Genomic DNA, 69,267 nt, shown 5'->3' on the forward strand with positions numbered 1-69,267 from the left:
GAGAGGATAAGAAAGGCCAGTCCTCAGCTTCACTTGTAGGCAGCTCGTCCACCAGATCCCTAGGATTGGTTCAGCAAGTGCTCTAGGACCTCATTTCACAGATAAGGAAACTGAGGCCCGAGAAGGTTGTGACTCCACCAAAGCCAGGGCAAAAACAACCACCAAAACAGTGCCAATAACTGGCATTCATATGGCATGTTAAGGTTTGCAAGTGCTTTACACATGTTCATTCATCTGACAAGTATTTATTAAGCTGTACATGCCAGGCCCGGGGCTAAGTGCTTCAAATACAAATACAATCCAAGCAAAAAGAAAGACAGTTTCTCCCATTCCACTTAGCAAGACAATACAAAAAAGGGAACTGAGGGGGGAGATGTGAGAAGGGATGAATTAGGCAGGTGACCCTAGTACTTCCTGAAAATGGGCTTTCCTGGAGGAGATGACCAGTCAGAGAAAGGGATTTTTTGAGGTGAGCCGGTCACACAAGCAGTTAGTAGCAGAACTGGGAGAAGGCTGCTCTCTCCCCACATGCTGCCTCTCCTAGTATCCCCCAATACATTTCATCCCAGATCTCTGACTGCACAGGTCCTCCCCACCCCCCACCCTGGACTTGGCTGGGCTGGGCTGGGAGAAGACTATGGGAGGGGGGAGCCTGCTTCCCTTCTTAGCTCCAGGGTGTAAGGAGGGGTACTGCACACCTCCAATATCGAATCAGTATTTCTTGGCATTAATCGTTCGTGGAATCCTACAGTGCTAAATGAAAGAATACTTCTCTCACTCATTCTAGGTAAACAGGTGAAGGATGTGCAGGTTGGGGTGGGGGGGCGGGGAGGAGGCACAGATCCCAACCCAGAATTCCAGGCCACTGGGAGTGATTGGCTAACACTCGTTCTGGATCAGCAGCATAATTTTAGTGAAAATGCACAAGGCTGAGATGCTGAACCACCCAAAGGGTGACTTTCCTCTAAATCATTGTAAGGAGAAAAGAGGCATAGAACACCCCATCTCCCATCTCCGGTCTTTACACTGCACACCTTCCCCCCCCATGACTAGGGTGCTCTCCTGCCTAATGTCTACCTTTTCAGCTCCCCGACTTATTTCAAGACTCAGACGACAACAAGAAGTCAGAATTTATTCGAGCACTTCAAGGTCTGCAGAGCATTTTACCAATATAATCTTATTGGATCCTCACTACATCTCTGGGAGGGAGGTGCTGTTATTATCCCCCTTTTATAGAGGAGGAAACTGGTTCAGAAGTTACCCAGGGTCCCCCAGCAAGGAAGTGTCAGAAGCTGGACTTGAACGCGGTCTTCCTGACTCTGCATAAGAGGCCTCTCTGGTCTCCTCGTCGCTCTTGCCTCCCCGCTAAGGGTCCGTTCCGTTTGTCCTGTGGGTGCCATCACTGTTTGCCTGTGCTCTGCCCCCATTAGGGTGGAAGCTCCTCTAGGGCAGGGACTGTGGTTTTGCATTTTCAGCACAGTATGGCAAACTGAATAAATGCTAGTTGACTGAGTGACTGACTGACTTCTCTGGGCCTCAGTTTCCTTATCTGTGAACCGGGCTCCGACGGACATAGAGTGAAGGAAGTGCTTTGCAAACTGTGGCCCAACACAGGGCAGGCCAGTATGATGACATCGTGAATGCTTTTACATTTTTAATCATTGGGAGTTTAAAATAATCGCATTTTCTTAATTGAAAGTTTAATGTTTTGCTTGGAATGTACTTGCTACTGCGAAGGATGAGACAGCTGGAGAAATCGGCCCCCACTTCCCAGCTGGGGGGGGGGGAGAAAAACATCACAGTCACGTGACAGATGACGCACGCTCCTGCCCCGCCTCCTTGGGGATCCTCCCCTTCCGCCTGTCCGGGTCTTCTGGGCGGCCCCTTTCTGCGGTCGCTCACATTTCTCACCGGACCCTTCTGGCTGCGCACCGCATGGGCTGTACCACTACTCCTCAGAGCCCCAGGCGGACGGGCCCATTGTCCCGGTGACTCCTCGGGAAGCGCTGACCCCACGTGGCCGGGGACACGTCCGTGAGGGTGGAAAGGCGCTGGCGCCTCCGAGGCTCCGCCCCCTCTCGAGCCCCCCCATTTTCTTCCCGCTTGGACTCTTCCTCTCGTGACCACTTCCGCCGGCGGCCGCGCAGGCGCAGAAGAGTCTCCGGAGTGGAGCGGCGCGGTGCCGGTGGAACCGAGTTCTGTGGGCGGCCCGTGGGGCGGACATGGGGCGGAAGCGGGTGCCGGGCGGCGGCGGCGGCCTGGGTCGGGCCCTCATCAAGGAGCGTAACCTGCAGAACAGGGGCCAGCGGCGGCGAGACACGTGGGTGAGCGCTTGGAGATCCTCCTCTGTGTGGGGGCGGGAAGGGATTCGAACCCAGGGCCCTTCAGGGGGTGCGTTCCAGGGATCGTCTCCACCCTCCGCGCCTTCGCCCCGGCCTAGGCTGCCAGGACTCCCCTGCTGGGGGGCGGGGCCCCCACGCGTATCTGGTGTGGACTCTGACGTGGGCGTGCCCCCCCCCAGCTGCACACGAAGGAGCTGGATGATGGTGGCGCCTGGGGCCGCGTGGACCCGCGCTCCGTGACCGAGCCCACGGCCCTCGAGGAGTTCCTGGCCACGGCCGAGCTGGCGGGCACCGAGTTCGTGGCGGGTGAGCACCCAGAAGGCGCCTGCTGTGTGAGGTGCTGCTGAGGGGAAACTGAGGCAGGCAGCGGGAGGGAGGTGCCTGGGAGGCCGCGTGGGGCAGGGGTCTCCAACCGAGGGAGCAGGAACGGGGTGGGGGGGGTATCCACTCATGACGCCCCTGGAACCCCCTTCCTTCGCCACGAGCAGAGAAGCTGAACATCCGGTTCGTCCCCCCCGAGGCCAGGACGGGCCTGTTGTCCCCCGAGGAGAAGCTGCGGCTCCGGGAGCGCCAGGAGGAGAACCGGGGGGCCCTGCGCATCCCCCGCAGGTGAGGCCCGCCCTGCACCCAGGGTGTCGGGGATCCCCCCGCCCCTCCCCACCTCCGCATCCCCCCCACTCGGGCTCTCTCGCAGACCCCCGTGGGACAAGGGCACTAGCGCCGAGGTGCTCCAGCAGGCCGAGATAGAGAACTTCCTGGAGTGGAGACGCCAGCTGGCGCGGTGAGTGTCCTGCCCCCCCCCCCCCGAGGTTGGAGGGATCTTTGTGCTGCATCCCGTCCTCTTTCTAGGGTGGCTCGAGGGGGCTGCCGGTCCAGCCCAGGGCCCCCCATCAATCCAGAAGCTGCTTTCTAAACCACAACCCCGAGATTCCCGTGGAGCCCCCAGAAGACACAGGTTTAAAGGAGGCCAAGAGCCTGTGGCCTCAGGGGGTCCCAGCTCAGGTACTGGGGGGGGCGGCCATGGGGTCCCTCGTTGCAGGATGTTCTGCCCCTCCTGGAGGAGCACAGGACCTGGCCCCGGGAGCCCAGCGAGCTCCTCCATCGTCTGCAGGCCTGAGGGGGCCCTGCCGCCGCGTGGGGCGCCTGGTGGTCAGCTCTTCCTTTTAAAGCCAGGCTGGAAGAGGAGCAGAACCTGACTTTGACGCCGTTTGAAAGAAACTTGGACTTCTGGCGGCAGCTCTGGAGAGTCATCGAGAGAAGGTATGTTGGCGTCCCGCAGTCGGGATCGGGCTGATGCAGGCAGAGGGGAGAAGATGCGGCAGGGAGCACATCCTGACGGGCCACACCTAGAACAGCCAGCCCAGCATTCAGGCGGCCCAAAAGATGGCGGCTCCCTCTGCTCTCAGGGATTTAGTGCATGGGCGTGAGGATGTCCGTGGGGGGGGTTGCAGGCCCCAGAGCTGGAGTGGGGGGAGGGTCCCCAGCACTGGGGCTTCCTGTGCTGCAGAGGACGGCTTTGGGTGACCCGTGGCAGACTGCCTACTGACGCCTGTTCACAGCTTGTCTCCCCCAGAGAGTGGGGAGGAGGGGACTTCATTTTCTGATTTGGTGTCCCTGGCCCCGGTTTGGCCACCCGGAGCAAGTGGACTGTCGTGTTGGATTAGTTAACCACCTTGGAGAAACCAGGTGTCCATCTACGGTCCCCATTGATGGGCCTTGAAAACTGCCAGGTGCCTTTGCAACACGCCCTTCGTGGTCCTCTCGTGCCCTGCTCCTCTGGCCACACTTGGCCATCCTGGCATGGGGTACTCATTTGCCACCTCTGTGCCTTTGTGCCTCCCACCTAGAAGGTTGTCCCCTCTCCCCCACCCTCCCCTTCCTTCCTTCTGTTCTGGGCATGTCCCGTGTGTACCCAGTCCTTTCTACATCCTTCTCATCCATTTGAATGGGAGCTCCCTGAGAGTAGGGACTTTTTTTGTGGTCATTTTTGGTCTTTCTGTCCTTGGCCTTAGCCCAGGGCCTGGCACTTAATAAATGCTTGTTAACTGACTGACCGATCGCATGCAGTGGCAGCCCCTGCTCTTTCCATGTCCCTGCCCTGATTTTTAAGAGGGATTGGGGGCATTTCAAGTCCAGGAGCGGGTTTGTGAAGCATGGAAGGGCTGCGATGGCGGGACGCCTCTGCGGCCGACGTCTTCAGGGCTCTCTGCCACCTTGGTGGGATTCGTGTGATGTGCTGTTCATCCCCAGGCCTTGGGCCCCGGGGGAGCCAGACGGCCGAAGCCTCAGGCCCCTGCTCAGGGGTCTTTGTGACGGACAGCATCAGAGAGTTTTGTCTCCTGGGCTTTGAGATCAGTCTCTACATGGTGGACAGCGGAGGAAGGAGGAGAACTTCTACTCTAGAGCGCCATCGTGCTTAGAGCCCAGCCGCAGGCCACCACCCAGAGGCAGACTTGGCGACCTCTTGAAGGGAGGCAGAGGAAGGCACCCTGGATTTGAAGGAGTTCCGAGGACCTGGGTTCGAGTGCTGCGTGGCCTTGGGTGATCATTGTCTCTGGGCCTCCTAAGAGCCTCTCCAGGGTGAAGATGGTGCCAGATCCAGACAGGGCGTGGGTGGAAGGCCGGGCCTTTCCTGTGCTCTCCTCCCTGCTACATCCCAGACTGAGCAGGGAATGGATTTCCGCTCAGTGCGCTTCCTGGGAGGCCGTGAGAGCAGGCCCTTTACGTTGTCCTTGCTGTCCTCTCTTTGGGCTGCCTTCGTCTCTGAGCACTTAGAAGCACTTAGGTGAGAGAAGCCTGGTTTCTGGAGAGGGGCTGGCCCGTGGTGGCCCTCTGTTAGCCTCCTGAGCCTTGGTTTAGTCGGGTGGTTCCCCTTCAGGAACACTGAGAGCTCCTACTATGTGCCAGGCACAGTGTTAGGGCCTTATGATCATGACCTCGTTTGATCCTTGCAACAATGTTGGGGAGCAGGTGATCTTATCGTGTCCAGTTTACATTTGAAGAAACTGAGGCATATTAGGGGAAATGACTTACCCAAGTTCACCTAGCAGGGATTTGATCTTGGGTCTCCTTGGCTCCAGACCTGGTGTTCTGCACACACACGCACTGGCACCCCCTACCGGCCTTCCCTGGTGCTCTTCAGCAGAGGCCGGCCCTTGGCTGGTCATGTGCTCCCAGCCGTGATGCCATCACAACCAGGAGGGTGGTGGAGAAAGGAAAGCTCGATTTTGGCCCCAGTGGTTACTGGGGGGCCTCACATCTCAGAAACAAAGGGCTCAGAGGAACCCCCGATTGTCCTCTCCCTCCGTGACATCCTTGCAGAATTGGTGGGGCCTGTATTGCCTTCGGTGGTTTTTCCTGGGAGACGTCACTCGGCGTCTGTGGGCTTTGGTTTCCTCCAGTGTAAACAGTCAGTGGTTGGATGCAGTGGGCCGTGGACCCTTCCCTTCAAAGGCTGCCGTCTGGCCGTGGGGCCCGAAACACATCACCTGCATTCCCCAGCGCATTCTTTCCTCTCCTAGAGAATGAACTAGAACCGGAACCAGAAGCATATGCGGAGCTGCGCCCCACAGGCCCTACCTCCCTAAGGATAGCACAGGATTCATGGTGGTTGGTGTGATCGGTGTGTCGTTCTGCTCCTGCCATCATGGGCCATTCCCCGCTCGGTGGGCACCCGTGCTGGCCAGCGTCTGCTCCAAATGCTTGGGGCATCTGGGGCCTTTCATTTCAGCCTTGACCTCTTCAGGCTCTGCCCAGAGTGGACTCAGGGCACCTCCAAGGCCTGCCTTTCCCTCCAGCCCCATCTTTTGAAGAGAAATTTGCATTTCTGCTATCGGTTCCTTCTTTCCCTGGGCTGTTAAAACCCTTTGTAATTCTTTTGAGGGTTGTTGGTCTCCTGGGGGGAGGGGGCATTTAGGGGGTGCCATAGGGCACAGAGCGCCAGGCCTGGGGTCAGGAGGACCTGAGTTCAAATTCGGTCTCAGATGCTTACAAGCAGTGTGACCCTGCACAAGTCACTTCATCCTGTCTGTCTCAGTTTCCTCATCCGTCAAATGAGCAGAGAAGGAAATGGCAAATCTTTCCAATAATCTCTGCCAAGAAAACTCCAGATGGGGCCACAGAGTCGCACGCAACTGAAACACAACAACACCACAGTCTCTGGCCGCCTCTGCTGGGGAGTGGCCCCAGTCCTGTGGCCTGTTAGCTGGCGTGGCCCTCGGCTGGCTGGCACACCTTCCTCAGGGATGTTTGATACAAAGCCCCTCCCCTGGGCAACGGTCACTTCCAGTCGCTTCCTTTCTTACTTTGGTTGTGTTCGTTTTAATTGGGAAACCTGTAAGCTCACAGGGGGTTCTCTCGAGGGTCACACCAGGTGAAAGGGGTGTGTAAAGAGCGGGTTACAAACCTTACAGTGGGGCACACTCAGGGCTCTGATGTCAGTGCTCCCAGAAGTCTCAGGGCAGCCTCACACTCTGATAGCAGCCCCCGGTGTCCTTGGCTGCCTCTTGTCTCGTGTCCCTTTATGGGAGGTTGGATGGGCTGGCCCTAGAAGTCACTGTCTTTCTGCTTGTGTGCTCCTCAGTGATGTCGTCGTGCAGATAGTAGACGCCCGCAATCCCCTCCTCTTTCGATGTGAGGACTTGGTGAGTGTGGCTGGGCAGAGGGTTCACTCTGGCGGGGACTAGGGGCCCTTCTTGATTGTCCAGCAGAATTCCCAGTGATAAATGGCATTCTGGGCCCAGCCCTGAGACCATTTTCTTTGCCCAGGCTCAGGTTGGTCAAGGCAGGGCCAGCATCAGGCAGGTGGGCTCCCCTCGTCATCCCAGACAAGGTAAGGCAGCACGGCTCACTTGGGAGTAGTGCTGCCTACGGGCACGAGGCCTTTCATCTGGCCTGCTACAACCGTGCTTGATCCAGAGCGACCAGGGCCATTTATCTCCCCTGGCACCTGCCTCTCACTGCCCCAGAAGGAGCCCAAGGGGATGGATTCAAGTCTCACCCCAAAGGTGCCAGGTGTCCTCAGAGGAGCCCTAGTGAAGAGACTGGGGTTGGGGGATGGATTCAAGTCTCACAGCTTCCTTCACCCAGAGTACTTGGAGCTATAGCAGCCCTGGCAGGCTCATGGGGTCCTGGCTTCTTCCCGTTGGCTGTTTGGCTGCTCTCCTTTAGAGCCTCATTGGACACAGAGCCTTTTAAGGCTTTGAAAAATGGAGCTCTGGTCGTTGTATGTGGCCGGCTCTGAAGCCAGGGCCTGCTCCCACCTGTGGGGGTCCCCTGGACCTGGCGGCTCACCTGTGAGATGGGCCCTCACTCTGTGCTCATTGGAGGGTCACTGCACCTGAGCCTCCCCAGGGACGAGGAGGAGGAGGAGGTGGTGGTGGTGGCGGCAGCAGTGATGGTTGTGGTGATGTGTGTGGGGGGGTCTGCATTCATCTCATCCTCTGGGAGTCCTCAGCAAAGGTACCTGCCTGTCTTTACTTCCTCCAAATGAGCTTTGTTTTCCTAGGAACGTTATGTGAAAGAAATCAGCAGAGATAAGGAAAATGTGATTTTGATCAACAAGGCAGACCTGTTGACTGAGGAGCAGCGAGGAGCCTGGGCCAGATTCTTTGAGCAAGAAAACGTGAAAGTGATTTTCTGGTCCGCTGTGGCAGAAGGCGACCAGCTGAGCACAAAATGGAAGGTAGTGGGGTGCCTCTCCCCACCGTCAGGGAAGGACACAGGCAGGGGCAGCTGCTTCTGTGTCAGCTTAGGGCTCCCGCTGCAAAGAGAAGGTGCCAGCCCCACCCTCTGTGCCCCCAAAGAGACTGATAATGGCCATGATTCTTTGTGGTGAGGGGGGAGGCAGCGTGGGGACTTGGGAGATGACTTTGTGGTGGCCATTAGCAGGAGTCAGCACCTTTATAGCTAAGGCAGTGACCTGGCCATCTTTGGGTAGGGGCTCTTGATTTCTCTTTTAAAGCAAAGAAATATTTTGCAAGGTGGGGGCAGCAAGGTGGCACCGTGGATGGAGCACCGGCCCTGAATCAGGAGGACCTGAGTTCAAATCTGGCCTCTAACACTCACACTCTCTCCCCCTCTACTTTTCACCTTCTTCTGGCCACTCCCCACCAGGGTTCCACTCCCAAACCTTCCCCTTCCATGTGCCCCTATCCCCTTTGACATTTCACCCCTTGGTCTTCTCCAGGCTGAATTTCCCCCATTTTCTCTCACAGAACATTAGGGTAGAGGCAGGTTCACAGGCTGCGCCCTGGTCCTTCAGGGCACTTTGGGGTCTATTCCCCAGACCTGAGCAGTGGGTTCCGGGGATGTTCTGCACCAGACGGGGTGTGTGGGGACAGGAAGGAGAGTTTGGCTGCCATGGCCCATGACTCCTAGACACTGAGCCGCAGAGCCCTGGGTCTTTGTGTGGGGTCAGCTCTCAGGCCTGGCATCCTTCCTCCTGATGGGCGTTTTGAGCTTGGCTCCTCTGCTGTGGCCTCACGGCTTCCTTCTCTTGGCCCTTCTATTTCTCCTCAGGCTTGTCCACAGCTGGGACTCAGCTCTGTTCCTTAGCATCTCGGATGCCTCGTTGAGGGCAGGGCTTCCTTTTACCTTTCTTGAAGCTCTTTCTCTGAACTTCCCGAAACACTTTCCCTGAAATTCCAGGAGGTCCCTCTCCCCAAACCCAGGGCTCAGACCCTTCCCTGTCACAAAGACCCGCAGCAGTGCCCAGGTTTAGTCAGCCTCTGACCAGGTGCCCAGAGCAACGAACAGGTTCCTAGATAATGGTTAACTTGGGCCTTCTCTGCCTCAGGGTGATATGTTTGAAAACCCTGTGGTGGTTTCACAGCCAATGCCCGGCTCCCTTAATATGGTCATTTACTGGTGGCAATAATGGAGGGAGTCCTGTCTGCCTTCAGCAGGAGAAGAGTTTTGTCTATCTCAGCTTAAGAACATGTTGCCTTCTTAATCCCCTCCTTTCCGGATGGTCCTGGGACTTCTCTTTGTCCTTTGTCTAGAGGATTCATGGAGTTCCATTCGTGTGAAGGCTGTGGTGCCTAAACCTTTTTTCAGCTTCTCTGGGTTTTTTCATTTGGCTAGGAGCAAGAAGCTGAGAGTTCAGAGGAGTCCGAAGAGTGGGAAGATGAAGTAGAAGATGAGCAGAGTGGTGTCGGTGGCCCGGAGGCCCAAGGGGGTGGTGAGTGGCCCCCCAGCGAGGACGGCGACAGTGAGTATGAGGATTGTCTGGACGACGATGACCAGTGGCAGACATGCTCTGAGGATGACGGAGACAGCCACGAAGCAGAGTCCTGCTGCCGGGAGAATGAGGCTGGGGGCAGCCTGGAGCAGGAGCCACTGCGCCCAGCCAGGGATGCCCGAGTGCAGAACAACAGCCACCTGGTAGAAAAGGAGGAGCTGCTGGACCTCTTCAGAACGATGCATTCTGGGAAGAAGGTCAAGGAGGGGCAGCTCACCGTGGGGCTGGTGAGTGGCCAGTCGTTGGCAGGATGAGCCTGTCACAAGAAGGGAATTCTAGGGAAAGTGCACTGGAACCTTCAGTGGCCGCCAGGGAAAAGGCAGCCTTGTTTAGGGGGGTTCTGCTCGATGTGGGCACTAGTCACATGGCCGTGTAAAGGGCTGCTCGTTGACCAACACCATTCTGCCTTCCAAATGCCCAGGGTCTGGCTCCCAAGTGGACCCAGGACATGGGGTGAGGTAAGGGCCTTCCTCAAGGCAGCCCCTCTTTCTAGCTGAGGGCTTGCCAAGCACTTCCCTCCCAACGGCTTATCTGGGGCAGCCTGGGAGAGAGCCTGGAGGGCCAGCCTGGGAGCCAAGAAGACCTGGGCTTGAATCCCACCTCAGGTAGGTTTGTGTGACCCTGGGCAAGTCCCTGGACTTCTGTGCCTCAGTTTCCCTTGTTTGTCCAATGAAGGGTGGGGAGGCGGGCTCAGTGGCTGCGCTCTAAATCTGGGCCCTGGAGTCCTGCATTCTCCAACTTGCCCATCCCTGTCCCACCAGCAATGAGTCCCTGGGATGGGATTCAGACCCAACATCCTGACTGTTCAGCCTGACCTCACGGTAACTCTCTTATTCTGAGAGTCAGTCGGTTACAAAAGTCTTCCCAAACCATTGGGACTAGAGTGAAGGATGGCCCAGGCAGGGCAGGCCAGAGGGGGCCTGGATGGGCCCCTGGTCTTCTTCCAGAAGTGGGGGGGATGGCATCGCCAGGCCCTCAGCCTGCGTGCACTAGCACCTACCCTGCACCAGGCCCTGACCATGCACAGACCAGAGAGGCTATTCCTGCCCTCAGAGAGCTCACATTCTAATGGGGAGGCAGCCTGTGTGTGCACAGGCATACAAAATATTTGTGTACCCCCCAGAATAACATATACAGTATTTGTGGGGGGTGCAGCTACTAAGAGCCGGGGGCATCAGGAAGGGCTTTGTGTAGAAGGGGTGAGGTTTCAGGGGTTTCTCAGCACCAGAGGCGAGGGAGGGAGCGAGCTCAGTCCAGGCATGAGTGCTGCGTGTGCCAGGGGACGAGGGGTCAAGAGATGGGTGGGGGTTGGGGCCAGGGAACGTGTGAAGGAAATCCGTGTGGAATGGTGAGTTTGGGAATGGCATGTTGTTGGGGGCGAGCGTGTCCCCCCCCCCATAGAGAGGTGGGTCTTCCTGGGAAGCCCAGGCAGCCAGTGTGGTTGCCCACATCCTGCCTGTCATTTAGCTGGCCCACAGATGCCAGGCTAGGGCTGTGGACGTACGGAAGGACTGACAGCTCGGGCTCCCACCAGACTCCCGTGTGTGCACGTCAGTCATAATCAAGTGCGGTGCCCCTGGGTGCCAGGCCTAGCAGTGGGGACATGGAAAGTCCGAGGGTCTGTGCTGGGCCTTGGGGCGTGATCGTCTCCCATCTCGGGTCGCTCCTCTCTCCAGGTTGGCTACCCCAACGTCGGAAAGAGCTCGACGATCAACACCATCTTTGGGAACAAGAAGGTGTCTGTGTCGGCCACACCCGGGCACACCAAACACTTCCAGGTAGTTGCGGGGGGCTGTGTGCGTGGGCCCTTCGCTCTGCCCTCTCCTGCTTGAGAGCCAGGCAAACCTCGGGCTCCTCTTTCAGACCCTCTATGTGGAGCCCGGCCTGTGTCTGTGCGACTGTCCTGGCCTGGTGATGCCATCCTTTGCGTCTACCAAGGCTGAGATGATCTGCTGTGGGATTCTGCCCATCGACCAGATGAGAGACCACGTGCCCCCCATTTCTTTCATATCCTTTCTTCGTTGGGGAGTTCAGGTGTTAGGTGGGGGTGAGTCCTGTCAGGCTGCTGATGCTGGGCTTCTGTGTCTGCCAAGGCAGCCCCCCTCGCAGGGCAGCAAGGGGAACGTCGGCTCTCAGACGCTCCATCAGCATCATGGGGGATCTTCCCCGGGGCCGAGGTTCCCGGGACGGGCACAGAGGTCCAGGTCACTTCCTTTACGAACTTACATTTGCCAGAACATTCCAAGACATGTCCTAGAAGCCACCTATGGGATTCACATCATGCAGCCCCGAGAAGATGAAGACCCCAATCGACAGCCCACCTCAGAAGAGCTGCTGGCGGCTTATGGGAGTGAGTTCCCTGGGTGTGCGTACACGTGCGTGAGTGTGCAGGAAAGGAGCCAATCAGAGCTGGCTTTGGACTCCCAGGTCCTGGGTTCCAGTCCTGACCCTGGCCAGGTCATTTGCAAGGAGAGTTTGATGGGGACACTCCACGTTTCTCAGCCCCTTTGAGGATCTTTCAGTCTCTGACTTTCATGTCGGGTTTTTTTCTGTGGAAGTTAAAGTCAGCGCTTGATAGGAAATGGAAATAGGAGTCTGGGAATAACTCCCATCCTGTGCCAGGCCCCTCGCCTTCAGCTTTCAGGCTCTGTTTAGAACAGCCCCTGGGCTTGGGAGGCGCCCCTTGGGGGCATGACACGCCGTGGGCAGCTCGCTGTGGGGGGGGAGCAGGCTGCTGTCTGTGCCCCCGCAGGGGCGGTCCTCATGCTGGATGCTCAGGTAACAGTGGGAACCTGGGTCCTTGCTCCTAATCTCCTTGGGTCTTTCTCAGGCATGAGAGGGTTTATGACTGCCCACGGACAGCCTGACCAGCCCCGAGCTGCCCGATACATCCTGAAGGACTACGTCAGGGTAAGTGTGGTCTCCTGCTCACACCTCTCTGGGGCCGCCTGCCTGCCCGAGGACCGGGGTGGAGTTGGGGGCTGAGGATCTGGGGTGCTGGCAGGCCATGCTGACCTCACCTTTCGTCACCCGCAGAGCTGGGCACAAGGGGCACTATTCCCAGCTGCCCTGGCCCCTGGGGGCTGCGAGGCAGGGCACGACGAGCCTGGGCTGGGTCGGTGGTTTAGTCTGGCCAGGGCAGGTGTGTCCCAAAGCCCCCGCTTGGTGGCCGGGCAGGACACATGATTTCACTGGCCTTGCTTGGGCTGCGCTTTTCTAGAATTGAAGGTTCACCAGGGAAGTCCCCCGGGCCCTGGGTTTGCGAGGGAGGGCCTGGGCCAACTGGCCTTCAGTCTTTTCCCTTTCCCTCAGAGGGATGCCTGTGATGGACATTTGGGTCTCGGCTTCCTCCTCAGACCCTTCCCGCGGTGGCCAGAGGCAGCTCTGCTCTTTGGTCTCGGTGGGGGGCTAGTCTCTGTCGCTCGTCTGGCTGCCCCACCTCCTCTGCTCCCAGGCACAGGGCCTGCCCCTCTTTGGGGCACCTGCCAACCCAGAGCCGGCCCTGACTGTTGTTCCAGGGTAAGCTGCTGTACTGCCACCCTCCTCCCGGCATCGAGGCTGGGGACTTTCAGCCTCAGCATGAGAAACTGAGGCACGGTGGAGGGAGGCCGGAGGCACAGCCACCACGGCAGAGCTGCCACAAGGCTAAGCAGATTGAGAATGTGGTTGACCGAGCGTTCTTTCACCAGGTAAGATCGCGAGTGGGCCTCCTGGAGGTGGGCCCTGGAGGTGCTCTGCACACGCTGAGTGCCCTGGGGGCGGGGACAGGGGTTTGAGTGTGTGCCTTGACTCTGAGGCCAGTTGTGTATTGGGGGCGGGGCTCAGGAGAAACACTGTTAGGTGATTCAAACAAGGGAGAAAAACAAAAGCAAGGGACCATATTTCCCTGAATAGCACTAACAGTGTACAAAAGGTGAGGATCGTGGCCAAGGCTGGCGCTGATGCCACCACACTCATGCTGGCACGCCTTCATGAAAGTGAGGATTTCCTCTGGATTCATTCGATGAAGCTGTCCCATTAGATCCATCACTGTGAGTCCCCAATAGATTCCACTCATCCTCAAGTATTCAGACATACAGTACTCCTAAAACGAACATTTATATTGTATAACTATGTTGATATTAGTGTATGTAATTTACATATGACGTTGGCTGCAGACCTAGGACGACTTAGGCATGTATGGGGCATAGGCCAGGGCCATGGGGTGGGGGGGGACGACAGTTGGGAGATCGTGGATTTGTCCTTGAGAAACAAGGCAGTTTTTTCAGAAATCATGAGAAGTTGCTCCAGGATGGGCTCTTCGGCCCTCTCCGTGTCCCTGAGTGTCCCATGGGTCCTGTGGCAGTGCCCACAAACTCCCCTGCCGTAGCGTCTCAGGCATAGCTTCTTGTTCCCCAGGAGAACGTGAGGGCACTGACCAGGGGCGTGCAGGCCGTGATGGGCCACAGGCCAGGCGGGGCCCCAGGACCTCCCACTGCCGGCCACCATGGAGTCCTGGGAAGCCCTGGAAGAAACACGGCAACCGGAACAAAAAGGAGAAGGTCCGCAGGGTCACCAGGCACTTGGATGCGTGACCTTGAGCCTGACCCGGCCGCCAGAAAGAGCAACGGACCAAGGCCATCCCCGTGCTCTCCCTCCTGGCCCGTGAGGCGAGGGGGCGCTGACTTCTGGGGCCCAGGTGACCGGGTTTGGCCAGTGACCCTGCAATGAGGGGCGGGGGCTGCTGCGCCCCAGCCTCCGCGTGGACAGACAGGTGGATGGATGATGAGGGTGGGTGAGGTGGATGGCTGTGCGCACACAGGCGCCTTCTCTGCCTTTATGAACCGGGGGAATGTTTTTGGAAAACCGTGTTGAAACAGAGCCAGGGCAGGTCCAGGGCTTGCCAAGGTCCCAGGGCCACGTCCACACTCCCCACTCGGGGGTCCCTCTGCCCCCATGGTGCGGCCTGAGCGCTGAAAGAGGATGGTCACTCATGAAGAGGTCTCAGTTTAGCCAGTGGTCAGCCCTAGAAGCATCCTGTGATAAAGTCTGATCTTTTGGGCAGAGTTCCCAGCAGAACCAGGCCTGGATCTCGGGTCCGATGCAGCAATTCTGCTCGGGGTTCCACCTCCGCCCAGCACAGCCTGTCACCCCCATCTCTCCCAGCTCTGGCTTCCTCATGGGGGTCCCTCTTTTCACCTGCCTGGATTCTGGCAGCTGATCCCCAGGGCAGCCTCAGAAAGAGGACCTTGTCTGGCAGGGGGCTGAGGTCCGGAGGGCTCAAGGGACAGGTGACGTGACATCAACGATGGACAGCTGCCTGAGTTGCATTTCTTCGTCTGCGGCCCAGTTGCCCCTTCTCAGTCTCCTTTCCAGGCACAGCGTCCATCTCCTTCCATGCCACCCCCGCCCCAGCTCTGGCTCCTCTGTGTGGTGGCAGAAGCGTATGCCATCCTCCACTGCCCGGGGGCATCTCGGGCTAAACCCGGGACACCAGCCTCCTGCCACCTCAGGCTCCTGACCCCTTCCCCATCTCTGATTCTGATCTTCCTAAGTCACAGGAGGCTGCGTCTCCCACTCCCTGCCTTGTCACAAGGCTCCTGCCCTCACCTCTGCCTCCTCCGAGGCTCAGGCAGGGAGCTGCCTCCCATGTGGGCCTTTTCTGACCTACTCTTTGGGCCTGTGGACAGTGGCTTCCCAAGGACCGGGACTGCCTTGGCCGTCTCCACCCCTGGTGCTTTGCCCTGTAGTAGGCCTGATCTCATCAATTCTCAATAAAGCACGCACTGTGCCTTCTAGCTTACTAAGCGGGGAAGGCATCCTGCCTCTCCAGTCAGCTCATAGGGGGTTGGGGGCTGCTTCGTCTACCCCTGGCAGGTGGCATTTTCAAGGCTCCTCAGTGTAGAAAATACCCTGCTCTTCACAGGAAAGGTCCCAGAGATGTTGCTACTGACAGCGAAGGACGGTGGGAGAGCAGCCAGAAGTGGAAGGGTGCACAGGGGTGCTGGGAAGCTTTGAGGGGCTCAGAAAGCCAGGGGTCTCCCCTTGGTGTCAGTGGTGATGACCAGTTTCTGAGGTTACGCTTGAGTGGAAAGGAGCCTCGGAAAGCGTCAGACCCAGGCCCCTCTTAACGGGGGAAGGAAAAGGACAAGCACTTAGTGCCTGGAGAATGTCGCGCTGGAGGTAAGGCACTGGACTTGGAATGAGGAAGATCAGGTTCAAATCTCACCACAGACCTTTCTGAATGTGTTCCCCTCAGTCACCTGCCTCTAGGTCTCTGTAAAATGAGGGGCCAAGTGACCTGAATCTGTGTCATCAGGAGGAAACAGGCCCAGGGAGGCCAGTGATAATCACTCCAAGGCCTGTGGGGAGCAGAGTTGGGTCCTGAACTCAGGTTCTGAGAGGCGGACCCTGTGAACCTGCCAGTAGGGGTCGTTCTAGGAATGAGTGCTTTTAGGGTGATTGGTTTGGCACCAAGGAAGTCGGCAGGAGACGGGATGAGCAAAATGATGGAGGCCCAGCCAAGGTGGTGACTGCAGGAAGATGAGATATGAGACCCTTTTCCAGGGTCAGTCAGCAGGGATTTCTTAGTCATGGGGCTGCAGGGGCTGAGACAGCCGCTCCTCTGGACCAGGATGCTAATGAGGTCCAGGCTGGGAAGCTGGGTGCAGACTCAGCCTTTTCCCCAGGTTGAATGACAGCTTCAGGTGGGCCCTGCTTTCTGATCCCCTAGAGGAAAGAGTAAACAGCACTCGGCTCTGAAGAGAGACAGTGCGGCTGGGCTGGTGGTTTCAGAGACCAGAGCAGCACTGAAGTGTTAGCAGACACTGACAGCTTCCTGTGTGTGCTAAGGGTAGGGATGCCATTCCTGGGGCCTCCCAAGTGTTGTGGGATATGCCACCCTGTCCACTCAGCTGGAAGTGTGGATGCCTTTCTAACTCAGCCTATAGATGTCCCCTGCCTGGATTTGAAGGTTTGGCATAGAGGAAGAGGTCCCTGCCCTTGCCAGTGTGGCCCACTTCCCTTTGGGTAGCTAATGGTTGGGAAGTGTTTCCTGAAGTCAAGCCTAAAGCTGTCCCTTTGTGACTTCCACCTGTTGGAGCTTAGAGGGGGCTACAAAGACCATCTCATCCCACTCCTCATTTTACAGATGAGGAAACAGCTTCGTTGGTGCCGGGCAGGATTGGGAGTTGTCCCAGGTCTGCTGGCTGCAAACCCAACACTGTTCCTGCCCCCCAAGGCTCAGTGTCTGTGACAGCCTTTCACCTGCCTGGAGACAGCAAGGACATCTCCAGTATTCAGCAATGCCCCCGGCACAGACGAGGCCTGAGGCCATTCTGGATGCTTGTCAAGAAAGGGCCCCAGAGCTGGAGGCAGCCTCCAGAAGGTATGTCCAGGCACTCCCTGTTACCTCCTCTGATAACAGCTGATGGCATAGCCCATTCACTCAGAGGGTCTCGTTCGATCTTTAAGATACCTGTGTGGATGTGGAGGAAGGATTTGAACCCTCCTCTGGGCTCAGTTGGCCTGGTCCAGGCTCTTCCCCATACCTTGGCTGCCTTAAACCCTGTGCCACCCACCGCTGCCTGGCCGGGCGTTCCTCTCAGTGACTGCTGGAATTGGAGCAGAATTTAAAATACCTGTTGAGTTTATTAAAGAAAATTTCCTATTCCCCATCCTCCAGTAGAGATTAAGCAAGTTGAGTCTCATCTTTCTTCTTTTCCCCTTCACTGTTCTTAAAGGAAGGTATGGCCTCTTAGACAGTTGATGCTTAGCTGCTGGGTGCAAAGTGCTGCCTAGGGAGAGTGGGAGCAGGAGACCATGGGAAAGCAGAGGCAGCTGCGATTGCAGGGAGGCTTCTCACCAAGGGAGAGTCTTGGACCCCCAGGCACAGCTGGAGAGCTTGCAGGTTGACCCTTTGATGTGGACAACGGGAGGGTGCATGGTGGAACCGCTGCCCTCACAGGACAGGTTCACAGGTTGCTGTCCTGCAGATGATCTGTCTCGGAATGATTGGAATTGGGAAGGGTGCTCCTAGAAACAATGGGTTTGGGCCTTTCTAGGTGACTTGAAGCATCTTGGAATGGGGGGGGCTTTCCTCCTCCGTGGAGGGAGACCCTATGGAGATGACCGTTGAGAAATGCCCAGTGTGCACCACACTTCAACCAGAAGGGCCAGGAAAAGGGATTTCCCCCCCCTTGAAGTGAATAATTTTTTTTTAATTTAAAAGTTTTTTAAAAATTCATTTTGAACTTAAACACAGAAAGACAAAGGTGCCATTTCCACGTATACACCACAACATAAAAGGAGGATTCAGTAGAAAGCCATGAATTTCCATTTCACACTGTTTACTTTTTTTGAAAACTGTAATAAATGCTACCCCCTTGGTTTCAAAGCTGCCCTGCTTTTCTGTGCTTCTTTCAGAATTTTCTTTTGTTCTCTGTTGTGCACTTTTTCCTCCCTCCACAACCTGCTCTAGAGAAGGCTGCCATTGGTAAAACCATACTATGCATACTTCTGTTGCTCAGCTCTTTCTCTGGCTACAGATAGCATCTTCCTTCACAGGTCCTTTTTAGTTGGTTTGAGTGATTATAATACTCAAAATGACTTAGTCGTTCTTAGAACAGCGTTGCTACTACTGTATACGTCGAGCTCTTGGTTCTGCTCATTTTAGTCTTCGTTATTTCATGCAAGTCTTTCCATGTTTTTTAAAAACCAACCAGCTCATGATTTCTTATAGCACAGTAGCAGCAGTCCATTGCAAGAGTCACTCTTTTCAAGTGAGTTCCTGGAGGGTGATAACCATGGCCTGCCTGCTCTCTGGGGATAGAAGGGAGGGCTGGGAAGGGAGACTAAAGCTGAATGTCTGAAAAACAGATCCTGTCATCAGGAAGTGACCTGCCTGTAGATGAGATGGTCACAGGTGCAGTCTGTGACTTGCTAGACAGGCCTGGGCAGCACTCAGCCCGCAGCTATGCTTACCCAGCTCTTGGCCCCTCAGGAGGCTGAATGAGAAAGTTCCAGTTGCTAGCCTTTGACACCCTAAAGAAGACTGTGTGTTTTCCCCCCAGTACAAGCTCCCTCCTGTTTTTGGCCTTTCAGAGAGTTCTGACTTCCAGGAGAGAAGCTATATGGGGGAGGAGGGGGGAGGGAAGAAGCTGGAGCCTCAGTAGTGGGAAAGGGAAAGAGGGTGGAGCCTTAGCAGCATGGGAGAGAGGGGGAGCCTCAGCAGCATGGGAGAGAGGGGGAGCCTCAGTAGTGGGAAAGGGAAAGAGGGTGGAGCCTTAGCAGTTTGGGGGAAGGGGGCCAATGCTACTTTTCTGAGAAGTCTTCCCAAGGAGGAGAAGGGCTCAGGCTGTTAGGTGCTCCAGGTGGCTTTGGGCATGGGGTGGCCCACCTCCCCCAACAGACCTCTTCCCTGCCCTGCCATATTTGCCTTTGGCTTTGTGATCCCGCTACTTTACGAAGGCGGTGAGCTCCCCTTTGTAGCTTTCGTGGGTGTGATACCCTAGTCTGCCCACCCCCCAGCATATGGGGAACAGGCCCTTGCAGAAGTGTTGCTCAGCAAGCCTTGATTAAGCACCTGCTGTGTGCCAGGCACTGCTCAAAATACTGGAGATATACAAAGTAAGGTAAAGGCCCAGCCCAGCCTTCCAGGAGCTCACAGTCTAATGGGGGGGGGGGGACAATTTGAATGCCACTAGCTGCACTAACTTCAAACAAGATGGAGGCAGAATAAAAGGAACTAATCAAGAGAGGGAGGCTGTAGATTCTGTTGGACCGTGTCTCACCCCCCCCCCAGTAAACTTCAGGCTCCATAGCAATCATCTCAGAATCCAGTGCCAGAGCCTGTTTGGTGTTCAAGGCCTTTCCAACCAAGGCCACCCTCCTCCCTTCCAGGCTTCCTAAACCTCTCCGCCCCCCCCTGGGGACACTGGCCTCCCTGCTCTTCCTTCTTCTCTAACCCTCTCTCTCCTGACCCCCGTGTGTCCCCTGGCCATGCCCCCTGCCTGGCATGCCCTCCTCAGCACTGGCTCTTGGCTTCCCGGGCCTCCTTCAAGTCCCAGCTAAAATCCCACTGTGTCCACGAAGCCTTTCCCCGCCCCTCTTCATCCTTGTGCCTTGCCTCTGTGAGTCGTTCCCAATTTATCCTGCTGACGGCTTGTTGGTATGTAGTCATTTCCATGTTGTCCCCAGCCCCCTTCACACTGAGCTCCAGGGGTCGGGGGCTGGGCCCTTACCTTTCTTTGTGTCTCCAGCACTTAGCACAGTGCCTGGCACTGAACATTTAGTAAGTGCCTATTGCCTGCCTCAGTTCCCATGTTCACCAATGAGCCTTGAGTCACCACTCAGGCCTGCTGATCTCCCTGATCTGGGGGTTGATTCACCAGAAGACCTTTTGCCAGACGACGGCCCTGAGGAGAACGTCGCCAGGAAACAGGCATTTGATGGGAGAATCTTTTTTTTATTTTCAATTTTGATGCCAGTTTTTTTTCCCAGGGTGTCTATGATTTGTAGCCAGGGTGGGCCGTCTCTTCCTGCTGGCGCTTCCCGTGGGGGGAAGTGATCAGGCCCCAAAGATGTGTTGTAGAAAGCAGACAAGCCTCTGGCTTCAGAGACTCCTGCTGTCAGAAAGGATGCCCACAGAACGCTGCCCAGTGTCCAGGACCCCCAGGAGGGCGGCCTCGTCGAGGACCTCTCGCCAGGTCACTTCAAGCAGTCAAGAAAGCAAGTGTGTGGAAGAGGATTGTTTGGTCACCTCCGGAAAGCCCAGGAATGAAATCTACAGGTTAACCTGGATGGCGTTCGAACTGAAATGACCTCGTGGAGTGCGCAAACATGAAGTCCCTTCCTGTTATTTATGGCTCAGTCATTTCAGTTGTATCTGACTCTCTGTGACCCCATTTGGGGTTTTCCTGACAGAGATACTGGAGTGGTTTGCCATTTCCTTCTCCAGCTCATTTTACAGATGAAGAAACTTGGGCAGACAGGGTGAAGGGACTTGCCCAGGGTCACATAGCTAGGAAGTGTCTGAATCAGACTGGAACTCAGGAAGATAAATTTTCCTGACTCCTGAGCCTGGTGGCTCTATCCACTGCACCACCTGCTGCCCTCTTCCTAGGGGTGCCCAATAAATATTCTCCCACATTTCCTTGCTCATTTCCTCCTCTCCACTCACATGGGAACCACCCTTGTTTTGGCCCTCACTCCCTGTCACCTGCACTGTCACAGTAGCCTCCACATGGGCCTCCCTGCCTCCAGTCCCTTCTCCCCCATTCCACCTTCCAAAGGGAGGCCGGATATACTCTGCTCAAAAAGCTTTATTGAAACTCTCTTGCCTTAACACACAAGCTCCTCTGCCTGACTTCTAAATCCCTTCCCAACCTGTCTCCAGCTGCCCTTGCCACAGTCAAGTCAACGTGCATTTATTAAGCACCTCCTGTGGCCAGGCACTGAGCTAAGTGCTGGAGACACAAAGAAAGGTAAGGGCGGTAGAAGAGCGGAGGGAGGCTCGCCCCCCCCCCCCCGTGCCCGGAGCTAGCAAGCAGCACAGCAGCCAGCAGGATCTGAACCCCCATACACGGATTCTAAAAGCTCAGTTCTTCATACTAGCCTCTTGGGGGTGAATGAGCGACTAGGTGCCTGCATCATCGTTACTAGAGGCCTTTCTCATCATTTCCAGGCTTTTCCCAGAGTTTGGGAGCTGCTAAGTGGGAGAGTAATCTTGAAGAGATTTAAGAAGAGAAATATCTGGGACACCGCCTGACTCATCCCCTCCCATTCCATGCCTTCGCTCTGCGGCCTCAAGGCACTGGCGTTTCCCGGATTTCCCCACTAGAGGGCGCCGCCTCCGCGCCCGCCCAGATCTTGAACAATAGGTGAAGCCGCAGGCAGCGATTGTTACAAAGTAACTCTTGCTCAGGCACGGAGAATTCCCGAGGCTGGCCGGCTGCCTGGTCGTCGTCTGTCCGCCCGCCCGGCCGTCTGTCCATCTGGCCTTGGAGGAGTCGGGAAGGGCTCGCGCCCTGCCTGGTCTGCTTTACAGCGGCTGCCCAGGCAGAGCCAGCCGGCCAGCGCCCCGCGCTCCCCGAGTTGGGGGGGGGGGGTGTCGTGTGGCTGTGCCTGTGGTCGTGACCGTGGACGTGGCCGAGCCCGCGCCCCCGGCGCGCTGAGCCAGGCGGGCCAGGTTGAGCTGCAGGACGACCGGGAGCCGCCCGGGGCTGCGGCTGCCCCCGCCTCCTCCAAGCCCTCGGACCCCAGCCGCGCGGAGGAGGATCTGGGCCGCGGAAACGCCCTGGCAGCGCGGCTGGGATGGCCCCCGCACCTCCCACACCGCCCCCGCCTCCTGTCCTCGGGGACTGGGACTACCTAGCCAACTGCTTCGCTCATGACCGAGTGTGCTCTCCTTTGGCCTGTGGCTGCTGGCTTCCCTGCTCTGGATCGCCGCCCACGTCTTGTAAATGTGCTGGGGGAGAGAGGAAGGGGGGCGGAGGCTCTGGTGGGGGGGGCGCGGAGAGGGGGTACTGGTGTCCCATGGGTGGGGGTTGGTGGAGAGGGTTGCTGCTGCTGAGGAGGGAGCAGAGGCTTTGTGGTCCGGCGCAAAGGGTCAGAGGACCTGGGTTCGAATCCGAAGTCTGCCTCTTATTGCCTGTGCGACTCCGGGTCAAGTCAGACCCAGTCTCGGGCACTTTTCTCTCCTGAAAGACGAGGGGGGAGAGGGTGGACTAAATGTTCTCCAAGGGACGTTCTCCATCCGGCTCAGGACTGGTCCTAAGGCGAGTGTAAGCCAGCTCTCCCAGCTGGAAAGCGGATGCGACAAGGGGAGGGAACGGGAAATTGGGCTCCCCTGGTCCCCAAACAGCCTTGAGCTCACTAGAAGCCCGAGAGAGCAAAGTGAAGAGCCGGGACTGGAGGGGAACACCTACGAGGCTCTTGGTAAGGTGGAAAGCAGGTGGGATCTGGGGTCAAGGGCCCTGGGTTCGAATCCCAGATCTGCTGCTTATTCCCTCTGTGACCTTGGGCATACCCCTGTAACCTGCCTGGGTCTCAGTTTCTTTCTCTGAAGTCGGACCTTCAAGAGCCCAAGTGGATGATCCTTTAACTCATTCCTCCCGTGCAGACACTGTTTTCAGGGGAAAATTCAACTGGAAAATCAAGGGGGAAGAAAAGGAAGCAAAGGGGGACCAGCCCCCCAGGCCTGTCCCTTCTTTCATCCCCTAGAGATAACCTTGATTGTGAGAGGGGATGAACCTTAAAGTACAACATGCCCCCCACCTCCCTGTCACTTTAAAGAGCAGGAAACAGACTTAGAGGTGGCAAGGGACTTAGCCAAGGCCTCCCTGCTGGGAAGTACCAGGGTTCCTGACCCTATTCCCAGCCTGGCCTTCTCCTCCTTGGGATTTAGACAGAGGAGGTGAGAACCAAACCAGACCGGCACATTTAGTATCTGTCCCAGGCCCTGCTCTCCTTGTCCAGCCTTGGACATGTGAGGCCCTTGAGGGGAAAACTGAATTAAAATAGCCTCCGAGGTGTGGGGGAGCCCCAAAAATAGCACCCACATTTGCCCACTTGGTCTAGAGACAAGTGGAATGAATGGCCCTAGAAGGCAGGGGCCTTGGCCAGCCGTCAGAGCTGCCCATGTTTGAGGGACTCCGCCTGCTGGACTTTGGGGGCAGGGCAGCTCTTGAGGACTGCTGTGTGCCTGCTGCCCACTGAGCTCACATTCCATATATACTTTATCCTGATTTTTGACAAGTCTTTAACTGTGGTTTCTGATGCCACAGGAGAGGGGAGCAGAATGACCTGAGGTGCCAGCAGAGACAGTGTAAGCTAGTGGGAGACCTGGCACCTTATCCAGGCCTGGCCCTAATGAGCTCAGTGAACCTGGGCAACTCACTTTTCTGGGCCTCAGTTTCTCATCTCTAACTCTGGAAAGGTGGGCTGACTTTTGAGTTGAGGCCGGGAGCTCCTCACTCCTTATGTGACCATGGCCACTGCCTTCCCCTCTCTGGGCCTCAGTTGCTTCATCTGTAAAATGAAGGGTTTGGATGAAATGGCCTCTGAGGTCCTGTCTGTGACAGGTAACTAAGTCTGGGCCAGGTCACTGTCCAGACTGACTGATTGAGAGGAACTGACCAGGTTCAGGACTGGCAGGAGCTCTGTGCAGAACTGGGGAATGAAGACTGGCAGACTTGGCCACTCACTCCTGCCCCTTCTGCCTTCTCATTGCCCAGCCCCCCTCCCTTGACCCCTCAAGTAACCGGGGTCTTCAATTCTCTCTTGACGGTCTAGCTCACAAGAACCTGCAAGAGATAGATTCAGCATGAAGGTGATATAAAAATAAAAATCAGAACAAGATTAAAAATAAAAAGAGAAAGCAATTGGGATTCGTTAGTCAGTAAACATGTGTAATGGGCCTGCTGTGTGCCGGGGCCTCCTGGGCTGAACAGTCCCTGCCCTGAAGGAGCAGCAGGCACCCACAAGCCGCATTCAGGATAGCTTGGAGCTGATCCACAGAGAGGGAGGCACCAGGATTAGGGCGGGTTGGTGGGGAAAGGCTTCCTGTAGTAGGCAGGACTTTAGCTGGGCCTTAGGGGAAACCAGAGAAGCCAGGAGGCAGAAATGAGGAGGGAGAGCCTTCCAGCAGAGGGGAGACACTGAAAATGCCCAGACTCTGGGTGTTCCTTAACACTGAGCATTCAGTGATTGCCCCCTGCTGAGCACGTTTATGGTGCCTTCCTCTGAGATTACTTCCCCTCTCCCCTGTCCATAGCTTAACTGTGCCTGCTTGTTGGCATGGTGTCTCTAGCAATAGGGTGCATTTATCTATCTCCCACCCCCGTGCCAGCACATTACAACTATTCCCTCGTTTTATCCTGGCAACAAGTCTGGGAAGTGGGTGCTACTGTTATCCCCATTTTACAGGTGAGGGAACAGTTGAGGCAAACAAGGTAAAGTGACTGGTCCAGGGTCACCCAGCTAGGAAGTGTGTGAGGCCAGATTTGACCTGAGGTTTTCCTGACCGCAGGACCCGCAACCCTGGGCACTAGGGCACTTTGTGGGCCAGGACACTTTCTACCTTTCTTTGTATTCTCAATGTTTAACAGAGTATCCAGCACACAGTACGCACTTCATAGATGCTTGTTGACTTGGCTTGAACACCTATGTCCCCTGGAGGTCCAGGGGAGGGAGGTGACTTTCCCCGGTCACAAAGGTAGTGTGTGAAGCACCAGGATTCAAACCCAGGACCCTGACTCAAAGCCCAGCGGTCTTTTTGCTGACTCAAGTGCCTTGTCATTTTCACAGGAACCAAAGCCTTAATCCAGCTAAAATAATGATGTTCCTAGGATGCTTTTAGAAAAGGGAGGGGGAAGATGGGAGTTCACTCGTATTAATCAGTAAGCAGCGTGCTCAGTCTGTCTGTTAGAGAGGACTTACAGATGAGACAGCGGAGGCCCAGATCCCGAAAGGGATTTGTTCCAGCTGACCTCGACCAATGCACGGCAGACCCCAGACCCAAGGCAGGGCTTTGTCACTCTTCAGATCCCAGCCTGGGGAGAGACGAGTGATGCGAATGCCCCAGCCGGGCCCAGGGAAAACCCGAAAACAGAGTCTGCAAAAGAAGTCGAGGCAGGGTCACTGATACAACTCGACAAGCATTAGTTAAGCACCTACAATGAGCTAAGCCCTGTGCTGGGCACGGGAGGGGAAAGGAATAGGCATTTATATAGCACCTACCATGGAGCAGGACCCTCACAACAGCCCTGCCAGGTAAGTGCTATTGTTATTATCCCCATTTTACAGTTGAGGAAACTGAGGCAAGCAGAGGTTCAAGTGACTCACCCAGGGTCACACAGGTAATAAGTGTCTGAGGCTGAATTTGAACTCAGGTCCAAGCCCTGCTCCCTGTGGCACCACGTAGCTGCCTTCATCCAAAGACAAAGCAGTTCTTGCCCTCAGGGAGAGAGAGGGAAGGAGGGAGAGAGGCAGACAGAGAGAGGGAAAATGGGGGACTCAAGAGACTCTGACCTGGCACTCTTGGGGCATCCTCCCTTTTTCAGTCCATAAGTGAGGAAGGCCCCTGGCTGCCCAGAACTCCCCCATACCATGATAAACAAGGGCCCCCTCCGAGCCCCGAGACCTTCCCCTCCAAATCTGGCTCTGAGAACCCACAGCACATCAGTAGCAAAAGCCCGAGGACCACGTGCCAGGCGCTCGCCCATCTTCTGTTATGTCTGCTCTTCTCTCTTCAGGTGTTTTTATTTGGGGTGCTGCAAGAAATCCAGCCGGGACAGGTCTGTGCCATGTGTGATTTACCGCTTTGTGGGCAGCGTGAGCGATGCCTTTGGGGCCCTGCTATCCAAGCAGCTCCCCATCCAGGTAGGTGCCTCATGCCCCAGGTACCGGCTAGGCTCTCCTGGGCCCTCTGTGAGCACCGCAGTGGCCACCAGGGGTCAGATGTAAGCTATATCAGAAGCATCGCCAGCTTTGCCTGGCAGGCTACCTGCCTGCCCAGTCCCTGATCCCTGCCCAGGGACCCTTGTCTCTGCTCCCAGACAGAGAAACTCCTAAGAGGAGGCCACTGGAGCCCGAGTGGGGAGTTGGGATCACCCAGTGCCTCCCAGGAGTGAGCCATGGAGTAAGAGCTAGTGTTCTGGATCTGACCTGTGCCTGCTTTATGTAGGGAGCCCCCCACAGGCACACACCCTGCACCTGGTCTTTGCCTGCTCTGTGTAGGGAGCACCCTCCCCCAGCACCTGACCTGCGCCTGCCCTGTGTAGAGATTCCCCTCCCCCAGCACCTGAGCTGTGCCTGCTCTGTGTAGGGAACCCCCCCCACCCCCTCAGCACCTGAGCTGTGCCTGCTCTGTGTAGGGAGTCCTCCCCACCCCCACCAGGACCTGGCCTGTGCCTGCTCAGTGTAAGCCCCCTCCCTCACCAGCACATGCTCGGCAGCATTGAGACCATGGGGGCTATGAGAGGACTTGCCTGAGCTCCCTGGGCCAGTGTGTTCCTCGGTTGGGACTTGAACCCAGGACCACATCTGCTATAACATAGCTAATCACCCTGGAGAATACTTTCATGAAGTTTTCCTCTTTCATAGTGCTTTAAACTGGCTCCCTGGGAGATCCCTCACACTCCCTGTGTCATCCCCAGGTTCCATGTTAGGACACTGGTCACACGTGGTCCCTTAGGTGCTACAGCTGGTTTTGACTTCAGGTCAGTTGACTCCATGGCCTGGGCTCTCCCATTTGGGAAGGCGGCCGCTAGAGTTCAGGCCCCGGGGTCAGGGATAACATGGGTTCAGATCCCACCTCAGACACTAGCCGGGGGAATTTGGGTGAACCACTTCACCACTGAATGCCTCAGTTTCCTCATCTTTATAAAGGAACAATAGTAGCCCCTACCTCCCAGGGTTCTTCTGTGGAGCAAATGAGATATTTGTAAAATACCTGGCAAACGTTGAAGTGCTATGTAAATGCTGGCTCTTGTTAGAGGAAGCCAGTGCCCCAGAGCAGGGACAGAGCCCGAGTGACAGGAGGCAGGGCTGGAATCCGGTGACACTGGGAGAGGTGGGGCGGATCAATGTCAGAAGAGAGTCACAGACTCTGGCTCACAAAGACCCTCCTCAGCGCCCTTTCCCGTCTTGTTCTCCCTCCTGATCCCTGCCTGTACCTCAGTTCGCCATTTTCTCTCTGTGGTGCTACCCTATTGAGTCTGTTCAGTTGGGACAGACCTTCCTTCCTCGTTTCCAGTTTAAAATGCTAAAAGGAAGGTTGTGGGACATTTGAACGCTTTTGTCTGGTTTTTAAAGCCCTTTGCAGTCGGACTGTGGTCCATCTTTCCAGACATGTGCTTTGCTCCAAACCAGCTGACTTATTCTCTGCTCTTCATATAGAGCTTCGTTTCCTACCCCCATGCCTTTGTACCCTCTTCACACCCTGCCTCCCACCTAGAATGCATCCTTCACCTCAGCCTCTAGGAATCTCAGACTCTGCCTGCCGGGTTCGAGGGCCCCCCTCCTCCATGGGGCCTATCCTGCTCCCCACCAGCAGCAGCCTCTTCACCTGGAAATGCCCTTGATAGGGACCTGTCAGTGTGTTTGCTGTTTTCCCAATAGAGAACGTAAGCTCCCTGAGGGCGGGAAGTGCTCAACTTGTCTTTCTCCCCAGTCCCTAGCTCAGCACTTCCCTGGCTGCACACCTCAAGTTCTGTTAAGCAGACGGTTTTTGTTGAACGTAATGGAATTGAATGACTGTGGACTTGCGACTGCCCCGGCGGTCCCCCCCCTCCCCTGGCAGCTCCCCTTCTCGTTCCAAGCCTTCCTTGTCCCCCGGGGCCTTTCCTGTTGCTCACCAACTCCTCCAAATCTCTTTCATCTTTAAATAAGCATTTAGACTGGGCCGAGCTCCCCCAGCTCCTTTGTCTTCCTCTTCCTGAAGGGGAGGTTCCCGGGGAAGCTTTGCACTCTCGCCTCCCCGGCCCGCTTTCTCTGCCGCACAGTCTGGCTTCTGACCTCAGCCCTCACCCAAACCTGATTCCTCCAAAGTCACCCGTGGTCTCTCCATGGCCAGAGCCTGGTCTGCGGCCTCACAGGCCTCAGGTGCTGCTGCTCCACGGCCCTTCTCCCCAGGGTTTCTGGCAATCCTGCTCAGCACAGACGACTGTCAAATAGCGATTACAATGACCCTTCACAGTCACGTGGTGGCCGGCGGCTCAGGCACAGCTAGACAGGGCTCCGCGGTCTGACCATCCTTGGTCAATGCTGAGGCTTCATCTAAGAGTCTACCCCCAGCTGGCGTCTTAATTGATTGATTTTTCTCAATTTTTGTAATTTCTGATGAATGATTTCAAGATTTTGTGAAAAGATACATACATATGTCCCTATGTCGCCATTGTGTTTTAACAAACGTTACCTTCAGTGCTTCATAGATTCCCTCTGGGGGGCTGAACCCCCCATACCCCCCCCACGCTGGACGGTATAGCCTCGGGTGCAGCTGGGGGGGTTGAATAAAAGGTTAAAGAAAGATTTTGAGGGGGGGCACTTAGAAAGTTTTTTGGAAAGGGGGAGTAGGCCACATAAGTTTGGGAACCTCTGCCTTACACCATTTAATCTGAGCTTCTGGACCAATGGTGTCAAACTCAGACAGAAAAGGACCCAAGTCTCAATATTGACAGAATACCTGTTCTGGGAGGTTTGACTGAGTGTGACCTCTGCTGAGACAATCCTGTGAAGATATTATCTCCATTTTACAGAGGAGTAAACTGAGGGGTCAAGAGATTGGATTTTTCTCAATTTCACAGAGCTAGGAGGTATCTCAGGTGGGATTCTAATCCAAGGCCCTGCCCACTGTGCCACTCCACATCTTGAACATGCCACCCTCTCTGGGCCTTGATTTCCCTATCTGTAAAGTAAGGGGGGGGGAGGGATAGATGATGTCAGAGGTCCTTCCAGATCTGGATCTCTGATTCTATGATCACATTATAGGCTTAATTAGATTTGGGGAGAGCCGCCCCTAGGTTGGGCGTGGGGTACAGATCTTTTTGGCCGCAACCAGTCCTGAATCCAGTTCCAGAGACAGGGAGAGCCCTCAAGGCCACAGATCATAAAAGGGAAAACACAGACAGAGGGATGAGCTTACAGGGTAGGTGTTGGAACAGACCTTTGCTGCCCAACTTCTCTTGTAGTGTGTGTGTGTTGTGTGTGCATATGTGTGTATGTGTATGGATGTAGGGGGTGTGTATTATGTATGTGTATATTTGTGATGAGGGCATGTTGGCAGTGTAGGGGGTAGCATCCCCCAAAGCCCAGTCGCTTTGCCAGGGCTACCAGAGGGGTGCCACGGAGTGCATGAAGGTTCTGGTCTGTTCCCTGATAGTGCGCGTGTGTAGGAAAGACCTTCTTCTGTCCCCAGTCCTCCCACCCCTCCCGCGGAAGAAGCAAATGAGTGCTTCTTTCTGGTGCTGTTCCAGTTAATGTCCTGGAGTCTCTGGATTTGAGTTGGAGCCTGACCTTAGAGGTCATCGTGTCCAATGCCTGCACAAACACGGACTGTGTTGGGGTTGGTTTATTAACATCGCGGTGTTGGAAGTTCTTCTTGAAAGGTCTGTAACCACTGGCAAGACTTATTTGTGCACCAGGAGCATTGAGAAACCTCTTTCTCCCACAGGTCTTCACTGGCGTCTACCTGGCAGCCATTGAGGTGGTCAGCCTCATATTGCTTCTCTTCCCCATCTGTGGCTCTGAGATTAAGCCCGAGCTGGGTGAGTGTGTGGGGACTGTCACCTATGCAGGGAGAGGGTGGTTCCCTGGCCATTCCTGGGTCCTCGGGGCCAAGGGCGCGTGGCTGGGTCAGGGAGAGTGAAAGCCTACCATTGTTAAGAAGGCCTTGAAGTGACCATGGCTCTGAGCTCTGAGGCCAGGAAGTGTTAGGGCCCTGAGGTTTCATGGAGGACAATCTGGAAGATAGTCACCAGGCAGAGAAGATGCTCCATCATCCCATTTGGGAGGGGAGGGATGGGACTGTGGTCCCTAGGTTTCTGGGACTTCAGAGGTCACACAGCCCACAGAAAGGCCAGCTCATACTGGGGCCAAGTGGGGCTCAGTTTATACATTGCACCTCCAAGCTGCAATCCCCTCCCCTTTTTTTAGAAAGAAAATATTGTGATTGAGATACAAAAAAGGACTTAGAAAGTGTTCCCAAGAGGAATGTAATTCTCTGCTGCTGCATAAATTGATTAGTTGTGGAACAATTGGTCTTTTTAGTAATACTCCCTTATCATGCTATAAATTATATGGTGGCACACTAGAATAGATGCATTTTTTATTTTCAACAATCACAACTAGAAGAAATTCTCTTAAGACAAATTTGTGCCATGTCCATATTCAGGGAGTTCCAAATTTTCTCCCTCCCTCCCCTCCCTGTTCCCTGAGATAGTAAGCAGTCTGATACGATGTGCAGTCATGTAAAACATTTCCGTGTGAGTCATTTTGTGCAAGAAAACTCAAGCCAAAAAAAAAAAGGAAAGAAAGCAAGCATGCTTCAGTGTGTGTTCAGACACCATCAGTTCTTTCTCTAGAGGTGGAGAGAGTTCTCCTCATGAGCCCTTTGGGACTGTAATGGATCGTTGTATTGCTGAGAAAGGCCAAGTCATTCACAATCCTTCACTGTACCATGTTCTAGTTCTGCTCACTTCACTCTGCATCAGTTCATAGAAGTCTCTCCAGGTTTTTCTGAAACCACCCTCTTCATTTCTTGTAGCACCATAGTATTCCATCACATTCCTATACCACAACTTGTTCAGCCATTCCCCAGCTGACGGGCATCCCCCCAATTTCCAGCTCTTAGCCACTATAAAAAGAACTGCTGCACATATTTTTGCACAAATAGATGGTTTTCCTTTTCCTTTGATCTCTTTGGGATACAGACCTAGTAGTGGTGTTTCTGAGTCAAAGGGTATGACCAAGTTTGTAGCCCTTTGAGCATAGTTCCAAATTGTTCTCCAGAATGGTTGGATCAATTCACAAGGGAAGTGCTTCATGAAGGAAGAGGCAGGTGGGTGGCTCAGTGGATAGAGCACTAGACCTGGGGTCAGGAAGACCTGAGTTCAAATCCAGCCTCAGTCACTTACCAGCTGTGTGACCCTGGGCAAGTCACCTAACCTTTGTTTGCCTTAATCTACTAGAGAAGAAAATGCAAAGAAAACCACATGGACAGTGTGGTCCATGGGGTCACAAAGAGTTAGACATGACTGAACAATGCATTTATGAAGGAATAAAGCAGAGAATGAGAGATTGGAGGGAAGAAGTCTTGAGAGCAGCTAGGACAGAGGCAGGCCAGGTCTCAGGATTGGGAGCTTGGCCAGAGAGTGATGAAGGAAGTGAGACCGAGAAAGAAAAGGCTGGAGAGCTGTCCGGAACCATTCCCTGAGTAACAACATCAGACCTGCTGATGGGCATTGTACTGGCCCAGTATGGAGAGAGGTGGCTCATCGATAACTCTCCATCTTTCCGAAGTGAGAGGTGGGGGAGGGTGCATGTGAAAAGTCAGCTCCTGCTAAGTGAATTTAGGGTTAGGGTTAGCATTCTCCTTCCTGATGACCAGAGATTTCAGACACAGAATTCAAGACATCCCTGCTTCCTGTTCAGCTTCTTACTGGGTCAAAAACAAAATGAACTTCACCATACAAGATGGAGGAGGGAGGGAAGCATGGTTAGCAGCTCATCTGAAAAAGATCTGAGGATGGTGGTGGACTGCAAGCCAAGGAAACTTTGGGGATCTGAGGCCAGTCCCACTGTCTTCTGTCCTGGGTAGGTACCACTGGCAATATTCCTTTCCAGTGACATGTCTTAGGATGTATATGTGGAGCAAGGTGACCAGGATTTTCAGGAAACTCAAGTCCCTGCCCATGAGGGGCCGAGGACATTTATCTGGAGAAAAGGAGCCTTGGAGGGCATGCAGTTATAGATCTGGAGCTGGCAGGGATCTCAAAGGACATTTACACCAGCCCCCTCATTTACAGGTGAGGAAACTGAGACCAACAGTCCCAGCTCTCCTGGAGCCAGTAAGGACCTCTGCCCTCTGCACAAAGAGCCATCTTCTCTGAAGGCTCTGCAGGGATTTGGGGCTGGCTTTGTTCTGCTTGGCCCTAGGGGACAGAGCAATGGGGCGAAGTTACGAAGAGGCAGACTTAGGCTAGAGATCAGGAAAAACTTCCCTGTGTGGAGAGCTATCCCAAAGGGACACCCTTGGCTGCCTTGACAGGTAGTGAGTTCCCCGTCTTTGGAAGTTTTCAAGCAGAGGATCCCTGGGCAGGACAGTGCAGAGAGGGTGTTTTGCTCAGGGATGAGACAGACAAAGTACCTCCGGAGGCCCCTTCAGCTCAGAGGCTGTGCCTTCTCTGGACATTCTCGTCCAGAAGCAAAGTGGGGTTTGGATGTTTGCTGCAGGCAGATGCTCCCGGGAGAGGATGAGGAGGAAACTCCGGGCCGGCATATTTGTCCTCCTTGTGCCCCTGGGGGTGGGCACTGGCTGGCTCGCCCTGGCTCCCCCGGCTCCAGCCGCCCTGGAATTCCGTGGAGCACAGAGAAGGCTTCTGGGAAGTGTGCTGCAGGTACCGGGAATGCCAAAGGGCTGGCAGGGGTTTGTTCCCCCCCCCGACTCCCTCCCCCCCCCAGCTGCTGGAGGCATCTTCCCAAAGCGCCAGCCCCCTCCAAACGAACTGCAGAGCTCCTGCTGCCTCGACGACCCAACACAAGGTTTTCTGTGTGGCTCAAGGAGCCCCGCACAGCCAGGCTTCCTGCCGCTGGCCGGTCTTTCCACTCTGCTCCCCTCCACAGACCCAAGGTTGCAGCTGCGAGGGCCTTCTTGGTGCACCTCAGATGGGACTCTTGGTCTCCCTGCCTTTGCACTGGCTGTACCTACCTCCTGGAAGTCCTTTTCCTCTCCTTCGCCTCCTGGCTGCCTGAGCTTCCTTCACGATTCAACTCCAATCCCCTCTCCTGCTCTTTCCCAGTGCCTTCCCCTGTGCATGCCTTCCCCTTCCTGATTGTCTTCATTGGCTCTGGTACTATCTTCTAGGCACTTAGTGGTATGCAGGTTGTCTCTCCCCCAACCCCCCCGCCACGATATGACCTCCTGACATGCCCCCCCCCAGGATGTGAGCCCATGACGTGCCGCCCTGAATGTGACCTCCTGATGTGCCCCCCAGGATGTGTCTGCTGAGATTTTTACAATGTCTTTGGGTTTGATTTCCCAGGAGAATCCAGAAGCCCTTGGCTACCTGCTGGGAGGGGTTGGCCTGATTGTCTCTTGGACTTCCCGAATCCCTTCATTCTCTAAAATCGTAAGTGAGGGCACATCCGAGGCAGTATCTTTGGGGGAGACAGAACCTCTTGGGCCAGGGCGGCGCAGGGTAGCAGCGTTGCCTCCTCGGGGACATTCTGCAAAAATTGCTTCTGTGAGCCACATGTCTGCCCTACATGGCCCTGGCTCAGAGGAGCTACAGACCAGACAGGGAACAGTCACAAAGCCAGTGGTCCGTTGTGGGGGATGGGCAGCCTGGACAGCTAATGACAGGCCCCGGAACACTGGTCAGTCAGGACCAGAGCAGAAGGGTCTGCCAAGGAGGCGGGTACCTCCTGGGTGCCTTCTTCCCTATTAGCTGTGGCCTGAGCAGAGCAGCTTGGCCCGCCTCTGACCTGCTTGTGTGGGACCAGTTTGGGTTCTTGTGATCTTATGAGCCAGGGCCAGGCTACAGTAGGAGGCTGAGCTGGGCCAGGCCCATAAGGCCTATGACTTCTTGCCCTCTACAAGCCAGTGACAACATTAAGGTCAAGGGGCCATGCTGTCTTTGGGAGACCCCTCCTGTCCTCCAAATCTATCACTGACTGTTGCCAGGCCCAGGGCGGGGAGGGCTTTGAGGATGCCCTGGCCCACGGCCCCAACGTGAGTGAAAGCCTTTGGGGGCCTTTGGGCCCAACCTGACTTTTACTGACGCGAGCATGAGGAATTGGGTTTAGGGTGAATGTGAGCTCCTGACGTGCCCTGCAGTTGGCAGAATCTAGTGGGACAACCATGCTGGTGTGATGGGCTCCTATGGCAGGACACAAGTGCTGTCCACACCCATGCTGGGCCACCCCGGCCAAGTCACTTTCCACTCTCCCCCACCCCAGCTTAGTTCTCTCCTCTGTAAAATGGAGTGATCACGTTTGCATTCCTAACAGGAAGGAGGTACAACGTGCTTATGAGCCTTGGGTCACCTGTAGCGGGAGTGGCTACCGTCCTCTCCTCCCCTCTTAGGCTCATTGCATTGTCCACAGCTGGGCCAGCCTTTAGCTGACCTGCCAGAGAATGGGAAGGCAGGACAAGGCTACCATAAGATCATGGGAGAGAGGGCTCAGTGGCAGGTTTGAGGACCCTGGGCAGTGCCTCAGGAAGTGCTCAAACAGTCAGGGCATCTGAAATCTCAAACTGGAAAGGTCACCCCATTTTACAGAGGAAGGCACTGAGGCCCCCAAGGGGAGATGATTCATCCCGCTGGCAGGGAGCCTCAGAGTCAGAATTTGAACCCACACCCTTGGGTTCTAGAATACTCTGCTGCCTTGGGAGGATGAGCCCTCTTTTTTATACATCCAAACTTTCCAGGACTCACACATGAAAGCATTTGTACCATGAGAACCCCTGTGGCCTAGGGGAAAGAGTGGAAAGCTTAGAGGCTAGAGTTCGAATCCTACTTCCAGTGCTTGGGAGCTATGTGACTGTAAGTCACTAAGCCACTCTGGGCATCAGTTTTCTCTTTTCTTTCTTTTTTTTTTTTTAGGCAATTGGGGTTAAGTGACTTGCCCAGGGTCACACAGCTAGTTAAGTGTCAAGTGTTTGGTATGAGGCCGGATTTGAACTGAGGTCCTCCTGACTTCAGGGCCAGTGCTCTATCCACTGCGCCACCTAGCTGCCCCAGTTTTCTCTTCTGTAAGATGGGGATGATAGGAAACCATAGAGACTGCCCTTAGAAGCCTCAAATGAGATGGTGGGTGTAAGGTGCCCCTTGAAGGGTCATTGAAATGTCAGCTTGGGGCGGTGGCAGCCGCGGTGGCAGTGAGGGCAGCATTCATTAAGTGAGGGCACACTCAAGGGAAGGGGTTTTGTACTTGGGGACTCTTTGAGATCCCACTTGTGTTTGAAAACTCATGGCTCACAGACCTGAGTGTGCCACATGCTGGCTCCATCTTGTTTTTGTTTTGTTTTTTAGGCAATTGGGGTTAAGAGACTTGCCCAGGGTCACACAGCTAGTAAACGCTGGCTCCATCTGCAGATGGTATTTGGGTTCATTGACAGATTTGTGGACCCTTGGGAACCACTAGTCCAGAAAAGATTCCTTCATTTGCAAGGGAAACCCCAGCTCCCACAGGGGGTACAGTCAGGCTGCTCCAGAAGGCCATAAGGTAGCCAGGGCCCTTCCTTTGGTCCCCATGCTTCCTGGAAGCTGTCCCTGCCCGGGCTGATCAGGTCGGGACAGGGAATCTTTTCCTATCCTTTTCTCACAAGGGGCAGTGAAGCTGTGACCTCACCTCTCTGGCTGGTTAGATGTCAGTGAGGTCTCATTGGCCACCCATCACCACTATGTTCTAGCAGCATCCTTCTAACCCTAACCCTAACCCTAACCCTTCCCTCTGCAACCCCTAGACACACACACACACACACACACACACACACACACACACACACACACACATCTTATCTCTTTTCCCCTACCCCCTCCTCTTCTTTCTCTCTGTCCCTCTGTCTCTGTCTGTCTCTCTCTTTCTCTTTCTCTCTCTCTCCTCCTCTCCTCCTCCTCCTCCTCCTCCTCCTCCTCCTTCTTCTTCTTCTTCTTCTTCTTCTTCTTCTTCTTCTTCTTCTTCTTCTTCTTCTTCTTCTTCTTCTTCTTCTTCTCCTTCTTCTTCTCCTCCTCCTCCTCCTTCTCCTCCTCCTCCTCCTTCTTCTTCTCTCTCTCTCTCTCCTCCTCCTTCTCCTCCTCCTCCTCCTTCTTCTCTCTCTGTCTCTCTGTCTCTCCCTCTCCCCCTTCCTCTCCTTCCCCTCAGCCTAGATGAGACAGAAACATAGGCACCAGCCCCCGCCCCCAGCTGGCCACCAAGCGTTCCTGGGCATCCCTCATGGCCAGGCAGTGCTTTGCTGCATCTGTGCCCTCACGTCCTCCGTGGGAGGCGCTGGCTCGTTCAGCACTTACTGAGTGACCCCAGTTTCCTCATCTGTGAAGTGAAGGGCTGCACTGAAGTCTTCCAGATCCTCCCAGCTCTAGAGGGATAATAACAGCACGTGTTTGTCTAGTGCTTTAAGGTTTGCAAAGCACGTCACAGATTGGATCTCATCTTCTCACAAAAGCCCTGTTATTATTGTCATTTACAGATGAGGAAATGGAGGCAAACAGGGTTAAATGACTTGCTCAAGGTCATTCAACTCATAAGTGTCTCAGGCCACATTTGAACCCAGGTCTTCCTTACTCCAGGCCCAACCCTCTGTGTATGGCGCCACCTAGCGGATGAGCCTATGAGTGGGGATAAGTGAGTCCATGAGCCTGTAGATCCCAGGTCTGGACTCTCAGAAAAGAAAGGGGGCCCTGGGAAAGGTCGGTGGAAAGAACATTGCGACCCCAGATGGGTGCCCATGGTTTCCCCCTCTTCCTCAAGGCGCTCGCTGCTTTGCCCCAACTTAGGGACACTGGAGCAGGTTGGGGGTGGGACTGGGGTGTGGAGACAGAGACAGAGACAGAGGAGAGAGAGAGGGGTGACTGGGGAGATGCTGGGCAGGCTGAGGACAATGATGGGTGTGTTATTGTTTATTTTTGTTATCCTCCTCCCAAAAATGGCCCCGGTGGAGCACAAGAAGGAGCAGAAAGATCTTGTCCCCTCAATGTTTCTCATCCCCAGCCTCAGGCTTCCCCACTGACAAAGACTCGACCTGCACCACATGTTGTAAGCAGACCTGGCACCTAGCCCTCTTCCCTGAGGCTCTGTAGCTAAGCACCTGAGCGCTCCAGGTGTCCCGCTCCTAACCCTTTTCTCGTTTGCCCAGTGCCAAGGGAAAGCCTTCTCGTGCCTCCATCTGTGGGCCAGGGGCTTTTCGGCCCTGGCTGGTTTTCTCTACACCTCTGCCATTGTGGCTCATGATCGGCAACCTGAATACTTGCTCCGTGCTGTTCCCTGGTTCCTCATCTCCCTGGGCGCCTCCACACTTGACCTTGCTGTATCCTTTCCCTAGCTGAGCCCTCCTGGCCCTTGTGTCTGCCCACAGAGAGGCCAGGGCTGGCAGCACAGATGCACGCCCTCCTTGGGGATCTGTGGGACCCGTTAGGAAAAAGGATCTGGACAGCTCCCTCCCGTCTCTGCCCCGGGGTGGGACAGGCTGGCAGCTGTAGGTTGGAGACAGCCCTTGGCCATCCCTCGACCTCTCCCTGATGCCAAGAACACTGATGCTGTAGCGCCCTCCCCAGCCTCACCCCAGGATCCCGAGAGCTAACGGAAAGGTCATTATCTGTGGGCAGCATCCGTCTGTGGTGCTGCCCAGGGACGCACGGGACACCGGGGGTTTGCAAGTATCGCCCAGGTGAGGCGTGCATCATGACCAAGTGAGTCATCCCTTTTTCCATGGCAGAAGCATGCGGATGTGTCTCCCTTCCCCCTCCGCCCAGCTCCTCTTGCCCCATCCCTTTCCCTCCCCCTTATCTGAGTCCCCTCTTTTACCTCCCTTACTCACTCTTCCTCCTTCCATCCCTCTTCCTCTTTGCATTCCCTCTCTCTTTCTCCCCTTCTGTCCCCTCTTTTTCTCTGCCTCTCTTTGTATCTCTCTGTTTCTCTCTTTTCCACCTGTCTCTCCTGTTTGTCTCTCTCCTTGCCTCCTTTCTCTCTGTCTCTCTCCCTTTTCCCTCTCCTCTCTCTTTTCTCTCTCCCTTTCCTGTTTGTTTTTGTTTCTCCTCTATCACTTCCTGCTCTCTATTTCTCTCCCTCCTCTCTCTCCATCTGTCTTTCTCCTCTTCTTTCTCTCTCTCCCCTTTCTTCCTCTGTCCCTCCCTCCTCCTTTCACATTTGCCGTAGGAGTCAGGGGACAAGGATTGCCTCCTCCCTGTCCCCACTGGGCCCTTGACTTCATCTCTGACCTTAGGCAAACCTCCCAGAAGGAAGGTCTGAAGTTGAATAACTGAATGGTGGGCCAAGGTGGATTCTTGGCTTCCGAGTTTTGTGGGAGCCATCCTCTTGGGGAGCTGTATGCCCTTAACTTCTGAAATCTCAGCTTATTTTCCTCTCTTGTGTGGTGCAAAGCAAAATGAGGCGAGTGCTGGGATTTTCCATTGAGGCCACAGAGACCCCTGACATGCAAGCCCTCCTGACATTCGCTGAAAGGGAAGAAGACAACAGACAGGAAGAGGTGGAGGAGGAAAAGGTCTCTTTCCTCACCTGTGGCGGGCGATGGGGGGAGGTCTGTGCTGACACCAGGCTGGTCTTGGGCCTCGGACCCTGGCTGTGGGACCAGGGCCAGTCACCGCGCTTTCTGAGCTGCAGGATCCCTTTGGACTCTTTGAGCCGCTCACAGGGCGAGGAGGAGCCTGAGAACTCCAGTGTAGTTACCACCATGTGTCACACTTGCCTTGGGTAGTAAGGTTTGCCGGCACTTTACAGATGAGGAAACTGGCTCACGTGGGATAGTGTGGCTGCTGGGCAGGGTGTAATCCTCCTCTCTGATGCCCACCGTGATTCACGGGGTGGCCAGAGGCCTGCCAGTTCTCACAGGGATCTGGGAGAAGGCGCTCCCGGCTCCGAGTGAGCCTCCCTCAGTCAACAAGCATTCATTAGGCACTTGCTGGATGTGAGGCGCTGTGCTGAGTAAGCACTGAGGAGACAAAAAAAGGCCAAAATATTGTCCCTGCCCTGGAGGAGGGACAGGCACACAGGACGTGTGAATGGGAGGCAATCTGAAAAGAGAAGGCTCGAGCTGGGGGATCGGTGGGGAGGGACCAGGACAGGCCTCCTGTGGAAGGGGAGGGGCAGTTAGGAGGGGACAGAGCATTCTGAGCATGGGCCTTGACGGACTGCTCTGTGGGAGCCCCGGAAAGAAGGCCAGCGAGGCCAGACTGTAGAGTGCAGAGGGGAGGAAAGCATGAGAAGACTGGAATGGAGAGGGCCTCAGGTGGGGAAGGGCTGGGCATTTATATGGCACCTTCTACATACCCGCCCCTGTGCTAAGAGCGTTGCATCGCTCCCTCCTTTGATCCTCATGACAACTCTGGGAGGAAGTTGCTGTCATTGTCCCCTTTTACAGCTGAGGAAACTGAGGTAGACAGCTGAAGTGACTTGTCACACAGCTAGTAAGTATCTCAGGCTGGATTTAAACTCAGGCCTTCCTGCCTCTAGGCCCAGCACTTTATTGGCTGTGCTGCCTCGAGGCCTCTAAAGTAGGCTCCAAGGCTTTCAAAGTCCACATCAGGGTTTTCTGTTTGATCCTGGAGGTGACAGAGCCACGGGAGTTTCTTGAGTAGGGGCTGGGTGATGCGGCCAGACTCTGGCTGCCGAATGGAAGCTGGGCTGGAGTGGGGGGAGGTGGAGCCAGGCGGACCCACCGGTCTGGGAGGCCGTTGTGGTCACCCAAGAGTGAGGGACAAGATCCTGAAACCAGCTGGACGCTGCGTGAATGGGGAGAAGGGGGTCAATACTGGGCATGCTGTGAAGGTGCAAAGGAAAGCAGCAGGCAGCAGACTGGATCATAGGCAGAGGGAGAGAAAGAAGTTGGGGGGATGCCTGGCTTGTGAGCCTGGGTGGCTGTGAGGATGGGCAGGAATGGTGAGGTTCACAAGAGGGGAAGGCCTCAGGACTTCCATTTGGGACATACTGGGTTTGCTGTGCCTCTGGGACACCCAAAGTCAGCTGGTGATATGGGAAGTTAGGACATTTGAGGGGGTGACAACATGTTTGCTGAAGTCCCTAGTGTGAGGGCAGGGTTTGGCGGGGAGCCAGGCATTAAACTCGGTGAGGCAGAACAGAAAAGGTCCCGGGTGGCTGATAGACAACAGCCCCCGGGATTTGGGTTGAGTGAGACATTGAGAACTGGGGCAGTGAGGACCTCAGAAGGGGAGAGATTGCTGAGGGATGGGGGAAGGGGAGAATTCTGGAGTGACCACGGGAAGCAGGAATAGTCTGACCCCCCCCCCCCAGTGGGTCAGGGGCATGAGAGAAAGTGTTACCTGTCCTGGGAAGGGGCCACAGGCTGCCACATTGGCAGGAGAAAGCGGCCTCCGGCAGAGATGAGAAGGGGAAGGCTTGTTCATTGTGGAGGGCAAAGCAGAAGGGGGCAGCTTGGGGCAGGCTTTGGTGGGGAAGGAGCAGGGTTGGGGAGGCATGGAGATGAGGGAACTGGGCTGCCCTGCCCGAGGACAGAAGACCAGCAGGTGGATGAAGGCTTTTAGCTTTTTCTTTCTTAATGCCCCAACTTAGCATACTGTAGGAAGAAATTATGGCCACTAGGGGGCACCATAGTGCACAGAGGACCTGGCCTGGAGGCAGAAGACTCAAATTCCTGAGTTCAAATCTGGCCTTAGACATTTACTTTGTGACCCTGGGCAAGTCACTTCATCCTGTTTGCTTCAGTTTCCTCATCTGTCAAATGAACTGGAGAAGGAAATGGCTAGCTTACCCAGTACCTCTGCCAAGAAAATTCCAAATGGGGTCATGAAGAGACAGACACAACTAAAATAGCTGAACAGCAGTGGAAGAAACTAGGACGAGTCTAGGGAAAATGTGATTGATTTTGGAAAAACAAGAGTGTTTGTTGAAATCCTAGATTCAGTGAACTTTCCCAACTGCCTCACTCTGTGCTCTTCCTTTCCCCCTTCTTTTCCCTTTCAAGAACTCCAACTGGGTCCCACTCCACATGCTCCCCCACACCAAGTATCTGCAGAAGATGGCGGCCATTGGCCGTTACATGGAACTGACCATTGAACATGTGCAGGAGGTAAGGGGGCTGAGGGACGAGGGCTGCTGAGTGCAGGCCAGGGAGGGGACAGGCGAGGTAGGGGGAAGCTGGTCCCAGGATGAATTTGAGGAGGGACTGGTAGAGAGAGTTACCATTTGGGCCAGGGAACAGTTGGGGTAGGCCGAAGATAGGGGCCGTGGGAGTTGAGGAGGCTGAAGAACGGGGAAGTGGAGGGTCAAAAGAAAGGAAGTCCGGAGTTGAGAAGACCGGGGTCACTTAATCAAACAGTACATGACAGTACATGGAGGAACGTGAAGAAGGAGCAAGAAGACTGGAAAGGCAGGAAGGGACCGGGGTATGAAGAACTTCAGAAGACATTTTTTTTTCCTGGAAGAGTCAGGGAAATTCTAGGATTTATTAAAGAAAGGGTGACATGCTCAGAGCTGTGTTTCAGGAAGATCACTTTCACAGCCGAGTGGAGGATGGGCTGGAGGAGGGGGAGACTGAGGCAGGCAGACCCCGCCTCCCCAGCAGCTACCGCCATAGTCCAGGTGAGAGGCTATGAGGGCAAGGATCAGGAGAGCAGGGGCCTTGGCAATGTTGGGATGTGGGGGTGGGGTGAGAGAGAGAGAGGAAGGAGTCGTCGAGAATGACCCTTGGGCTGAGAGCCTCGGTAACAGGAGGATGGTGGTACTGTGCAATAGGAAATAGGGAAGCCAAGCAGAGGAGGAGATTTTAGGAAAATCTCACTGAGTCCAGATTTGGCCATGTTGAATTTAAGCTGTCTACAGGAGGTCCATTTGAGGGGTCCAAGATGCACTTCAAAGAGGTGGAGATGCAAGGCTGGCTAAAAGAGAAAGTGGGATAAGTAGGGTTGAGAATTCTCATCGCAGACTGATCACCAGGTGAAGGCACAGAGAGGCAGAGGAGAAGAGGACAGGATCTGGATGAGGGCTGAACTGACTATGGATGGGAGGGGAGTGCCGGCTGACCCCAGGAGTCCTGGGGGATGCTGCACACATTAGGGCAGCTTTCCCTGGGGGGAGTAGACCCCCGGAGGTGGCCATGGCAGCCAGAGCCTCCTGGCCAGGTGACAGGTGTTTACCATGTGCGATGGGGTGGGTGTGAGGAAGTGCCCCTGCCACGTGGCGCCTGGGGCAGAGCCTGGCCTGCCACCTGCTAGGTCTGGCTGTGCCCTTGTTTGCCCTTCTGAGAGTTTTCCTACCGTGCGTGTTGGTATTGGAGGGCTCAGCCCCAGGGGTCCTGAAACATGCCCCGTACCTGGCATGGAGCATGGCCAAGCATCTGCTGCTTGTTCGCTCGAAGGGGTCCCTCAGGAAAGGCCTGTGCCCTTGTTCATCCCTCAAGGACTGTCCAAGGTGTCAGGCCCAGAGCAACTTCAGTCACCTACAGGCTGGTCTCACCCTGAGGCTCTTTCATGATCTGAGGGGCAAGACAGAGTAGAACGCGAGGCGCAGAGACATTATTAGGAAAAGAACTGCCCTTTCCTTTCTGAGATGAGGGGAGGGTGGTGTGATTCCCTGGTCCATGAGAACACTGATCTCAGTTGGCACTGGGGCAGCTGGTGGCCCAGCACAGAGTGTGCTGCACCTGCAGTCACAAAGACCTGAGTTCAAAGCCTGCCTCAGATGCTAGCTGTGTGGCCCTGGGCAAGTCACTTAACCCCTGTCTGCCTCAGTTTCCTCAACTGTAAAATGAGGATAATAGTAGCACCTACCTCCCAGAGAATCAAATGAGGTAGTATCTGCAAAACACTTGGCCCAGGGCTTGGCACATAGTAGGTATTTTGTGATAAATGCTTCTTTCTTCCTGCCTTTCTTCCTCATTAGCATGTGAGCCCCTTGAGAGCAGGAATAGAGTTTTGACTTTTCTTGGTATCTTCAGCACTCAGCCCAGTGCCTGGCACATAGTAGGTGCTTAATAAATGCATGTCGACCTTGAGCAGTCACCCACCTTCTCCAGGCCTTGGTTTCTTCAGCTGAAAAGTGGAAGCCGCCAAACTAGGTGGCCTCAAAGGCCTCTCCCCTTTCTAAAGTTGTGTGGTCCAGGGCCTGGTAGTACCAGCCATTCACATGGGATTCCCCTCCTGGGGGCAAATCTGCTCAGCACACCGAATCAGTACTGATAATACTGATCACAGCACAGATGTGGAGGGGGGAAGGGGAGGCTTGCCAAATGCCCTGTGGAGGGGGAGCCCATAGGGTGGAGGTTCCCAGACAGGTGTGAGGATCAGAAGCAGAGCCAGAGGGGCCCCCTGCTCCACCGCCTCAGCTTACAGACATGAAAACCGAGGCCTCAAGTGACCTGTCCATGGTCAGACAGCAGGCCAGGGGGGATTTCTAGATCATCGTGGCACAGACAGGCCTCATTTTACAGAGATGGAAACTGAGGATGCCCCAGGGATGGGGGGTGATTTGCTCCTAGAGGCCCAGCTTTTCAATGTCAGAGGCAGGATTTATGAATGAAAGGAAAAGAGATGGACCTGAGAAGCCTTCAGAGTCTGTGTGAGCCAACCCCTCGCTTTCCAGAGGAGGAAACTAAGGCCCACGGGGAAAATATCCTGACAAAAAATGGCCGATGGGGCAGCTAGGGGGTGCAGTGGATATAGCACCGGCCCTGGAGTCAGGAGGACCTGAGTTCAAATCCGGCCTCAGACACATAACCCTCACTAGCTGTGTGACCCTGGCCAAGTCACTTAACTCCAATTGCCTCACTCAAAAACCAAAAGTGGCTGGGCCCTGGGATGGGCTCATGAGGAGGTCATCTCCCCATCCTCGGCCTGGGTTCCCAGCAGAGCAGAGGTAACCCTTGGCAGACCCAGTGGGGTGGGCAGCAGCCTGGCTGACCTTGAAGGCCGCCTCAGAGGGTCAGGAGCGCACTCAGGGCTGGGTGTGGGCAGCTGCCAGGACGAGAGCTGGTAACTGAGCCCACAAAGTCGCTGAGTCACAGGCGCCTGGCCTCCTTCCTTCCCCACGGTGCCCGGCTTAAGTTTCCGAGTCAGCATTGTGCCCCAGGCCACCCGGCTCAGCTTTCAGGTGCCTTGTGCTCTCAGTGAGAGCCGGCTTGGCATGGGCTCCTTCCTGCTGCCCTCAGCTGCCTGGCCACATGAGCTGCCCGGGGCCAAAGGAAGGAGTGGGGGAGGAGGAGGGAGAGGAGGAGGAGGAGGTGGAGGAGGAGGAGGGGGAAGGGAGGGAGGAGGAAGTGTGGTGCAGTGGAGAGGGTGCTGGACTGGGGGACACAGAACCTGCGTTCAAATCCTGGCCCTGCTACTTAACAGCTGTAGGATTCTGGGCCTCAGTTTCCACCTTTGTAAGATGGGGAGGTTGGGGCCCTTCCAGCTCTTTCGCTGATTCCCCTGGGTCACCAACCCCGCAATGAATGTTCTCTCATGGACGCCCCATGAGACACTGAGGGAGAAGCAGGCTTGGTCAGCCTTCCCAGGCCTCTCCACACTTTCCATGTCCGTGCTTTGTCCAGGTAGGCTGCAGCACCACGAGGTTCCCAGGGGACGGCCAGACAGGTACCAGGGACGCGTTGCTCCAAGCCCCCCCATCCCTGCTGGAGCCGCCCGCCTACCCCCCCATCCAGGTCATCCACGCCAAGGTGTCCTCGACCAGCTCCTCAGAGGTGTCTTCCATCAGCTCTGAGCTGGAGGTAGGCAGGTGCCCAGGCCGGGGTTGGGAGGGGTGGAAGGGGAGTGTTCTTCAGCTCCTGCCCTTATTCATTGGTCTCAGGGCCCAGGGCCCCTCCCTGAAGGCTCATCCAGAGCGTCCCCTCCCATCTGGCTTCGTTCTGAAGTGCTGGAGAGCCCCTTCAGCTCTGGGCGACCTTGCAGACTGCAGCTGTGATCTGTGGCCCAATCTGAGCTCTCTCAGACCTCCTTAGGCCCTTAGGCCGGGGGACAGCAGGCCTCTCAGGGGAGGGCTGGGAGCTGGCAGAGGAGACTGGCTCCATCTCAGAGTCTAGGCCCCAGAAGTGAGAACAGGAGCCAAATGAGTGCGATGCATATCTCGGGGCTGAGGGGGACCCTTGGCACAATGACCACTTTGGGTAGTTGGTTTTATGGAATGTGTGGACAAGTGAGCAGGGGGGAGGGAGAGAGATGATAGGTGGCCCCTCCCTGGCCTTCCTCAAGGTGAGTGGCCCTAGGCACACCCCCAGGCCCTCTCCTGTGGGGTCACCACTGCTCCCGGGGCCCTTCCAGGAGCCCTGGGCAGGGTGGCTGGCCCCCATACCTTCCTAGCCCTAGCCCAGGAGCTTGAGATGGCTGTGAGATTGTGAGCAGAAGGAGGAGGGTTGAACAGAGGTACTGCTTGCTGGCCTCTGGCCCCAGGGGAAGCTTCACCCTTAGGTCCAGCCATTGCTGGACTGGTCAGTCCTCTGAGCCCTACACCGGCAATACCAGAGCCTGGGGCACGGTCCCCGCGGGGGCCAGTCAGCTTTGCCCAAGCAGCCGACATGAAGCCCGCAGCTTGGTACCTGGGAGCAGGCCCCTGGAGATTGTGGCAGGCTCAGCAGAAAGCCAGCCCTGCAGTTAGACAGGGCCTCAGAAGCCTCCTGTCCTCATGGTCCCGACAGAGCAGCACGGACCCTGTGTTAGGGGGTGGGTCCGACTTTAGCTGGGCTGGGGGCCACCGCTGAGAGCCAGCCACTCAGTCACTGTGTGAAGGGGGAGGGAGCTCCTTTCCATCTGGGGTCTGAGGCGGCACTGTCCCAGAAGTCTTTGGGATGGTTGGCGCCCCTCTGTCAGCTTCGCCTGGGGAGGGGGTGAGGTCCAGACCCCCATCCCAGGCTTAGGTGATACTATGGATGGGGTCTATGGGTTTTCAAGTCAGGGCCACCGACAAAATCAGATCCAAGACTTATGCTTTGCCCCAGAGTTTAGCATGCTTGGCTGGGGGGCGGGACCTTCAAGGTCATCTGGTCCAATTCTCCATTCTGTAGATGAGGAAAGTGAGGCCCAGAGGGGCTTTTCCAAGCTTCCAGGGCAGCTCTCTTCTGGCTGTGCAGGCCCAGCATACGTCGGTGCTGCTGGCCCCAGAGGGTTCCTGGGGCTTCACCAGAGCCAAGGCCCGTGGCCTTGACCCTGCCCTTCCCTCGCTCCCCTGGCACTGTCCCCGAGGGCCTCAGCAGCTAGAATTGTTGTCTGGAATGGGATGGAGCTGGGGCTGGGGCCCGAAGGATCAGCACCAACTTTGGTCCCTGCCTTGCAGGCCCATACAGCCTAGAAATGATCCGGGAGCTTGGGAGACAGAGAGTTAAGTGCTGCCACCCACGAGAAGGGGCAGAGCCCTCAGGGTCCACCTGCAGGGTCTCCCCTTTGGTGCTGATCCCACCATTGGGAGGAACCTGCAGCTGGTTGTTGGGAGATCCATCCAAGGGGCTGAGAGGGGAAGCCTCTGCAGGTTGGCCCCTACCCTCTGCCCCACTTTGCAGAAGCCTCCCCCGTCTGCAATGGGAGGACCTCCCACCCCCAGGCCAAGCGCCCTTCCTGGGGGCACGGGGATGTTCCTTGGAAGAGGAGCTCCTCTGCCTTCTGGAGTCCCCCCTCAGGAAGCTCAGGGACCTCTGAATGAAGCCTGCCTGATGCAGAGGGGGCAGGGAAGGAGCCAAGCCCTTTGCCTTTAGGTTAAAGTGGACCTTGCCTGACCCTGCTCCAAGGAGTGGGTCAATCATTTAGCCCTTAGGACTTAGGTAAGAATGGGACCTTGAGCTTCATTCTTCTGTGAGGGCAGCACCGGGTAGAGTGCTGAGCAGGAATCCCCAGTCCAGAGTTCCAGTCCTGCCCCTGGCATGCCAGAGATGACAAGGACCTCAGAGGCCCCTGAGCAGGAGCGAGCAGTCCTACGATTCCTTCCCTGAAGAAATTAGGGTGCATCTTGGGAGAGAAACAGTCGAGGGAATGGGGACCCATTCTTGGTCAGGTTTACCGAAGATGGGCCAAAGGGGCAGCTAGGTGGCACAGTGGATGGAGCTCCAACCTTAGAGTCAGGAGGACCTGAGTTCTTGACACTTACTAGCTGTGTGACCCTGGGCAAGTCACTTAACCCCAGTTGCCTCACCAAAAAAATAAAAAAACAAAAACCAAAGATTGGCTGAAATGGCTGAAGGAGGGCTGGCTCTGACAGAAGGCCTCTGCAGGAAATCCGGAAGCTGGTGTCCCTGGAGGTGTATTTGGTCCTCGGCCACAAAATGACAGCAGGGATTTTCTTTCCACGTAGAGATGGGGCGGGGGGGGGGATGTTAAACTGTGGGAAGGTCAATCACTGAGCATTTATTAGGTGACTTCTGTGTGCCAGACACTGAGATAGGACAAAGAATGACTCGATCCCTCCTTGAAAGGGCTGAAGTTCTAAAGGTGAACGTTGTTATTCAGTCCTAATCTTGCTGCCAGCCAGCTGGGTGACTTTAGACAAAGGACCGAACCCCTCTGGGCCGGAGAGTCCTATCCACCAGATGAAGGGACCTCGCCCTCCAGTGCTGATGGGCCCGAAGCTCTCTGAAGCGCCTGCGAGGCCCTCCTCCACAAGCGAGCAGCCTTCCCACACCGTGAGGGGGCTTCCCTGGTCATTGGCCTGGCCTTCCCATGCCCTGCTGTGACGTGAGCCCCCAGGCCCGGGGCAGACTTACTTCCCCAGTGCCTCGAGGCTGCAGGGGGCCCCGTGCTGGCCTGGGCTACATCCCCACGACTGGATCCTCCTCCTTTCATTTGTTTTCGCCACCCCTTTGGTCCTTCCTTTCTAGCCCTTGGTGAGGGCTCAGAGATGGTGGGTTTGGGTGCAGTCTGGGGCAGGGGTCCTGAATGTGGGCCCCCATCCAGCTGGGCACTGTGCTTTGGTGGATCGAAAGCCCCTCCGGGCCAGGGCCCAGTTTTCATTTGCTCTGGCACACAGTAGGCACCCAAATGTTCATCTGATCTGGATTGGCTCTGATGCCAAAGCTGGGAATGGCCGTATAGGCCCATTTCTCAGGTGCCTCCTTGGGGTGGAGAGGGAAAGTCTGGGCACAGACTGTGGAGCCCCCAGCTTGGGGCTCTTCTTCATCTTTGCTGGCCTCGGGCGTTTTGTTTTTTGTTTTTGGTTTTTTTTTTTTTGGTTAGGCAATGGGGTTAAGTGACTTGCCCAGGGTCACACAGCTAATTAAGTGTCAAGTGTCTGAGATCAGATTTGAACTCAGGTCCTCCTGACTCCAGGGCTGGTGCTGTAGCCACTGTGCCACCTAGCTTCCCCAGGCCTCAGGCATTTTGGAAGCTTGGCCTAGAGCCCGTTCTGTGGCCAGCAGGGCTCCTGGGGTGCCAGAAAGCTCCCCCTTCCTGGGTGGGTTTCTGCGGTCTTCTTTGCCCACTCTGTTTTCCAGTGTTAGTCTTGAATCAGAGCCACTCCATCCCACAGTTAACAACCTGGGGCTAATGATTATTATGACAGATGTTTATGGCTCCTCCTCTGACCGCAGGCTGACGGTCTTAGGCCTCCCCGCTCACCGCCCCCAACCCCTCTCTCCTCCTCTGCCTGGTGGTGGTAAAGCTGGTCACCGCTCTTCATCTCTCTCTTCCTTCCACAGCAGAAGTATTGGGAGGCCCTGAACTCAGAGCAGGTATGGAGACTCCTCCCTTCCCTCTCCTCCTGGTGGCTGCCTCCCAGCAGATCTGGGCCTGTGTTTACTGAGACCCTCGGGGGGCTGGGGAAGGTCGCATCCAGTTCCCCGAGCAGAGAAAAAGCCGACAGGCAGTCAGTGTGGTCTGGTCAGCGTTCTCCTGGAGGGGTTTTCTCTCCCTCGGACCCTGCCTGGAGAAGACGTTGACCCTTGTAGTAACACCCTGGGAAAGCAGGCCAGAGGAAGGCTTCACGCACCCCCAGAAATCAGTGCACCGATTGTGCCAGCGGGCTGCTCCCTCAAGGCAAGGCAGGGAAAGCCTTGTGTTAAGTAGTTTGGTCCTAACCTTGACTTACTTGGTGGGGGGATGTCCTGGTGAGGAAATTCCCTCCACTGACATGTGCCAGCTGCTTATCTACCCTTATGGTCTTAGATTCCAGTCCCCCGAGTGCTAAGTGAAGTCACTTGTCCAGGGCCATACAGCTAGGAAATGCCCGAGGTAAGATTGGAACCCAGGTCTTCCTGACGTTGGCTCCAGCATCCTGGCTGCTGAGCTGCACTGCCCTACCACTCAGGTCCAACCCATCTCTCATGACAGCCATTTTTCAAATGCTGGGTGGCAGCTCTTAGGTCTACCCAAGTCTCTTCTCCAGGGCTGGTGCCTTCAGCCCTTTGCTGTCCTCAGGATGAGCAGAGGCCAGGGTGGGATCTCAGCCTGACGTTCCCTGCATCCCAGAATCCCAGACTCGGATGGGACCCAGGCACCAGTTAATAATTAATTACTGGGGCAGCTAGGTGGTGCAGTGGATAGAGCACCAGCCCTGGAGTCAGGAGGACCTGAGTTCAAATCTGGCCTCAGACACATAACACTAGCTGTGTGACCCTGGGCAAGTCACTTAACTCCATTGCCCAGCCAAAGTAAGTAAATAAATAAATAATGATGATTAATTACTGCCCTGGTAAAGTGCCTTAAAGTGGACAAAGTAACTACCATGTGTTGTCTCCTGTAAGCCACCCAGCACCACCATGAGATGATAATAATAATAATATAATCATTAACATTTACAAAGCATCTACCACGTGCCAGACACTGTGCCGAGTGGTTTACACATCCTGTCACGTTCCATCCTCACGATAACCCTGAGAGGCAGGTGCAAGTATTATTCCTATCTTACAGATAGGGAAACTGAGGCACGTGGTGGGTAAGTGACTCACCCAGCTGGTGAGTGTCTGAGGCTAGATTTGAACTCAGGTCTTTCTGACTCCAAGCCCAGCACCGTACTGTTAACCTTGTTCTATGGGTGAGTGAGCTAGGGATTAAGGTGCCCCAGGTCCCACAGATAATAACTGTCAGAGGTGGTGTTCGAACCCAGGACTTCTAGTGTTGAGGTTCAGTGTCTCTCCCCTGAGCCATAGGGGCTCATAATCTAACGCACCCTGGAAGGAGGATCTGCCCCCTGCGCACGTGGGCCAGCCAATGGTCATCTGGCCTTCTGCTGTGGTGCGCTCTGCTCTACTGGGCCGCCCATCCCACTCTGGGACAGCTCCTGCGATCTGGCCTCCCTGCTGCCTTCTGCAGCAACCCTCCCTGCTTTCCAGGAGAGCCTCTCCTCATCGGGCGGTCAGCGCTCATGGGGTCTTTATACCTGCCTCCTTCTCTGCAGCCTGGCCAGTGCCCACATAGGACCTGAGAAGGACAGAGCTCCAGACTGGCTGGTGAAGAGTCAGAAGGAGGAGATACATAGGGAGGGGCCCAGGCTGCTTACCACCAGTACACCAGTGACTGGCTTCCTTCTCTTCTGCCCTCTCCAGCCGGGCTGATCAGAAGCCGTACGCTGGCCTTGGAGGCGAGGTCACTTGCGGTGACCCAGGTTAGGGGCTGCAGGGGCAGCCCGGCTTGGGACAAGGCTGGACTTGCTGCCTGTGAGCTGCCTTGAGCCATTCTGGGGTCACAGTCACTTTGGGCAATCATGCCTGTGGAAGGGTGGATGGTTGGGGCAACTTTGATAGACATTTCCTTGAATTCCAAGTTGGTCTTTAAAAATTCTCAGTTCTTGAAAAAAGGTCAAAGCAGCTTGAGGTGAAGGAGGGCCGAGAGCCTGGGTTCAAATCCTGCCTCCGACCTTTACTGGCTCTGTGACCCTGGTGAGCGCCAGATTTTTATTTCCTCCTCTGTGAAATGGAGATGATCCGTGCAGTGCCTGCGGCCCACCTAGGCTGGAGGATCCTCCCCATGCTTTGTCAGGAGTCAGAAACCCTGGTGGTTCTGTCTAGGGAGAGGGACCAGCTCTCGCCCAAGAAATGAGCCCATTTGGGGAGAGAATGTGTGGACCTGGGAGGGCGGGGGAGGCTCCCTGAAGGAGGGGGACCTGAGCTGGGTCTGGGAGGGAAGGACTCGGTCAGCTGCTCCACAAACACTCCACCCGGGCTCCCTGGGTCAGGCTTGTGCCACGTGCTAGGGTCATCTGGAGGGAGCTTCCAGCCTAAGTGGGGGGTGACTGGACCTCAGCAGGTGCAGAGTGCGTGGAAGGCATCATGCCCCTCCCCGCATGGGCCCTGTAGAGGAAGGTAGGAATTCCAAGAGGGGGCATGGGAAGATGGGAGTCATCAGGCCAAGATGCAGAAGGGAAGGCTCTCCAGGCAGGGGCAGCTGCCCCACGTAAATGCATGGAGGTGGGAGAAAATAGAGTGTGGTCAGCAGAGTAGCCAGGAGTGAGTCCGGTTGGAAGTGGAAGGTTTAGAGGAGGATGGATGATGTCATCCATCACTCAGACACTTTTCCACACTGTCATGGTGGACGGAAAGTGGACCTTGGAGCCAGGAAGGCCTGGGTTCAGGTCCTGCTTCTGATGTGGACTGTGTGACTCTGGACAAGTCACTGAACCTCTTGGGCAGATCTCTAGCACTGTACTGCAGAGGAGGTGCTAACTTGCATGCATGGAGGGCATGCCCCGTCCAGGAGTTCCCTGTACCAGTAACTGCAGGTGGAGACCTGATCCCTGCCAACCAAGGCCAGCCTTTGTGTGGGGTTTTTCTGTTTGGTGAATAAGGGACAAGCAGAATGAAGTGAGTTCTGCACTGGGTCTGGGGTCTGGGGCCCAGGGATGGGAGTCCTGCCGTGTTGCACTGCTGCCTCTGTTACTGTGGGCGGGTCAGCTCTGCTTCCTGAGCCTGTAAAGTGGGGGTGTCAGCTGATTTTCCAGATCCGTGAATCCTAGATGACTCACTGGTGACTTTAGGCGGCTCAGCCCAGGGATGACAGTGACAGCTCCATGGCTTTGGTGTTTGGGCCTTGCCTGAGCAGCCCTGGGGCTGCTCTCTCGGCCTTGGCTTTGGGGTGGGCTCTGTACAGGATGCCCAGAGGTGCCTGCAGGGAAGCATGAGGCAGGGAGCAGAGGCCTGATGACTGTGTGTCTTCTGTCCGTAGTGGGACTCTGAAGATGTGAATCTTCCACGGAACAGAGGCAGCACGGAGACACCCAGAGCTCCGGCCCAGGAGGGTCCAGGCCGACAAGCCCCCCCGACAGCTGCTGCTCAGTGAGGCCTTGGGGCCAGCCCGTCTGTGGGGACGTGCCGTTAGTAAGCACATCATCAGGCTCCCTGGGGGTGCTCCACACACACACACCAGCTAGGGGTGACCTTTGTCAGACCTCACAATGCCCTGAGATTGTCAGGAGAGGGCAGGAATGACTGGATGATTCCCTGAGGGAGAACTCTTTGACCGTGCACCCTGTGAAGAGGAGTGAGACATGCCGAGGTGTCTGCTGGACACAGATCCGCACCACTCATGGGCCATGGTGTGGCTGGCCAAAACTGTGCTCTTTTTGCAAAGAAAGTGACCACAGAGGCCAGGGTCCTGAAGAAGCCGGCCCCTTCTCAGGTTTGGGTTTTTCATCCTTCATTCCTTCATTCAAAATGACTGTAATTAATCCCATAGTCTATCTTATGAGCAGGGAGAGCCTCGACTGAATAAGGCAAGGTGAGGACCTTCCATCCAAGCAGAGATGTCAGGGCCCTCTCTGCCCTTTCCATTGCCGTCCGCATCATCAGCGTCATCCCCAGCTCTCCCTAGATGCCAGCCTCTCTCCTCTTCACTCTCCCATTCATCATTCATTCATTCGTTCATGCATTCATTCAGCAGCATGTAGTAGGTGCCTGCCAGAGCCAATCACCAGGCCCAGGCCGGGGGCAGGGAGGCTGGGGAAATAAAGGCAGAAGAGGATACTTCCACACTCTAGGGGGAAGGCTGCATTCTAATGTGGGAGACACTGGAAGCCCCCACATGGTCTGGACAAATTCATTTCATTGTTACTGTTGCAGGGAGATATGAACAGGTCTCCCAGCAAGGGCCTGAGGCTGCCCTCTGAGTCTCCCCTGGAGGATCCAGAAGTGACCAGGGCAGCCCCCTTTCTGCACCTGGGTGGCCATGGGCCTTGCTCCGTGGTCTGGCCTCTGGGCCAGGGGAGAGAGGGACCCTGTCCTGTTTTTCAGCTGATGTCATTTTAAGCACATTTGAAATGCAGGGGCCTGGACTGGTGCCCCAAAGGTTAGCTAAGCACAAGAGGCCGGGCTCCCTGCTTTCTTCTTGGAGTCGAGCCCAAGGCTGTCAAATGGCCCAGTTGTTTGGGGTGCCAGCATCAGCCTGCACTGCGGGCCATCCACACCAAGCTGAAACTGAGGGGCCCAAATGATAAACACCAATAAAGGGAGCCTCCTGTATACTGCTGCTTGTGCGCACAAGGGGAGCCTGTCCCTACATCTGAGAGATGGGTTCAAATCCTGCCAAGATGAGGAAGAAGGGAGGAAGGGGGTCTGCTCCTGCACCTGGTCTCCTCTAGGCCAGGGGTTTGCAAAGTGGGGGCCATGTGTCCATCCAGCCAGAGGCCCTCCTCCTGGGCTGGTCACCAGCACAACCCCGCCGTGATAGCTCCTCTCCCTACCAACGACCAGCGATGGTAGCCAGGGTGGTTATACCCGAATCCTGCCCATAGCAGCTGTGCTCTCAACTCTGGGGCAGTAAGCGTTCCCCTCACTTCCTGCTCCCCACTCCCCACATGTTTTGGTGGGAAAGAGGGAGTCAGCAAGGATAGGATGCATTGCAGATCTCATGATGTTATCTTTCCCCCAAACCTGCCTGTCTCCTGAACTTCCTCATTTTGTTCAGCTGAAACTCCCCTCTGAAGTCACCCATGCTCCCTGTATGGCCAAATCCAATGGTTTTTTCAGTCCTCATCCTTCTGGGATCCTCAATAGCCTTTGCCACTGTCCATCACATTCCCTCTTCTCTGGGTTACTCCAGATGATCTGTTGCTTGTAAAAATGTTCCTATGTGCATAGAGGCAACCAGCGTGTTAGCAGGGAGATGACTGGCCTTAGAGCAGGGGAGACCTGGGCCCCCTGGCTGGGGACCCTGGACAAGGGCCACCTCTCAGGCCACTCCTGAAGAGAGGCCATCAGTCACAGAGAAGACACTGGCCCCAGTGGACATGAGAGCTTCCTCCTCCACGAGTGAGTTCCCCATTCTAATTTTATAACTTATTTTAAAATGTTTCAATATTTTAAATATTTTAAAAGGGTTTCAATAAACTTTGAACTCATTTAGAAAATCCCTTTTATTTATAAAAGTATAAAAATGCAATGCCTTCCAAGGAGTTTGAAAGAACAACATTGACGGAGACTGAAGGGTGCTCGCTGAATTTGAACAAAGACCTACCCATGCATGGTTGGTGGATAGGATTGAGAAATGGGAGTCACTCATCCAGTGGGGCAAGGCTTCCCTCTGGGTCTTTGGGCCTGCTCTTCATGGGCTCCAGCCTTTGAAAGCAAGGACCCCCAAATGACCCACTTAGACTCTGTCACTGAACCACTCTATCTCAGCAGGGTTAAACCAAGGTCATCAAAAAACCCTGATGAGTCTCATTCATGTGATTCTCACCCAAAATGCCATGATTGGTCATTTTAGTTCAGGATATTTTAGGGAGAACAAAAATGCTTTTGTACTGTGAATAAATAAAATTTTTCCACAATATTACTTCATCTTTATCGCCTATTTTAAATTTCTGCTTTGTGTAGGTTTTACATTGCATTTGATTGTTAGTACAGCGGTAGGTGTGTATGATTTATAAATAAGTGGAGATCCTCACTTTGTGTGGGCAAGGTGGAAAAGGTTTTCCTGAGGTGGGAGAGGTCTGGAGACAGTACTGACTTCTCAGAAGCCACATGGCTGTTCAGTGACCACCGAGCAAAGGCCAAGCCAGATTCTGGACCGTGGCCCTGGACACTCCTCAAGCCCCAGGGTGACCCAGAACCCACCATCCCACCTCCTTCTTCCTCCCAACTGCTTGTTATGAAGCCTCCAGCTCCCAAATCTTGCCCTTCTCCCCAGGGAGATTGCCTTTGGCAATCAGCACATAGTGAGAAGTCTGGCCTTCAAACCTCAGCCCGGTCACTTCCCCTTTCAGATGACCTGGGTCTAGTTTGTAGCCATCTGTTATATATCTGGCTGTCTACACATTCCCCCATTAGAATGCACACTCCTCCAGGGCAGAGACAGACAGTGTTTTGGCCTTTGTTTGAATCTCCAGGCTTAGCACACAATAGGCACTTAATAAATGTGTGTTGACTGATTGGCTGACCTTAGGCAATCCCTGGGTCTCCATTCCTCCACTGGTGACCCCCGAGGTCTCTTCCAGCTTTATGGTGACCCAGTGGGTCGGGCAGAGATGGCCCACAATGTCCTGCTCACTTGTCAGAGCCTAGAGATCCAGAGACAGATTCAGCATTGGAGGGAGGGGAGGGGGCCCTAATTCACATTTATGCAGCTTAAGAATGACTTCGCCAACCCCAATTTCCCCCCCACTCTTTGCACTAACCCTGAGGCTGGGGGAGACCCCAATGTCTGGAGTCTGTGTGTGGGGCAGCTTCCTGGGGAGCCCAAGTATGTGTATCACTTAGCATCCATTAAGCACCTACTGTGTGCCAGGCACTGTGGCCTGGAGTCAAGAAGATCTGAATTCCAATCAGCCTCAAACTAGACTAGCTCTGGGCCCCCATTTCCTCGTCTGTGGAATGGGGATCATGATAGCAGCACCTCCCTCCCAGGGTTCTGTAAGGACCAAGTGATAAAACATTTCTAGAGTGCTTGCAAATCTATGTGAATGATAGTTATCCTTGTTATCACCCCAGGGTGATGTTGGCTTGTAAAGGGGCTCTTGGACTCCAGCCAGTCTGGGACAGGGCTGAGGAGTCTGCCTCACCCAGGCTTCCAGCCCAGCCACTTGCCCCCATCCCCCACTCCGAGGGCTCAGCACCGCGGACAAGGGCAAGATGTGGGCAGCTGGCTGGGGGCGCTCTTCTGAAGGATCTTTTCCTGCTGAGCTAAGGAGAAAGGAAGACCCCGGCCCCACCCCCACCTGCCGCCCCGCCTGTCCTGCAGAGTGCACAATCAGGGAACCCCAAGAGGCCTGGGCCAGGGTCCAAAGCCCAGCTCAATAACTGACCAGGCTCTTTGCATGACCTTAGGCCGAGTCCCATGGGCCCCTCTCCCCCACCTCTCTGGGCCCCAGGGATAGACAGCTGGGCTTGGAAATACAAAGACCTGAGTTTGAATCTCTCCTCAAATAGTGACTAGCTACAAGGACCTCACTCCAGTCACTCCTCATTCTCAGCCTGTTTCCTGATGGTTAAGTGGGGCTAATAATAGCACCTAGTTCACTCTCAGGAGCAAAGAGATAATGTAGGTCATGTGCTCAAGAGATACTGGTAGTGACGGTTCCCTAGGTCCTTCCCTGGTGCTGACTTCTTCCCTCCCACCCACAAACATGCCCGAATCTCCCCTATCCTGATAAGACCCTCCCTTGAGCCTTCCATCCCCCTATTATCCTATATCTCATTTGCCCTTTGTGGCCAAAGTCCTAGAAAAGGTGCCTCTTCTTAACCCCTTCCAGTCTGGCTTCCCATCCCATCATGCCACTGAAACTTCTCTTCAAAGAGACCAGGGACCTCTTAGTCACCAAATCCAGTGGCTTCTTCTCCATCCTCATCCTCCTTGGCCTCTCCGCAGCCATGAACACTGTGGATCACCCACTTCTAGATATTTTCTTCTCTCTAGGTCTTTGGGACACCTCACCCAACTCTTTCCTGGTTCTCCTCCTCTGTCTCCTTTGCTGAATCTTCATCTGTTCTCCCCTCCCTGCCTGTGGATACCCCCAGGGTTCTGTCCTGAAGGGAGTGGGGCTGCAGGAAGAAGCCCGTTGGGGCTGCTCACATTCTGTGGCTCTGCCTGAAATCAAAAAGGGTGAGCCTAAGGCAAAGTAGGAACTCCAGTGGCTTGGACAGGATCAGTACTGGGTTCCCCAGTCCATCTGAACCCCCTGACTTCTAAGCAGTTCATTATATGCCCAGAAGATTAAGGAATGCACATCAGCCTCCAGGTGTGCATCAATGTCTGCTCTGCCAACCAGGCCCCATAGCCTGCTCAGACTGTCTCTACCCTTTTCGAGTTCCGGATCATCCCTGGGACCTTGGCTGCAAACAAAACAAAAATGCAACGTGGGGGAACAAGAATGGAGCAGAGGCTGGTGCTAACCTCACCAATAATGAGGAGAGAATACCTCATTTATGTCAGTACGTTATCTAATCTGATGCTCACAACAACCCTGGAGTGTAGGCACTAGCATTGCCATTTCACACTTGAGGAAACTGAGGCTGAACCGGAAGTGCCTCAGTGGCCCGGAGGTCTGCTCCCACCCCCGTCCCACCCCCTGCTTGCCTGCCATCAGGGATGAAGTGACTTAGCTGTGAGCACAGCAATACCCCCACTGGGCAGACTGTTGTGACCTGGGTAGGAAGCCACTGCTGTCCCTCCCTGTGGCCAGAGCCGGAATGGGGTGCATGCTCAGGCTGAGCGGACCGCCTAGCCTTCCCACGCCGGCTGCTGTCACGTACGTGGCTCCGGGAAGGCAGGAGAGGTGGGCAGTGGATCTCACCCCCGGAGCAGGCTGGGGTGGCCCTCTGGAGTTAGCGCTGGCTGGGCCACTGCCCAGCGCTGGGGGGATGAGTGCCCTGGCCCCTTGTGCGGCCGGGAGCTTCAGGGGAGGCTTGATGTGGGGAGGTCAGCCCTGCTTCCGTTTGACACTGATGCCCAACTTGGGACCTTCGCCCCTTTTAGCTTTCCGAACTCACTGTTTGCGTTGTGTTCTCAGCCTTTTAAAAGTGACAGAGTGATGCAGCTAACCCGGAGGAAGCCTCCCCTGGTCCCGACCCCACAGCCCTTCCCTGGAGTTGGCTTCTTGTTCAGAATCAGAGACAAGAAAGGGGAGAGGGGAGCAGGATTCCCCAGTCTAGAGACAATGATCCCTCCTGTTGGGAGCCAGGAGCCCGAAAAAGAGCAGTCTGGGCAGGACTTGGCACCATTTTTGTTCACTGGTTGTACCGCTTTACCCTCTGGACGGAGCTCTGGTTTCTAGGGAAGCCCCACCTGCCTGGAGGGAGGGGCAGTGAGTTGGGTGAGGACAGCCAATCGGCCAGCTGCCAAAATCTTGGAGGACGATTGATTGGCAGCTCAGCCTGCCTGTGTCCAGCCCCCACCCGCTGCCCACACGTCCACACCGTAGAGAGGTCATGGCACCAAGAACAGAGCTCACTGGGCGGGACCTTTGTGACCACCTGATCCCACTCCTCGGCCGGAGCAACGGGGGCTGCCTCCCGGTCCTCCCTGCAGAGACCTGTGGTCGGGCACTCTCTCCACCCTTCCTAGAGACCGTGACAAAGAATTCCCAAAGGAAGCCTGAGGAGGTCCAGCGGCTGAGTCAGCCACGTCGGATGGAGCCAGAGCACCTGAAGTGCACACTCCAGGACAATGGGGGCCATGGGGAAGGGGGGTGACCTCACCAATCCTTTCTGTGGTGACCGGACACTCCCTCCCCTGGCGCACCCCTACCAGCATACCAGACAGATGACAGCATGAGCTGGGGATGATAGCAAGGGCTTGCCCTCCCCCCTCTTTGGGGCTGAGAGGCAGAGCCCAGGGAGCCAGAGAAGGAGCCCCAGAGAGGTTGCCAGGACCACCCCCCTCTTTGGCAGCTCCAGGAACAATGGGGTTTGGGGCGACTCATTCCCTGCCTTTCCCAGCAGGACTGCTGAAGTCAGGCTAGAGCCCTGCCTCTCCAGGCTTCCTTCTGGGGAAGGCGACATGACACTTGAGTCTTCTCAGAGGATGGGGCACAGCCAGCTGCCTGTGCCTGGAAGGCCTGGGCCAGGCTCCAGATGGCATCGCAGGGGACCTCAGCTCCCAGTGACATCTGTCGCTGGCCAGGTTTGCAGGCCAATGACAGAGATCAGGGTCCTTCACCCTTCATCCCCAGCTAGGGATCAGTGGGGGCTGCCAGCCTAGAGCCAGGCCTTTCCCACATTCTCATGCCCTCTGACCTCTGACAGGACCCGAGGCTTGGCTGAATACTTGAAAACTCAGACAATAGCCTGGTCAGGCCGCAGGAGTCCCGGTGGAGTGCAGCTTGAGATCCTGTGTTTGCCTCCACCCAGGTCAAACCAATCTGTCAAAGGCCATTTTCCTTTGTGTGCCCTGAGCCCCTTGGTCTCCTCAGCTGATAAGATAGGGTCTCCGAGTACAATGACCCTTTCCGGAGATACAATTCAGATGCTTCTGAGAAAAGAAACAGCCTCACAAGGAGCCTGATGTTGGCTTTTCTGAGCCCACAGAAATGTAGAGGGTCTTGTCCAGCTCGGGAAAGAGAGCCATGAAGGCAGACCTGCACATGGATACCCACGGGCTTGTCAGCACACAGTTACTAAGCTCTTCATTATTCACGATGGGCCCAGCACTGTTTGGGGCCACACAGAAGCAATGCCTCAGAGCCACCATTGTTCCGTGGAGACAATCAATAAGGAAGTATCTAGGATGGACCCACTGGGAGCCAGGATGGAGATGCAAAGACCTAGGAAGTCCCATCAGAGGGGATGGAGGCAGAGGAGGAGAGCCCTTCTTGGGTCAAGACGATCACGTGGATGTGGGGTTCAAGCCATTTGAGTCCTGGATCTGGCACTTATCAGCAATGTCACCCTTTCACTCTCTAGAGCTCGGTCCTTTCCTCTGTGAAGGGAATAAAGGTCCCTTCTTCAATTCTGACCCTATAAGGATGGGGATCCTGAGTCCTGGCATGTGCTCTCAAGCCTGCAAGTGAATAGCACCCCCAAAGCCATGTCTGAGCAGACCACCCTTCTGTGGAAATCACACTGCCCACCCTGGGTGGCCAAGCCCCGTTGGCATTTGAGGGGAGGTGGAATTTAACTCAATTCAATCTTTACCATAATGTGTTAAACAGCCATGCCTGTTGGGATTTGCCTGGAATCCCTGCTCTCTGAGAGGCTGAGGGTGGTGGATTGCTGGAGCTTGGGAGTTCTGAGCTACGGGAGGATATAGTTGGGTGCCAGCACTATGCCTGGCTTCAATATGATGCACCCCAGGGGGTGGGGAGCCACCCAGCTGCCCAAGGGAAAGCAAACTGGCCTAGAGAAGCAGTAGGATCAGGCCGAGGAGTGGCTGTGCACACACAATCTGGGCCAGGTAGGGAGACTCCGTCTGTAAAATAAAATTGCATTAAGGACCCATTGTGTGCCAAGTTCTGTGCTTGGAAGGTACAATGTTTTAGGTGACAGAGATGTCCCTATGCACATGTGAGCTGTAACAGGGACATAGATACCACCAGAAAAAAAATCCCAAGTGACCCATAAGCCCTGCTGGAGCCCCGGAGCTCTGTGGTATTGACCTGTCTTCCTTCCCCCAGACTGGCCAGGGCACCCTGGGACAGCAGAGGCTGCAACAGGCCTGAATGGGAAGAAAGAATGAACAGAGCCAAGGGTTGGGAGGCCCACTGGGAACATTCAAAGTGGTGCTGGAATCCTCCCAAAAGGAGGCTGTTTCATTTGTCACTGTGAGCGCATCTGAGACCCCCAGGCCCACCCTCAGGGATCGCAGGTTGGGATTCTGCAAGAAAAGAAACCCTTTGACCTAGGGATCACATCACTGGCCCTATGCTCTGGGAGTACAACAACAGACAGAATAGCCTCCCAGAGGCCAGAATAGTGATAGGCACATGTGTTAAATTAAACAGGTTCTCATTGACTGGAGATGTTCCAGCAAGTTGTGGTACGTGAAGGGAAGGAGAAAAGCATTTACATAGCTCCTACTATGTGCCAAATACTAGGCTAAGCACTTTACAAAGATTATTTCATTTGACCTCTCAACAGCCCTAGGCATAGGTGCTGTTATGATCCTCACCTTACAGTTAAAGAAACTGAGGCAGACAAGAGTGGAGTGACCAGCCCAAGGTCATGCCTCTAAGAAGTGTTTGATTGGAACTCAGGTCTTCCAGACCAGGGTTCTACCTTATACTTCCCTTAGCTGCGTATGACCTGACTGTGAGGGATTCTGAAAAATGTGGCAGGATTTGTATGAGCAGATGCAGAGATAAAAAAGCAGAACTGGAAAATCCCCAAAGACCAAAGAAGGAAGCTAAACTCTGAGTGACTGAAAAACCCATAATGGTCCTGGAGAAGAGATAAGGGAAACAGGGTTCTCTCTTCGTGGCAGAGAGGTGGGGGAAATACCAGGGCAGAATGGTGCATATGTTGTTTAATGCATGCTCTGTGTCTGTTGTCTTCCTTCGTTACAAGGGATGGTTAAGTTCCTGGGTAGGAATGGTGGGGATATTAATATCTAGAAATGATTTCAATATAAAAAACATATGGTTTCAATTAAACTTTTTCCAAACAAAAAGAAAAAAGAAAGAAAAACCAACAAAAGAAGATGCCAGCATTTCACTCACCTATGAAGTCTGTTCAGCAGCTCCTGACCTGGATTCTCTGCTGGAAGGTCTCATCTGTGGGAAATCTGTCCCATTGTACAGTGTCTCAAGGCCTCAGGGAATCCGTAAATGCCTGAGATTCCCCATGGGAGTCCTAAGGAAAGAAGCATCCCTGTCCTTCCCTGGAGGCCCTCTCCTCTCCGCGTCTCTCCTCTCCTCTCTCTCCTCTCCTCTCCTCTCCTCTCCTCTCCTCTCCTCTCCTCTCCTCTCCTCTCCTCTCTTCTCTTCCCCTTCCCTCCCCTCCCCTCCCCTCCCCTATCTTCTCCTCTCCTCTTCTCCCCTCGCCTCTCTTCTCCTCTCATTTCTCTGCCCCTCTTTGATCTCATCAGTCATAGTGGGCTCAGTTAGCTCTGCCTCAGGTTCCCTCACCTGGAGCTCCATCCTCAGCCCCTCTCTCAGAGTCCCAAGTGTCTGCTGGGCATCTCCTTTCTCTCACATCCAATCAATGGCCCAGACATTCAGTAATTTGCCCGGCATCTGCTGCAGGATTTGAGTTCAGATCTTCTTAGCCCTGAGTCCAGCCTTCTGTCCACTGAGCTACCACATGCACTGTTATGACCAAATGCCTTCAGCAGTTCTCCACTGCATGTGAAATTTAAAAAATCAACTCCTGGTCTCAGCATTCAAGGCTTTTCCCTTGCAGCATCATCTCCCATAGGTCTCACACCTACATACTACAGTTTATTTACCATATTGGCACCCTCTAAAAACAATTCTGTCCCTCCTTCATGCCCCCGACATCACCACCCTCACCCTCCCTTGCAGCAAAGAAGTCAAGCAAACAAAGCAGACCCATTCACTGGCTCCATCTGGCAACAGGCCCTGGGTTCCACCTGCCCAGAGACCAGCTTCGCTTTTCTTCTGAAAGGAGGTGCAGAGGCGGCCACTTCCACTTCCCTGCCCACTCCCTAAAGTTCCCATCTGTCACTGCATATCTCGACAGAGTTCTTGGGTCTTTCTGCCTCTCAAGATCCTTATGGCGGTCACTCTGCAAATGGTTTTTTTCCTTGGCTCTGCCCACTTCACTCTTCAACGGGTCATATGAGGTGTGCCAAGTTTCTCTGCAAGTTTCAGAGTCATTGTTTCTTTCGGGACAACCATGTTCCATTCCACCCATTTTCTGAAATTTGTTTAACCATCTTTCATTTCATGGGAACCCACTTTGCCTGCAGACCTTTGTTACTATAAAAAGTGCTGATTGAAATCTTTTTGAACATAAATCTCTTCCACTATCTTGCACCTGGGAGATGTATGTATGTATGTATGTATGTACGTATGTATGTATGTATATGTGTGTGTATATGTATATGCAAAAATGTATATGTGTGTATACACACATATATACGTACATACATATACACACACACAGAAAGGGGGACAGAGAGCGACACAGACAGAGAGAAAAAGGAAGAGACAGAGACAGAGACCCAGAAAGGTTATCAGTGTGTCCAAGAAGATAACTATAAATTCTCTTAAAAAATGATTGAACCGTTCCCCATCTCCACCAGCAGTGCATTGATGAGCCCGTCTTCTCACAGCCCCACCAACAATCACTGTTTTTTGATACGTATGCATTCTTCTAATTTACAGTTCTCATCATTAGTGATTTGGAACATTCTTTCATTTTCATTTCTCCTTTTGAATGGCTTGCTCACATCCTTTGGCCCCTTGTCTGCTGGGGGACGGCTTTTGAACTCACATGCGTGTTTCAGTTCCCTATGTAGCTTGGATATCGGTCTCCCATCTGAGATATTTGCTGCAAAGTCATTGGTTTTTTACCTTGATCTACAACTTGTCCTGTTTTTCTAGGGGCATGATTTTGTTCATGCAAAAATGCCTGTGGATTTTATGTAATCAAAAGTCTCTATTTTATCATCTATGATCATCTCTATCTCTGGTTGTGTAAGAAATCTCCTTCCAGCCATAAATGCTTTTTTCTATTCTCTAATTCTCTATTTAGGTTGTATGTTCATTTGGAGTTCATTGTGGTGGGTGGTAGTGTTGATATAAACCCAATTTCTGCCAAACTGCTTTCTGGTATTCCCAGCAGTTTTCACCGAACAAGAAACTCCTATCCCCAGTGGTTTCTTTTCCTGGGTTCATTGAAAACTTGGGTGATTTCCTCCAGGTCCTGCTTACCTAATTTGCACAGTGTACTTTCTAGCCAAACCGAACTCTTTATCGGCTGTTCTCATCATGTCCTTTCCTATCTCAGTGCCTTTAACCACATCATCCATCATGCCTGGAGTTGTTCTCCCCATATCCCACCACCTCCATTTGTTGGTAAAGTCCTTCCCTTCCTTTCAGTCTCCTTTTCTGCCCTCCCTCCAACCCCCAAGTAACAAGTCTACACATTTCTCATTGCACTTTGTCCAGATCTCTCTTTTGCATTGATTTCATCCTCCCTGGAGTCATGGGGGTCAGTGTATATGCCCTTTTCCTCAGAGTCTAATCTCCTTAAGAGCAGGATAAAAAACCATAGCATCACAGAATCTCAGAGTTGGAAAAGACCTCATACCTCACCAAGTTATCAAGAGACTACTGTCACCTTCCTAACAATCAGAGTTGCCCAAGAGTGGAAGGCTTCAAGGCTACTGAGTTCTTCCTCATTGAAAGTCTTTCAGCAAAGGTTCAATGACAACTTAAAATGCATATTATAGAGAAATTCCTGTTCAATTGTGGGTTGGACTTGTGGGAAAAAAAATTATTTTACCTACATCTAAAATCTATCTTACAGCCCTGGGACCTGCTGCCTAATGGCTGAGTGTCTGGCCAGGCTTGCCATTTCTTGAGGGCCCCTTCATGCCCAGCTGAACCTACACTACCACCTCCTCACCAGCCTTCACTCTCCCCTTCCCCTTTAGGCTTGAGAGAAGGGACTGTTTTGTTGGGTTTGTAACCTTGGTGCTTAGCACAATGCCTGGCTTAGAATAATTGCTTAATAAGAGTTTTATCTGTCCATCTATGTATCTATCTATGTATCTATCTATGTATCTATCTATGTATCTATGTATCTATGTATCTATCTATCTACTCTTCCATCTACTTTTCTGTCTACTTATCTATCTAGTATGTCTATCTGACCTGCTTTCCTGTTTTGTGTCTTATAAGCTGACCATTGTCTAATGTGACATACAAAGATGTTTTCTTTGTTATAAACAAGAGAGGTTCCATTTGACCTGTTTTTCTGAAGAAAAAAGGAATAGTTCCTTGTTTTTCTGGTGGTTTTCTGATACCCAAGGTCCTTATCTCTTCCTTGGATTCTATAGATGAAATGGGACCCCATCTCCTAAACACGAATAACTCTGTCTCCTTTATTGCTCAGGCTCACCATTGTTTTTATCTTGAGTAAACAACTATTTTATGATTTCGTCCCAAACCCACTCCTCTTCCTCAGTTTCCCAGGATTGTAGACTCCAATAAGATCACTAAATGTATCTTTGAGACTCCTCTCTAGGGGCAGCTAGGTGGCACAGTGGATAGAGCACCAGTCCTGAAGTCAGAAGGACTTGAGTTCAAATCCGGCCTCAGACACATAACACTTACTAGCTGTGTGACCCTGGGCAAATCACTTAACCCCGTTGCTTAGCCCCCCCCCCAAAAAAAAGAAAAAGAAAAAAAAAAAAAAAAAGAGAGACTCCTCTCCTCTCCCTGATTCAGATCTCATTAAATGCCACCTGCTACCCTTCCCCCATTCATGACCTAGTCCCCTGGACTTCAGGATTGTATAAATTTAGCTAGCATGGCCATTTTTACCTTTGGATTCTCCCTGAATTCCGGAGCTGCTCAGCTGTGAGAAATACTCTCTGAGCAACTTGCCTGTTCATCAGGATGATCTTGTTTGTGTCATACTAGATGAGATCATCTCTGTGATCCCTTCCAACTCAGATTCTGCATGTAGAGAAGTTGAACTTTGACAGTTAACTTGTCTGGGGCAACAGGCTGCTTCTGGATTTGAGAAAAGTAGATGCTGAGTGATCTGAGGCAATAGATGCTAACATATACCACTGGGCACTTGCTTTTATTTATATGTGACTTCTGAGAAGAGAGAGTACAGAGAATAATCTTTGCTTTTTGTCATCACTCACAAAGAACAACGAGAAAAAGGATGAAAAGAACAGGGGGACTTGGTTCTTTATAGCCAACTGCTCCTAGGAAGAGGAAGAGATGTCGGAGGATAATTCTCTGAATTGTATCTGTCATTGAGAAAGGGAGAATATGAAGAAGAGTTTTGACAAAGGAGCCAAGTTGGAGAGGCTTTTGCCAAGCTAAGGATAAATGCCATTGGCTTTTCCTAAACGAGTATGATACCACTTTAGCTGAAGGCATCATCAAAGTCTGAAGCTGAAAGTGATGGATACTGTAGTTGCTGTCAAGAAGCAAGTTCATTTGAGCAGAGGAACTGCTTAGAAGGTGCATTAGATGCACCTTGGATAAGAAGGGAAGCAGTTGAATGGGAAAGAGGGGAATCTTTTGAATGGAAAAAAAATCTTCATTTCAAATTTCTCTTTTGGATTTGTTTTATAGTGTCTTGATTTCTCATAAAGTCACTAGCTTCCAATTGTTCTATTCTAATTTTTAAGGAAGTATTTTCTTCAGTAATCTTTTGGACTTCCTTTTCCATTTGGCCAATTTTTCTTTTTAGGGCATTCTTCTCCTCATTGGCTTTTTGGACCTCTTTTGCCATTTGGGTTAGGCTATTTTTTAAGGTGTTATTTTCTTCAGTATTTTTTGGGGTCTCCTTTAGCAAGCTGTTGACTTGTTTTTCATGATTTTCTTGCATCACTCTCATTTCTCTTCCCAGTTTTTCCTCTATTTCCCTTACTTGCTTCTCAAAATCCCTTTTGAGCTCTTTTCAAGGCCTGGGACTGATTCATATTTTTCTTGGAGGCTTTGGATGTAGGAGCTTTGACTTTGTTGTCTTCTTCTGGTTGTATATTTCGATCTTCTTTGTCACCAAAGTAAGATAATATAGTCTGACTCTTTTTGTGCTGCTTGCTCATGATCTCAGCCAATTACTTGAGTTTTAAACTCTTTTTTAAGGTAAGAGTCTGCTTCCAATGTGGAGAGTGTACTGTCCCAAGCTTCAGGGGTTTGTACAGCTGTTTTCAGAGGTACTTTTAGGGACCTGTAAATTTTCAGTTCTTGGAAGGTGGTATGGTAAGGGGCAAGGTGTTTACTCCTTTCCTGGCCTGTGGCCACAAGTACTCCTTTCTGTCCTGTAACTGTGAGGAGGGTTTCCTCTCCACAGCCACTACAAGCTCCACCGTGCCAGCACTTCTCCTCACCCCAACACCGCCGTCCAGAACTGTGACCCAGATCTAAACACGGGCAAAGCAAGAGATTCCTGCCTCAGCACTGGCAAAGAGATCCCTGCAATCCCTCTCTGATCAGCCACTGGATTCCCCCTCAGTCTATGGGCCCGAAGCTCGGGAAGCAGCTGCTCCCCCCGGCCAGGGCCACGCTCTTGGGGAATGGAGCTAAAACCCCGCCTTCCTCTCTGAGCACTGCAGAAACAGACTTTTCCCACTGACCTTCCAAGTTGTCTTCGGCAATGAAGTACTGAACTCCATGTGCTGAACTCCATTTTGTTTTCTGACTTTCACCTTGTATGCCCTTCTTCACGGAAGTAGGAGTTCCTGCCTTAGAAAACCGGCCAAGAAAGATACCCGCCCCAATCTTATTCCATGATCCTTATATGGTCCCAAAAGCAGGATTAACCAGTCCCTTGTTTGGCTTCTGTAACTTCCCGTTTATGCAGTCCCTGACCATTTCCTTTGTAGCCTCTGCCTTCATAAACTCACGCTCTGCCCCTCATCAGGGCTGCTCGATTTGGGTATGTACCCCTTGCAGCTGCGCACTAATAAATCCACATTTCAAATTATGTTTGGGTCTTGCTCGCTGATTTCTCTGTACAACAGCAATAGTGGATTGAGGAGTCTGGAAACCTCCACAGCTGCCCCGAGATTCAGTCCTCTGAGGCCTGCTCCAGGTTTGCCACCACGCTGTGCTGCGCTCCCAGCCCAGTGCGATACACCTCTCTGATCAATCATCCAGGTTGTCTTGGGCTGGAAATTTGTTTCACTCTGTCTTTTTGTGGGTTCTGCTGCTTCAGAATTTGTTTAGAGCCATATTTTATGAGTATTTGGAGGGGTTTGGAGGAGAGCTCAAGCAAGTTACTGCTTTCACTCCGCCCCCCCAAATTTCTCAAATAAGGGTTTAATATTCAAGATATTTAAACTATTAATAGCTACATTCAAAAGACACTCCCCAGCAGATAAGTGGTCAGAAGACACGAATAAACAGTTCTTAAAAGAATTGTGAACTACTGAGAAACACAGGAAAAGATATAAATCATAAGAGAAATGCAAATCAAAACAACTCTGAGATTTTACATCATACCTTATGAATTGGCAAAGATAAAAAATAACCTTCAATAGTGGTAATAGTCAATGTTGTAAGGGTTTTAGAAAGATAGACACATCAGTGCATTGTTGGCATAGGGCTTTTCATTCCATAAGAGGACTTTATCCCTGGAACTCACATCTTAGAAATTCTCTCTGACCCTATGTCCCTTCCCTCTGCTTTGGAGGGTGAAGGCTCTTCCCAGAACCTCCATGTAAGGGGGTAGCCACCCCAGCTCCCTCCTCATTTCCCATCAGGCTGCACTCCTCTGAACTTTTCCATTATCTTCCTAAATTCCCAACCTTCTCTCCGCACTTCCTTTTTGGTTTCCTTTTATGTATTTTCTTCCCCTTAGACTATAAGCTCTTTGAGGGCAGAGGCTGTCTTTCTTCTTTGCTTATGTTTGTATTTCAACACTTAGCACCGGGCTTGGCACATAGTACATGCTTTACAAGTGTTGGGTGACTGGCTGTTGAGTAAATTAACAGAACTATTTTGAAAGCAATTTGGAATAATGCAAATGAGGTGACTAAAATGTCATACCCTTTGATCCAGAGATTCCACTATTGGGCTTATACTCCGAGGAGATCAGACCCCCAGATTCTCCAGAATATTTATCGCAGCACTTTTTGTGGCAGGAAAGAATTGGAAACAAAGTAGATGCCCAACAAATGAAGAGTAACAACACACTGTGGTACGTGAATGTGATAAAATATTAATGGGCTATAAGAAAGAATTAATATGAAGAATACAGAATAGCATGAAAAGATGTATATGATCTGATGCAAAGTGAAATAAGCAGAGCCAAAAAAACCCCCAACACACCCAATGATCAAAACAATCCAAATGAAAAGAACAATCACAAAACCATGATACAAATATTACAAAGTTACAAAGAGCAAACATGGTCCCAAGGAGAAACAGGAGACAACTCTACCCTATTCCTTTGCAGTGGTGAGAGATCCGCAGGTGTGCCACACTGCACTGTTTTCAGATCTTTTAGTGTGTTGATCAGTTTTGCTGTATTTTTTCTCTTCTCTTTTCCTTTAAAAATGTGTTATATGGAATGGCTGTCTGGGAGGAGGAAAGACACTGGGCAAAATAAGTTACGACAAAATTATATTTAAAAAAAAGTAGAGCCATAAAGAAGTATCCCAGCAGAACAATTCATCCAGCTCAGACACCACAGCCAGGGAGGCTAGCTCCACAGTGCAGAGCAGATCACTTTGAACAGGGGAAACTTTGCTTCTGACAGATTCCATGCTCATCAAAGAACTGTAATGGAAAATTCCTAAAGCAGAAAGAGAATATCAAAGTCTGCAGGTCCAGGGCTGCAAGTTA

At 53.9% G+C, this 69,267-nt stretch overlaps 2 protein-coding genes across 8 annotated transcripts; both read left to right on the forward strand.

Annotated features, from left to right (window-relative positions):
• Positions 1-1,884: 1,884 nt before the first annotated feature.
• Positions 1,885-14,254, forward strand: LSG1 (large 60S subunit nuclear export GTPase 1). Its single transcript, XM_078147484.1, is given in 15 exon segments — positions 1,885-2,324; positions 2,522-2,648; positions 2,831-2,951; positions 3,037-3,123; positions 3,516-3,602; positions 6,925-6,985; positions 7,849-8,025; positions 9,426-9,809; positions 11,259-11,360; positions 11,446-11,588; positions 11,808-11,932; positions 12,413-12,492; positions 13,101-13,271; positions 13,981-14,068; positions 14,071-14,254. Coding segments are annotated over 15 exon segments (1,941 nt in total). The 5' UTR covers positions 1,885-2,222; the 3' UTR covers positions 14,157-14,254.
• A 7,864-nt stretch (positions 14,255-22,118) lies between these two features.
• On the forward strand, positions 22,119-54,668 carry TMEM44 (transmembrane protein 44). Of its 7 annotated transcripts, none has more exons than XM_078147552.1 (10): positions 22,119-25,941; positions 29,732-29,825; positions 32,512-32,675; positions 33,321-33,407; positions 37,136-37,306; positions 38,351-38,500; positions 40,958-41,062; positions 44,526-44,698; positions 48,605-48,637; positions 52,065-52,152. In XM_078147552.1, the coding sequence occupies exons 1-9, from the start codon at positions 25,669-25,671 to the stop codon at positions 48,624-48,626; spliced, it is 1,239 nt and encodes a 412-aa protein (XP_078003678.1). In that variant the 5' UTR covers positions 22,119-25,668; the 3' UTR covers positions 48,627-48,637; positions 52,065-52,152. The 7 variants fall into 7 exon arrangements, with proteins under 7 accessions (XP_078003678.1, XP_078003679.1, XP_078003680.1 ...); XM_078147553.1 differs by having other exon boundaries at positions 48,608-48,637; XM_078147549.1 differs by having other exon boundaries at positions 22,120-25,941; positions 44,522-44,698; positions 52,065-54,668.
• Positions 54,669-69,267: the final 14,599 nt, after the last annotated feature.

This window comes from Phascolarctos cinereus, unplaced genomic scaffold, assembly GCF_003287225.1.
Source record: "Phascolarctos cinereus isolate Bilbo 61053 unplaced genomic scaffold, phaCin_HiC Scaffold_7;HRSCAF=346, whole genome shotgun sequence".
NCBI lineage: Eukaryota > Metazoa > Chordata > Mammalia > Diprotodontia > Phascolarctidae > Phascolarctos > Phascolarctos cinereus.

Coding starts and splice junctions, on each gene's coding strand:
- TMEM44 (XM_078147549.1), top strand. CDS start 25,669: ATGATAAACAAGGGCCCCCTCCGAGCCCCGAGACCTTCCCCTCCAAAT. Junction 29,826..32,511: donor TGAGATTAAGCCCGAGCTGG/GTGAGTGTGTGG, acceptor TGTTTGCTGCAG/GCAGATGCTCCCGGGAGAGG. Junction 38,501..40,957: donor AAGAGGTGGAGGAGGAAAAG/GTCTCTTTCCTC, acceptor TTCCCTTTCAAG/AACTCCAACTGGGTCCCACT.